This window comes from Chelon labrosus (genome assembly GCF_963514085.1).
Source record: "Chelon labrosus genome assembly, chromosome: 23".
NCBI classification, from domain to species: Eukaryota; Metazoa; Chordata; class Actinopteri; order Mugiliformes; family Mugilidae; genus Chelon; species Chelon labrosus.
The window spans coordinates 109,845-181,933 of record NC_140356.1 but is presented as its reverse complement, the minus strand read 5'-3'; the positions used below and the strand labels follow the sequence as shown (position 1 = coordinate 181,933).

General features: G+C 41.6%; 2 protein-coding genes across 4 annotated transcripts in view; both read left to right on the top strand.

The window, feature by feature from the left end:
• Positions 1–34,878: 34,878 nt before the first annotated feature.
• tmbim4 (transmembrane BAX inhibitor motif containing 4) lies at positions 34,879–64,010 on the top strand. Its single transcript, XM_084573259.1, has 8 exons — positions 34,879–34,994; positions 35,301–35,415; positions 47,147–47,255; positions 50,204–50,309; positions 56,605–56,638; positions 56,723–56,840; positions 57,642–57,687; positions 63,363–64,010. The coding sequence occupies exons 2-8, from the start codon at positions 35,325–35,327 to the stop codon at positions 63,567–63,569; spliced, it is 711 nt and encodes a 236-aa protein (XP_084429385.1). The 5' UTR covers positions 34,879–34,994; positions 35,301–35,324; the 3' UTR covers positions 63,570–64,010.
• A 3,804-nt stretch (positions 64,011–67,814) lies between these two features.
• Positions 67,815–72,089, top strand: part of lemd3 (LEM domain containing 3) — a 34,388-nt gene continuing 30,113 nt past the window's right edge. Inside the window, exons 1-2 of one of the 3 annotated variants that reach the window (XM_084573407.1) lie at positions 67,815–68,740; positions 69,535–72,089. The exon at positions 69,535–72,089 is cut by the window's right edge and continues 133 nt beyond it. In XM_084573407.1, the coding sequence (XP_084429533.1) occupies positions 70,893–72,089 (1,197 nt within the window). In that variant the 5' untranslated portion in view covers positions 67,815–68,740; positions 69,535–70,892. Of the gene's footprint in view, positions 68,754–68,918 lie in introns of those variants that run through there. The other 2 variants (XM_084573406.1, XM_084573405.1) reach the window with 2 other exon arrangements.

Genomic DNA, 72,089 nt, shown 5'->3' with positions numbered 1-72,089 from the left:
AGATGTTTTTCATTTTTTTGTCAAATAAGGTATCTGTTAATTACAGTAATGATTTTATTCTTCATCTAGAATGGTTAGACACCTTAAGCTGTTCATTTTTAATTGATTCTGTTGATTTTATTTCATTAAAGTTTTAATTGCATCCTTAAAAGTGCACTAGTCTAGAGGACTGGTTTAAATGTTGAAATTGCACTGTTTCAAAGTGTAGGTTTGTAAGATTTTAATTGCATATTTGAGAAGTGACTATTTTACCAGATCTATGTTGGATGTGGTGTATAATGTGTAATACTGTGTATTTGTTGTTTACCAGTCATACCAACCTTTCAATAGTATGATACAAATTTGGATATTTTTCTTTAAAAAATATACTTAGTCTTTAAATACCTTTTGCTTTTACATCTTTAATTTACTGCTAGTACAACTTCTAATGCAGTACAATATAATGCACTTTTACTATTAATGCAGTACTTATACATTCTGTTTTTTTTTTTTGTTTTTTTTTCATTTAAATAGGATGGGGTAGACATAATCCTTACACCACGGCTCAAAGTTTAAGAGGCTGTTTCTGTCCTGACCCTCTCCCAGAAGTTGTTTTGAGCATGTTTGTGTGTGTTAAACGTTCTTGAATATCTGAGTATTATATTTCTGTAAGGTAAAAGTTATGTGATATGTGATAAATATATATTAAATGCATAGAGTATTGGTTAAATTTATTTGGTAACAGGGTGGCACAGTGGCGAAGTGGTTACCACTGATACCTCACAGCGAGAAGTTCCCAGGTTCGAATCCATGGGCCGACTAGGCCTTTCTGTGTGGAGTTTGCATGTTCTCCCTGTGTCTGCGTGCGTTCTCTCTGGGTACTCCGGCTAACAGGAATAAGTGGGTACAGAAGATGAATGAATGAATAGTTGGTAACATTCCACAACAACAAGGGAAAACTGGCAATGATTACCTAATTTTAGTGACAAGCAAAAGAAAATGATTAAAATCTACTAAATTACTTCATAACAGCAAATACTACAGATATATAAAATTTGCTTAAAATTTTGAGTAAAATTATGTTCCTGCCTATGAAAAACAAGTAGACATTACTTAATTTGTTTAAATAAATGCAATTTAAAACTTGGATGTAATTAAAGGGGAACTCCGGCGCAAAATGAACCTGGGGTTAATAACACATGTGTACCGAGTTCGACCGTTCTCTGGTATTTGTTTTCATGTATTTGTTTTGTTAGTCAAATGTGACCAGTTTTCTTGCAAACCGCTATTTAGCGTATAACCTTGTTAGTGGTATAGAAATCGCTATTTCTATACCACTAACAAGGCTCACAATATCACCACACTTACACGGTAGCATAACTAGGGTCTCTACATGTAAACCGAAGCATTGAGAACTTTGCAAGTATACAGGCAGTTTATTAAAAAAGGAATACAGTACCGTTCGCGTCCGGCTCGCATATCCAGGCGGGCGCCATCTTGGGGAAACTGAACTCTCTTCGTTCAGTGCTCTCAGTGCTTTCTTCCGGCAACAGACAGTTGGCTAAGGCTGAAGGCTAGCGTTATATGCTAAATAGCGGTTTGCAAGAAAACTGGTCACATTTGACTAACAAAACAAATACATGAAAACAAATACCAGAGAACGGTCGAACTCGGTACACATGTGTTATTAACCCCAGGTTCATTTTGCGCCGGAGTTCCCCTTTAAGTAAATGTTATTTAATATCTTCACATCTGTTATGTTTTATGGTAAGTAAAATTTACTTGATACTGGCAAATGAGTGTTACTTGATATTGCAGCATTAAATTTTACTTAAATCATTTTTTAAGTAAATCTTATGAGTTGTTTTTTTCAGTGAAATAAATGCCCACTGACTCTGGATTAGACAACGTTAACGTTAACTGGATGCAGTTACACAACAAATAAACTCGGTTCACCTTTCGGAAAGAAAGCAGTTAACAGTTGCTTCCCTTCATTCTGCCCTATTTCTTTTTCTTTCCGCTCTTTCTTTTTCTGGTACCCCAATTTGTGTTTTTTTTTGGCGGCATGATGACAGTTAGCCTCCAGGGGCCTCATGTACGAACATTGCTTAAGTACAAAAACGTTACGTAAGTACTCGCTCACGTAAAAGTTCAGATGTATCAAGAGTGAAATGTCCGGGAATTTTGTACGTGCCTACGCCAACGACGCGCCTTTGGCGACACTTAGAGGTGATGCCGGGAAACTGTCATCAATGTGAAAACTATTACTCCGACCGATCGGGACTGTGCCGGTCGACCCTGAGCAGATCCATGCAAGCCGCGTGGGACGGAATTATCCGCATGTCAGCCAGGTATATCAGATTCCCATACAATGCATCTGAACAGGTCAACATTAAAGAGCAATTTGCAGCGACAGACGGTTTTCTGACTGTAATCAGAGCTATCGACTGCACACACATTGCTATAAAAGCGCCATCGCATGAATTTGTAACTGTCAACAGGAAACATTTTCATTCGATCAGTGTGCAGATCATACGTGATGCGCAAATGCAAGTAAACATTGTGGCAGCGTGCCAAAGAACACATTTTACGCATCCCCACTCCAGTGAGTAGCGTCTCCAATTCTATTTCTGTGAAGTTCTTCTTCTTTCCCGTCTTACTCATTCTTATGTTTTCGTTTTCTGATCGCGCAGAGATGGGAATCTCAGGTGCAGAGTAGTGTTGCTTTCGTCAACGAAAACTATGACTAAATATTGTCGTCAACGAACCTTTATCACGTGACTAAAACGAGACGAGACGTAACGTAAATGCTGGTCATGCGACGATGACTATAATTAAATGTATAATGCAATATTGTTGACGAATAAAAACGAGACTAAATGTGGTTTACAAAATAAAAACTATGCTAAAATGTCTCTCCATTTTCGTTGACCAAAACGAGACGAGACGAAATGTTATAACGTCATTTTGTCTTGTTTAGTCGCGTTATTATTATTATTTAAGTAGTTTTTCTGTTTCCTGTGTCCAGAGCCCGTTTCTCTCGCAGGCGACGTCACTTCCTCAAGCTCCACTCGCGGCATTATTTAGAAGATGCAGCTGCTCCAGTGAGTCTGCGACTAGTGTTGCTTTCGTCAGCGAAAACTATGACTAAATATTGTCGTCAACGAACCTTTATCACGTGACTAAAACGAGACGAGACGTAACGTAAATGCTGGTCATGCGACGATGACTAATTAAATGTATAATGCAATATTGTTGACGAATAAAAACGAGACTAAATGTGGTTTACAAAATAAAAACTATGCTAAAATGTCTCTCCATTTTCGTTGACCAAAACGAGACGAGACGAAATGTTATAACGTCATTTTGTCTTGTTTAGTCGCGTTATTATTATTATTTTGTAGTTTTTCTGTTGCCTGTGTCCAGAGAGCCCGTTTCTCTCGCAGGCGACGTCACTTCCTCAAGCTCCACTCGCGGCATTATTTCGAAGATGCAGCTGCTCCAGTGAGTCTGCGACTCTGCGTGAGTACTGAGTAGCGAGAGAACTGTGAGTAGGCTACTGAGTAGCGTGACAGAGAAAGGGAACGATGGCGGGCCAGCCGGGGGTCTTTGGTAGAAGAAGAAGAGAAGACATTTGGAAAAACTTTAAATACACCGAAGTGGAAAATAAAACCGAATGTCTTGTGGTGAAAGATAGGGAGAAGTGCGGCAAATAGTAAATAAATAGTAAAATAAATATGTTGTAAATTCAAATCAGCGTCTTCCGTGTCTGGAATGGATGTATTCTTGAGTCTATAAGGTAACAATAATATAATAAGAACCTTGTTTGAAATAGGTTTGGCTAAAAGAAAATTTTGGTTTTGTCTATACTACAAGGTAGGCTACTTATACTGTATTGACTGGGTTAAATAGAATTGCATTACTAAAAAGAGACTAAAATACAATTTTCATTGACTAAAACTAGACTAAATGTCATCAGTTTTCGTTGACTAAGACTAGACGAAAATGTCATCAGTTTTCGTCGACTAAAACTAGACGAAAATAGTCATGGATAATTCTGACTAAAATAAGACTAAAATGCTCAGACTTTTAGTTGACTGAAACTTGACTAGACTAAAAAGAGTATGAACATGACTAAAACTAATAAAAACTAAAATGACAGCTTGACACAAAGACTAGACTAAAACTAAAATTAAAACAGGCCGCCAAAAACAACACTAGTGCAGAGTCAATTTAAATATAATTTCCATATTTAAAATGGGCGTGGACAGGGAGTTGCATATTTAAAAGGGGCGTGGACAGGGAGGAGTCGGGTACGTTCAATCGGGATGTACAAAGGAAATGTGCTTCGAAATGCTTCTAAATCTGAATTTACGTCAAGATTTACAAGAAAATCTACGCAACTGTTAGTACATGAGGCCCCAGGTCATTCAATCTGCGCTCACTGACGTATTTGTCGCCTGCCGCTGTCTATGGGCGGACTAAATATGGAATGAATTTACTATCATAATGCAAGAGCATTTTAAATTGATTCGAGGGCAGGATTTATCGATTTCATTCTCAGATTTTGTGATATTATCTCTCAAAACTCTGCTCTCGCTCTCAAATTTGCTCTGCGCTCTCAAATTTGCTCTGCGCGTGCTCAAACTGTGTCCACACACTCGGTTACGATGCTGCTCGCGCAGATTTCCTGCGCTCACTTTCCAGCTCTCTCTCTTGCTCTCACGGAACATGTGTGCTCACGAAACTCTGCTCTGCTCGCGGATCTTTGGTGTATCAACGCTGTCAACCAATAGAAGGCCGGCTGGTAGTGACCAATCAGATGATCCCTGTTTGTATACGGTGCGTTGGCTGTTTTTCAAAGAGCGTCGCATACGGGCGGGCACTCTTTCAACAGGTTTCATTCACTCCCTACCCCCGGGGCAGTAATAAATGTGATTTATTTTATTTGTTGGACCACTGTTCGAATAAAATATCATTCAACACATACAAGAGCGTCCGAGCTTCTCATTAAAATGGCTATATTGTATAATAATAGTGTTCGATGCTAGCCTGGGTGTTCCCATACTGCTTTGCGCGCGATTTCATTAGGCGCGTTCGACTTCATGCAGATCTGACTTGACGTGATGCATGCTGGGTTGTTATGCTCATAGATCTCGAATATGATTGGTTAAAATGAACTTGTTCTACCCAGCATGCATCACGTCAAGTCAGATCTGCACAGATCTGCATGAAGTCGAACGCGCCTATTCTCACTGCAAAAGCAGTCTGGAAACTATCGCCCTTATTTTCGCCTGAGATAGGGAACCAATCACAGATCGTCGCATAGACGATGACGACGTCTATGCGCGACACCGAAGCTTGTAGTGTGTTAATCCAACATGGCAGCGGACCTAACGTTACCGTTCGATGCAGCCTTAGACAGTGTTTTAAGTAGCTTAGAACGCAAGTTTATTTTAAAAAAAGAGCAACGTTTGGCGTTGAAAGACTTCACTGCCAAGAAGGATGTGTTAGCCAACAGGCTTTGGCTATGAATCGCGCGCAAGGCAGCATGGGAATTACCAGGCGCATTTGATAGACATTCGTAGCGCCCAATAAACGGCTCTAGGCATTTGTAAAACCACGCCTCAAATACGAGAAAATAAACACGTAGTTTCCAGACCAGCATCTCATTGAGTTGTGCAGTCGCGTCAGCCAGGCTAGTTCGATGCGGCTATTATTATACAATATAGCCATTTTAATGAGAAGCTCGGACGCTCTTGTATGTGTTGAATGATATTTTATTCGAACAGTGGTCCAACCAATAAAATAAATCACATTTATTACTGCCCCGGGGGTAGGGAGTGAATGAAACCTGTTGAAAGAGTGCCCGCCCGTATGCGACGCTCTTTGAAAAACAGCCAACGCACCGTATACAAACAGGGATCATCTGATTGGTCACTACCAGCCGGCCTTCTATTGGTTGACAGCGTTGATACACCAAAGATCCGCGAGCAGAGCAGAGTTTCGTGAGCACACATGTTCCGTGAGAGCAAGAGAGAGAGCTGGAAAGTGAGCGCAGGAAATCTGCGCGAGCAGCATCGTAACCGAGTGTGTGGACACAGTTTGAGCACGCGCAGAGCAAATTTGAGAGCGCAGAGCAAATTTGAGAGCGAGAGCAGAGTTTTGAGAGATAATATCACAAAATCTGAGAATGAAATCGATAAATCCTGCCCTCGAATCAATTTAAAATGCTCTTGCATTATGATAGTAAATTCATTCCATAACTAAACCATTTTGCGTCTCCAAGAGGGGGCCCCCAGAATGTCCAACATGTTGGGAGGGCTGTGACACAAAGTTCATTCTCTCAGTTGATGTTATCAATATATTTGAAATACATTATGACACCAGTTAATTGTAGGGCCCAAGTTATTCATTCATTCAAAAAAGAAAATTCAGGATTCAAATTCAGATTCAGATTCAGAAAACTTTATTTGTCCCCGGGGGGCAATTTAACACTCTAAAAAGTAATACTGCATGTAACTTAATTTAATTAGTGAAACATTTTTACACTTAAAAATATTGAGTTGATTTGAAAGCTCTCAAGCTCAGTACTGAGTAAATCTAAGTAATATTTTCAATTACATCTGAATGAATTGACTTGGCTCAAACACCACATAAATTCAGTAAATGAAACTGAAATACTGTGTTAACCATACGGAAAACCTCAGTAGGAAGTACTCAAGAAATTGAGTAAATATAATTAAAATTATTTGTAGGACATAACTGCAAATTTGCAAATGACTTACTAAAAAATCGTATTGTACTGACTGTTTTTTTATTTATTTTTTTCATTCTGTCATTCATCTTCTGTAACTCCTTATTTCTATTAAGTGAGGGTTAAGTCTATTAAGTCTATTAAGTCTCCTGGAGCCTATCCCAGCTGTCATCGGGCGAGAGGCGGGGTACACCCTGGACAGGTCGCCAGTCCATCGCAGGGCTAACACAGAGAGACAGACAACCATTCACACTCACATTCACCCACGGCTAATTTAGAATCATTAACCTAACAAGCATGTCTCTGGACGGTGGGAGGAAGCCGGAGTGCCCAGACAGAACCCATGCAGACACAGGGAGAACATGCAAACTCCACACAAAAAGGACCCAACTTAATTTACTACATGTTGTATTTTATTATTCAGTACTATAAAGCAATATGACCAGGAGCTCACAAAACATTAAAGCTTTTTGTTAAAACATTTTTTATCCACAGAAAATGAATTTTTTTTCCAGCATATGCACATACCAGCAGCAACATTATTTATGCTGTATATTGCAAGTAATGACCATCAAGTGCATTTCAACATGGAACTTTATTCAAATACTTCTCCACAAGAACTGATCTGTATCACAATGACAGAAGGGTTCAACAACATTCACTTCAACAAGCATCTTTTGAAATACTTCAAAAATGTATTTTAGAGTTTTGGGGTATTTAAGTCCAAGGCATGAGTTACAATCTTAAAAGTGAAGTACACTACGTGAGCCAAACCAAAGTCAAAGAAATTACTTCTTCCGACATCATAAAGGTCCTTGAGTCAGACTTCTCAGAGAGAGCTGAAGAAGGTGATGCTTTGTCTCAGGAAGATTTGAAGTTCCTGTCAGCACTGAGAGAGAACATCACACAAAGCGACAATGGTCACTATGAAATGCCATTACTGTTCAAAGAGAAATGACCGAAATTACCCAACAACAAGGCAAGGCATATTTATTTGTATAGCGCATTTCATACACGTGGCAATTCAATGTGCTTCACATAAAAATAAAAAATGTAAAATATGTTAAATATAAACATATAAAATTTTAATGAAAGTAAAATATAAAATATAAAAATATAAAATAATATGTAAAATATACATGGGACACCAACAGCAGAGAGGCAATTTAAAAGTAATTTAGAGAATAAAGAAAAGGACAAGAACAAACATAAAAAAAAAAGAACAATGTGCATTAACTGCCAAAAGCATCTAAAAAAAGTTTGGTCTTTTGTTTTGAAAATGGCTATATTTGGGGCGTTTTTGATGGTTTCTGGAAGCTGGTTCCAGAGATGGACGCCATAGTGGCTAAAAGCTGCTTCACCCTGCTTTGTTCTGACAGTCGGTTTCATTAGTAGTTGTTTATGCTGTGATCTAAGGGACCTTGTTTGGGAATACTGTTTAAACATGTCTTGTAAGTAGTTTGGCCCAACCCCCTTCAAAGACTTAAAAACAAGCAGAAGTGCTTTAAAATCAATTCTGTAGCTAATTGGGAGCCAGTGCAGGGACTTTAAGGGTGTATTCACACCTGCCTTGTTTAGTTCGATTAAAACGAACTCAAGTTCGTTTCCTTGCTTGGTTCGGACCTTTTTGACTGGTGTGAATACAATCACTCGAACTCTGGTGCGGACCAAACAAGCGGACCGAGACCCAGCTGAGGAGGTGGTCTCAGAGCGGTTCCTACCGAACCCTGGTGCGGTTCCTTTATGGTGTGAAAGCAGCCCGACCTCGATCCGACCCAAGTTGCAAAAATCTACCTTTTTGGATTTGACGAGCTCCCGTAGTTTTCGCGCATCTATCAAGAAGCGTCTGTGTGTCTGTCTGTCTGTGGCACGCATATGTCGCGAACCGTTGGCCCGATTGATTTGAAACTGGGCAGGTGTCTCGCTACGGGCACGAAGATGTACACTGCTAAGTTTGACGTTGTTTGGATAAGAAATGTAAAATATATCGGTAAAATAGATTTTCTCCGCTCTAATATTTCCAGTTGCCTGATGACAGTTCTAAATTATTGCGCTGGCTCAAACGCTAGATGGTAACCATGGCAACGGAGACTCAACGTTATTTTACAGTTTACAGACAAAACATGAGTGATTTGATCATCTATCTATAAATCAAGAATTTCTTTTAACTTATTTGGTGAGTTTGTGTCTGTCTGTCTGTCTGTCTGTCCGTCTGTCTGTCTGTCTGTGGCACGCTGATTTGAAACTGGGCAGGTGTCTTTGTGGGGAGGAGACATGGGTCACGACAATGGTCACAACTGAAAAATCTTCTTCAGCTCCCACTATAGGAATACATACTTCCGACGGGCACTGCACTAGTTATGGGAAATGTAGGATAGCCCAGTGACACACACAACAGAGAGAGACACGTGAAGCAAACAAACGCAGGTAGGTTAGGTAGAGATGAGCCGTGGCTTAACCGAGCTCTGAGGAGACACGCTGCCTCCTAGATATCTGGGCAGATGTCCAGATATCTCAAATGCTGGAGAAAACACATAAAAATGCAGAAGTATATAAGATTTTTAGTAAACAAATGAGAGAGAGGGGATTCCAGCGCTCAGTTTATAAACCATATTGCTAGCATAATAACAAGTAGACCTACAGTACGCAAAGTCTCCATTGTAGCCTATTTACGTGGGACATTTGGCTTCCTTCTTTACCCCGCCTATACGTTTACCAGCCAATGGCTGAACGACCTTAGCACATGTGTTTTTGTTTATAAATTCTGGTCCGGTTGCAATTAATCACAGTGTGAAAGCGAACCGCACTAAAAAAAAAGAAAAAGAAAAAACAAATTGGTCCGGACCAAAGCAAGTGAACTAACGGACCTTCCTGGTGTGAATACGCCCTAAGATTGGGGTGATGTGATCTCTCCTTTTTGTTTTAGTGAGGACCCTGGCTGCACTGTTCTGTATCATTTGAAGTGGTTTCAGACTTTTTTTGGGTAGTCCTGTGAAAAGCACGTTGCAATAATCAATCCTACTAGTGACAAAAGCATGCATGATTTTTTCCAGATCCTCTTTTGACATATATCCTCTAAGTTTGTTGATATTTTTAAGATGGAAGCATGCTGATCTTGTGATTGATTTAATGTGACTGCTAAAATTTAGATCGTTATCTATAAGGACACCTAGGTTTTTTACCACATCTTTTGCTATTAGATAGATAGATAGATAGATAGACGACTTTATTGATCCCTTTGGGAGGTTCCCGCAGGGAAATTGACATCTCCATCGCAACCAGCACTTTCAGACATACATGTAGGAAAACAGTATAAAAAGCCCAGAATACCAATACACCCAGTGAAGAATAATGAAAATAGTAATACAGAAATAAATATTGACTGTACATGCATGGTTGTTGCATAAATAGAGAAATAAATATTGTGACTGTACATGACTGTACAGTCACTGTTATTGCACTTTACTATTGCAGATTAGTTAAAAAAGTCATTCAGGCCCTTTCCTTTTTGTCCTCCTCCCCCCAAGTGAGTGGTGGTTGTACAGTCTGATGGCACGGGGGACAAAAGAGTTCCTCAGTCTATTTGTCCTGCACCTTGGGAGGAGCAGCCTCTCGCTGAAGGTGCTTCTCTGGCTACTGATGGTCGTGTGCAGAGGGTGACTGGCATTGTCCAGGATACTTGTTAGTTTTTTAAGTGTCCTGCTCTCTGCTACAGTAGCCAGAGGGTCCAGCCTCGTGCCAACCACAGAGCCAGCCCGCCTGATTAGTTTCTCCAACCTGGAGAGGTCTGCCTTGGAGGTGCTCCCACCCCAGCACACCACAGCGTAGGACAGGACGCTGGCGACCAGACTGGTAGAAGATCCCCAGGAGCTTCTTGCAGATGTTGAAGGATCTTAACCTCCTCAAGAAGTACATCCTGCTCTGGGTCTTCTTGTACAGCTGCCCCGTGTTGCTCGTCCAGTCCAGTTTGTTGTCCAGCCACAGCCCAAGATATTTGTAGGTCTGCACGACCTCCACCTCCTCTGCTCCTATCAGAACTGGTCTGGGGTTGGGTCTGTCCCTCCCAAAGTCAATGACCAGTTCCTTAGTCTTTGAGGTGTTGAGCTGTAGATTGTTTGTGTGGCTCCAGACAACAAAATCCCTCACCAGGCTCCTGTACTCCTCCTCTTCGTCGCCACTGATACACCCCACAATGGCCGTGTCATCTGCAAACTTCTGGATGTGACACGTGTCTGAGATGTAGCAGAAGTCCGCGGTGTACAGGGTGAAGAGGATAGGGGAAAGTACAGTCCCCTGTGGAGCTCCAGTGCTGCTGACCACAGTGTCAGACGTGATGTCCTTCAGCCTGACGTACTGTGGTCTATCGGTGAGGTAGCTGGAAATCCAAGCAACCAGGCAGGGGTCCACTCGCATTCTGGAGAGCTTTTCCTGGAGTACAAGGGGCTGGATCGTGTTGAAGGCACTCGAAAAGTCCAGGAAGGTAATCCTGACAGTGCCTTTTCCCTTGTCCAGATGTGAGTGGGCTCTGTGTAAGAGGTAGAGGATGGCATCCTCTACACCAACCTCTGCCTCTGCCTTAACCAACATTAAGCCTTTTCTTTCAAGCAAGGCAGAAATCTTTTGCCTTTCTTCCTTCTTTCCAAAAACTATAACCTCAGTTTTGTTTTTGTTGAGCTGTAGAAAGTTCTGGGACATCCATTTGTCTATCTCATCAATACAATGACAGAGAGTTTCAACAGGGGTATAGTCATTAGGCATTAGTGGGAGATAAATTTGAGTGTCGTCGGCGTAACTGTGGTAAGCAATTGAGTTATTCTTTATAAGTTGACCAAGCGGCAGCATGTAAAGGGTAAATAATAATGGACCCAAGATGGAGCCTTGGGGAACTCCACAGGTCAGAGATGTTGGTGTTGAGGAACAGTTTCCAATTTTAACAGAGAAACTCCTGTCCAGCAGGTAGGATTTAAGCCATCTGATAACAACACCAGTGAAACCAACCCAGTGCTCAAGTCGCTGAAGTAATATGGTGTGATCAACAGTGTCAAAGGCTACACTGAGGTCCGGTAGTACTAAAATTGATGCCTTGCCTGAGTCTGTATTTAGCCGAATGTCACTTGTGACTTTTGCAAGAGCTGTTTCGGTGCTGTGGTTGGCCCGAAAACCTGACTGAAAGTTGTCAAGGCAGTTGTTCAGTGTCAGAAAAGAGGTGAGTTGATTAAAAACTATTTTTTCAATAATTTTGCCAATGAACGGTAGGTTGGATATGGGCCTATAATTGCTTAGTATGGATGTATCTAGGTTGTTCTTTTTAAGTAATGGTTTTATAACAGCAGTCTTTAGGGATTTAGGAAATGTGCCCGTCTCCAAAGATGAATTAATGATTTTAAGCAGAAATGGCACTAGTAGGTGAAGGACAGATTTTAAAAAGGTGGTGGGCAGAGTATCTAGTGTGCATGTGGAGGAGCTGAGGCTTTATACCGTTTTCTGAAGGGTTTCAGAGTCAATCATGCTGAAATTGGACGTTAGGTTTAATGTTCCAGTCTTCGTGCTTATTGGTTCTGGTTGCTGACTGCTGTTCAGTCTGATCTGATTCATTTTGGTTTGGAAAAAAGACGCAAATGCATTGCACCTGCTGGTGGAGATGAGCTCAGGTCCTAGTTGAGGGGGAGGATTGGTCAGTTTTTCAACTGTTGAGAACAGAACTGGAGCGTTGTTCAAGTTCCTGTTTATAATGTTGGAGAAGAACAATTTTCTTGCTGTATATGTCTCAGTGTTAAAATTACGAAGCATCTCCTTATATATTCTGTAGTGTACAGGGAGTTTGGTTTTGCGCCACTGTCTTTCTGCCTTCCTGCACCTTCTCTTCAAAAGTTTAACTGTTGGGTTTTGTTTCCATGGGGCTTTCAGTTTTTTATTAAGTTTCTTAAGTTTTAGTGGTGCTATATCATCCATAATTTCCAACACTCGTGAATTAAAATGATCCATCAGGTCATCTACTGAGTTTGATTTTGGACTCGAAAGTTCTAGGAGGAATGCTTGTTCAAAGAGAACAGTAGTATGGTCATTGACCATTCTTTTTCCTATCATCACAGAGCTGTTAGACTTTTGTGGGGATATGGATACATCAAAAAAGATACAAGAATGATCAGACAATGCTAAGTCCTTAACGGTTAATGAGATATCAACACCTTTTGTGATGACTAGGTCAAGTGTATGACCAAGGGAGTGCGTTGGCCCCTGTACATGTTGTGTTAGGTGTAATGTGTCAAGTAGTGAGAGCAGTTCACTAGCATAGCTGTTTTCCGGATTATCAATATGCAGATTGAAATCCCCAGATATTATGACACAGTCATACTCTAAACAAATGGCAGACAGTAGTTCACTTAGTTAGTCAAGAAAAACTTTAGGAGAGTGCTTTGATGGCCTGTAAATGATCAGTAATAAAATCTGAGGAGAACCCTTAATTGTTGTGCTCAGGTATTCAAAAGAAACAAAGTCACCAAATGATGACTGTCTGCATTGAAAAGATGCATTAAAAATTGTGGCTATTCCACCTCCTTATTTGTGTTCACGGATTAACTCATAAAACTGTAATTTGGGGGGGGGCTGATTCAATAAGATAAGATAAGATAAGATAAGATAAGAAAAACCTTTATTGGTCCCACAATGGGGAAATTGCAGTTTGCAACAGCATGCAGAAATGATTTAATAATAGATATATAATAATAGATATATTGCACATATTAGGAGTGCTCGTTGTGGAGCCTAACAGCAGCAGGAAGGAAAGACCTTCTGTATCTTTCCTTCACACATCGAGGGTGAAGCAGTCTGTCACTGAAGCTGCTCCTCAGTCCTGTCAGGTCACCGTGCAGGGGGTGGGACTCATTGTCCAGCGTGGAGGACAGTTTAGCCAGAACTCTCCTCTCACCCACCTCCCTCACTGAGTCCAAGGGGCAGCCCAGGACAGAGCTGGACTTCCTGATGATCTTATCCAGCTTCTTCCTCTCCCTCTTTGTGATGCCACTGCTCCAGCAGACCACTCCATACAAGATGGCTGATGCCACTACAGAGTCATAGAAGGTCTTCAGGAGTGCCCCTTTCACTCCAAAAGACCTCAGTCTCCTCAGAAGGTAGAACCTGCTCTGTCCCTTCCTATAGAGTGCATCAGTGTGGTGAGACCAGTCCAATTTGGTGTTGAGGTGAACACCCAGGTACTTATAAGAGTCCACTTGCTCAGTGTCCTTTCCCTGGATGTTCACCGGTGAGGGGAAGGCAGAACGGCGTCTACGAAAATCCACCACCATCTCCTTGGTTTTCCCCGCGTTGATAAGGAGGTGGTTTCGCTGACACCAGTCTACAAAGTTCCCCGTCAGTCCTCTGTACTCTGCGTCATCATCATCCCTGATGAGGCCTACCATCGCAGAGTCATCAGAGAACTTCAGCAGTACACAGCTGTTGGTGTTGTGTCTGAAGTTTGCTGTGTAGAGGGTGAAAAGAAAGGGGGCCAGGACAGTCCCCTGAGGGGCACCCGTGCTGCTGGTGAGCAGGTCAGACACACAGTTCCTGCTTCTTACAAACTGGTCGGTCTGTGAGGTAGTCCAAGATCCATGTGGACAGCTGGTGGTCCACACCCATCCTCTCCAGTTTGTCCCTCAGAATCACCGGCTGGATGGTGTTGAACGCACTGGAGAAATCAAAAAAGGTGATTCTCACAGTGCTGCTGGGCTCTTCCAGGTGAGAGAGAGCTCGATGTAGCAGGAAGATAACAGCGTCCTCCACTCCAACATTAGGACGGTAGGCAAACTGTAGTGGGTCCATGGAGGGGCCAGTATCAGTCTCTCCAGTGTCTTCATCAGGTGGGATGTTAGAGCCACCGGTCTGTAGCTGCTGAGGTCTTTAGGGTGCGATGTTTTGGGCACCGGTACCACGCACAAGGTCTTCCAAATCTGTGGTACCACTCTCAGCTCAAGGCTCAGGTTGAAGACATGTTCCATAACTCCACACAGTTCATCTGCACAGGATTTAAGGAGCCTGGAGCTGATACCATCCGGTCCAGCTGCTTTCCTCACTTGTATCTTTCTGAGCTCTTTTCTCACCTGGTCTACTGTGAAGGACAAGGGTGGGGGATGAGTGACTCCATCTTGGTGAAACGATGTGAGTTCATGGTCTGGTGAGCCAAAGGTGTGAGAGGCTGAGTGAGGAGGGCATAAGCCAGGTGACAGCAAGTGAGGGACCAGCTGCATAGGAGGAGGAGTGGGTGTTTGATCAAACCTATTGAAATGTAGATTTAGGTCGTTGACCCACTGTCGACACATTGTTTGCCAGGTCTAACCAAGTTTCAGTTAAGAGCAAGAAGTCAAGGTTATATGAGCAAATAAGATCATTGATTAAATAAGACTTGTTTAAGAGAGATCTGACGTTCAATAAGGCGAATTTCACTATAGTGGTGTGAGCTTCTTTAACATTCTGAGTTTGCTTAGCTACTCGTTGAAGATTGGCCAGATTTACCCCATACACTGGATGTAATCGATATCTCCTAACACTTGTTAGTATTGGGATAGGACAGCTAGGGGTGCTGGCGCTAGATGACATAAGATGGGTGGGTGGACAGGAGCAAAGTGAATTTACATTGCCAGCCGGACCCTCATAATTCATAGGCTGGGAGATATGGGAGGCCGCAGGGGGAGGGTCAAGCTGGAAAAACTGTCAATGTATACCAAAGGCAATGTCATTTAAGAAAATAAGTCAGTTGTCTGACTCCATCCCTATTTGGATGGAAGCCATCTCTCCCAAAGAGATCATCCCTGGTCCAAAAATAATCAAAATTCCCAATAAAATTAAAACCGGCAGCAACACAGAAATTTTTTAACCATAAGTGCAGCCCAAAGAGGCGGCTAAAACACTCACTTCCCCTAGAGGGAGATGGATTAGGGCCTGATATGATGAGTTGTTTACCCAGGGAATTGGCCTTAAAACAGAGGTCCTCAAAGTCTTGGTGCAGTTTGGCTGACTGCCTATCCATTACATCATTTGCCCCAATATGTACAATTATTAAGTTTACAGAGGGGTGAAGGTCAAGGAGTTTTGGTAGGAGGAGGATAAAGTCACTGACCTTACCATCACTCAGAGAGTATGTGATGGCCTCTGGGAGCATGATTTCTTTTATTATAGAGTCCCCGAGCAAAAGAAGTTGGGGAGAAGATGTGTCCTTATATGAGAACACAGCAAGATTAGAGGGAAGATTGCGGGTAGCAGGGGGTTCTGGCTCCAAAGAAAGGGGAGGTGTCATTTAGTTCAATAGCTCCGTTAGATACGGGGTTTGGAAGCAGTGAAGGGGAACCCAGGTGCATGACGTCATCAGTCGTCGCAGTCGCGCCAGAAGATCGGGGAGTACCGTGTGCGAACGCAGGTGTTCCTCTCAGCTGGTGTACCGCGAGAGAGGCATCCTTGGAGCCGGACACACTGGAGGGAGAGCTGCGACGACGGCGCTTCCCACATCCAACAGGCGAGGAAGATGAAGGAGAAGCGTTGCGAGAGGCGCTGCGTTTTCTTCTCCTGTGACAAGGGCCTGGAGTTCGTTTGACAGAATCGGGTAGCCTCGCTGCCTTGAGATGCGCCTCTGGGCTCGGTGGCAGCCGCACAGCAACAAGTTGCTCCACTCTGCCTTTCGGCGATGTCTCCTGGTCCAGTCCTTCGGTGGTAGATGGTAGAGATGTTCCTAGCGTTTGCTCGATCCCCGCAGCCCCCAGCTCCATGTCCTGGAGTGTCTGCAGCGGTGCAAAAAAGTTGCTAACCGGGATAGCGAAGTCATCAACCTCAGGAGAAAACAGGGGGAGAGACAGACGGTTTTTCTTCCTCACCACGGAGGACCAGGTGGAGGACGTACCCCCAAAAGGAACAGTCGGACTGGTGGAGTCGTGAGGGATTGAAACGGCGGAGCCCGCTGGATTAATTCTGTGCAGTATTTCCAAACGGGAAAGGAGCAGTGATTGACGCCGGACAGCGTCCTCCAGAAGAATCTCAATGGATTTGAGCTCCGATCTCAAGCTGGCAAACTCCGCATTCGAGTCGGGAGTGAATGAGACTTCAGGTAGGCAAACTTGGGCCGCGCTGGTAGACGCGTCGCTTTCATCTAGGGTCGCCATATCTCTACAGAACACGCCTGTCATGCTAATCCTATCATGATAATTTGATTATAGTGCAACACACATTTAGTTCAATAGCTCCTCATATTTTAGCTACGGATTAAGGAAAGCTGAAACGGGATCCCTGTCTCAGAGCGATGAACAGCGTAGATGTAAGAACAACACGAGAGCATGTGCTGCATCATGTCAACAACAAGACATGTGCAATACACTACCTGAATTGTCCTGAAAGAAGACTAAAGAAGGATCAAAAGTATTACAACGACTACGTAAACTTCATAGACGACATCATTTCACGTGGTGATGCAGAGAAGGTCCTTCAGGAAGAAACTCACAACAGCTCAGCTTGGTACATTCCACATCATGGAATTTATCATCCGCACAAACCAAGGAAAATACGTGTAGTATTTGACTGTTCTGCTAAGTTTCAGGAAACATCCCTCAATGATCACCTGCTCATGGGTCCAGATTTGACAAATACATTGGTGGGTGTCCTATGCCGCCTCCGAAAGGGTTCTGTCGCAGTCATGTGTGACATTGAAAAAATGTTCCACCAGTTTCACGTGACAAAGGAAGATCGAGATTATTTAAGATTCTTATGGTGGGAAAATGGCAACTTGGAAACCACACCATCAGTCTACAGAATGAAGGTCTAACTTGTTTGGAGCGGCCTCGTCTCCTGGCTGTGCCAACTTCAGCCTGAAACACCTGGCAACACAAGGACAAGGTCAGTTCAGCAAAGATGTAATACGCTTCATCCAAAGAAATTTCTATGTAGACGATCGTCTGACGAGCGTTCAAACTGAGAAGGAAGCTATCAAACTTGTCAGAGAATCGAGAGAACTTTGCTGCACTGGCAAGTTAAGACTCCACAAGTTTGTTTCTAATAGTGAGAATGTGATGGCAACCATCCCAGAAAAAGAATGTGCCGCAATCAAGGATCTAGATAGGCCTTGAGTTTGCCACGTTTGGAGAGGGCTCTTGGTGTAGAGTGGTGCATCACATCTGACTCATTCAAGTTCAGAGTCCAAGTAAAACCCAATCCGCTAACTAGAAGAGGTGTGCTCTCTACTGTAGCATTTATATATGATCCCCTAGGGTTCATGGCACCCTTTGTCCTTTTGGGGAAACAGATACTCCAGCAAATGTGCAGAGAAAAGATCGGCTGGGATGAGGAACTTCCTGAAAACCGAAGACCTCAGTGGGAGTCCTGGATCAGAGACCTACCCAATCTGGCTGATCAAACGATGCTTCTTACCTTCAAGTTTTGGCGACGTCAAAGGTTATGAGCTTCACCATTTCGCAGATGCAAGTGTCTCTGGATATGGTGCATGTACTTACCTGCGAGCCATTAACAAGTCAGATGAAGTCTGGTAATGGGAAAATCAAGAGTTTCACCAACCAATGTCATGACAATACCGAGACTTGAACTCTCTGCGGCAGTTGTTGCAGTTCGATCCAGTGACATGCTCCGGAAGGAGCTAGAGATCCAAGACCTGCAAGAGTTCTTTTGGACTGATTCCAGAGTCGTTCTTGGCTACATAAGCAATGATGCCAGGTGGTTTCAAGTATTTGTAGCCAATCTCATACAGAGATCAAGTCAAGTACAACACCTGAACAATGGCTGTATGTTGCTTCTGAGGACAATCCAGCAGCTCATGCCTCTCGAGGTTTGACTGCAGAGCAACTTAAGACCTCAAACTGGTTCACAGGACCAAAGTTTCTTTGGCAAAGGGGCCACCTGACAGGGAACACAAGGTGGGAGAAATTAAGGAAGATGATCCTGAACTCCACAAGGCTCTTGTGTGTAATACCAAAGCAAAGAAAGAGAGATAATTTTTGAATCGCCTAGAGAAATTCTCTGATTGGTCAAGGGTAGTAAGAGTAGTTGCCAGATTAAAATGACAAATCAAAGAACATAAAGGTGTGAAGCAAAGGACAAACGAAAGTACAAGCTTAGAAGAAAGGAAAGAAGCAGAACTTGCTATTGTCAAGCTAGTTCAAGAAGAAGCATTCTCAGCTGAGATAAAGAGTTTGAAATTAAACAAAGTCATCGCCAAGACCAGGGGCAGTAAGCTGCACAAATTAAGTCCATTCTTGGATGAAGAAGGTATCCTAAGGGTGGGAGGACGCCTAAGCCAAGCCACATTGCACCCACACGTGAAGGATCCAGCAATACTCCCAAAGAACAGCCATATATCAGCTTTACTCATTAAGCACTTTCATGAAAGAATATATCATCAAGGACATGGAATGACGATCAACGAGCTGAGAGCAAATGGATGGTGGATCCTGGGATGCAGTGGTGCAGTCTCGTCACACATCTTCAAATGTGTCAAATGCAGAAAGTACAGATGATATACTGAAAACCAAAAAATGGGTGACTTACCACAAGACAGAACAGAAGCAACACCACCCTTCACTTATACCGCCATGGACTGCTTTAGTCCAATCTATGTTAAAGCAGGAAGGAAGGATCTCAAAAGATATGGTCTCTTACTCACCTGTCTATGTTCAAGGGCTATACACATAGAGGTCATTGATGACATGACAACTGATGCATTTATTAATGCGTTAAGAGCATTCATTGCTTTAAGACGAAATGTTCATCAACTAAGATGTGACTAAGGAACCAATTTTGTTGGTGCAAGGAGAGAGTTTACAGAACTCATGAAAGGAATGGATCAAGAAAGAGTGAAGGCTCTAGGATGTGAATTTCTTATGAACACGCCAGCGGCAAGTCACATGGGAGGTGTCTGGGAGAGGCAAATAACCATAAGAAATGTTCTTACTGCTATTCTCGACCAGTCGGCACAAAGGCTCGACAACACTTCTCTAAGGACGTTCCTGTATGAGGTTATGGCTATCATTAACAGCAGACCACTCACCGCTGAACATTTGAATGACCCATCCGGACCTGAACCTTTAACTCCGAACCACATCCTAAAAGTGAAGACTACAATCATTCTGCCTCCACCTGTATCTTCAAAAAAGGTGGCCTTGAGTGCAGTACTTAGCTAATGAGTTTTGGATTCGATGGAAGAAGGAATATCTTCTAAAACTTACAAACAAGACAAAAGTGGCACCAAAACAAAAGGAACTTAAAGGTCAACGACATTGGCCTTCTACAAAATGATCTGGCACCACGCAACGAATGGAGGCTGACCAAAGTCACAGAACTCTATTCAGGATCAGCTAGTAGGGCGGGGAAACTGAGATTACTCGTTAGTGAAACCACATTTGACAATCCCACATTAAGGTCCGTGTGATTTGGTGGGAGTGTAACTGTTGTTGCAATTATATTGTTTAGATAATTTTTCTAATTAATTTTTCTTTCTAATTCAGTGTCATAATTGAGAATTTATGTAAGTTGCATTTCGATAGATAGATAGTTTCTTTATTAATCCCAAACTGGGAAATTTCTCTGTTGCAGCACTAATGTACAGGCATTCAACACCATACATAAATACAGCAAAAATCTATAATTAAAAATCAAAAATAGAGAACTAAAAAAGAACAAAAATCTATACACAATATTTACAGACATTATAAGATAAGTGAATAAGTGAATATTTAAAAAAGTTAGACTGCAATGACCAAAAAAGGCATGTGCAAATGTGCAAGAAAAACAAAAGTCCAGAGTGTCATCTGTCACACACATCTGATGATGATGAAAGGTGATGTCTACGCTGTCCGTGAGCGAGCTATACAAAATGCCTTGTATTATTGTTGAAGGAACTCATAATGGGTAAATGTAAATTCTCTGATAACTGGCTCATAAATCCCAAATATAAAGACTGGTTGGCTAAGGATCCCCGATGGATAACGAAGGCGAACACATCTCTCTCTCTCTCCCCTCTCCCTTATCTTCCCTGCTTCGCTTCTCATGTCTTGTCCTGTCTTGTCTCAAACTTTGGGAGCCTCTTTCTGCATTGGTCTGCAAATTTAAAATCATTGAATTGGTCAACTGGTCTCTCAACGCAATTGATAGAATCTTCTCGACGAGAAGCTCTGGTCCAGGGGGAACCTGTCTGCCCTGACAGAACGTTTGTCGCTGGATACATGATGGACTCCTGGGAGAAGTGGAGGGTCGTGTGCCTGGCGACTCTTTCCGTCGAGGACATCGAGGATCTTTACATATTCGGAACCATGATAACAGGCTATCTGCTGATTGGATTAGGCATTGCCCTGGTGTATCGGAAAATTAGGAAGACGGTGTCAGCAGTCCAAAGCCCCATGAAGCTGCCCGACATGATTGATGGAGTGAGCAAAGCTGTTAGCGCTCAGACTGAGGGTATAAACCGCAACATGGAAAACACCTTGGACAGAGCTGTTGTGCTCAGACTGTGGTCATTAACCGCAACATGGAAACTATCTTGGAGAAGCTTTTCGGCTTTGCAAGGCGAATGGATCGATTTGAAGACCAGAATGGACAAATAGAGTAAGTCGTGTCTATTGAAATGCGACTACTTGCCCTAACCCAAACAATCATAATCTAATCTGCATTCCGGCCCCTGAGCAGGAACAACCCCCCAGGAGATTGCTGCAGTGAGACGCTTTGTCCAGTTCCTCCCTCCCTTCCTTCACTGACACCTGTTGATGGTTGACTCCGTCTGGGACCCGATCAGGGACATCTCCATGGCAACCTGCTGTGTTATCGCGATGACATCCTGTAAACTGAGGCACTGATAGGGAGGCTAGACGAAGCGACTCTCCAGGCTTATGTACACACACGCACCCAAGGACACTTACACACATGTACATATGCAATACAACTCCAATCCCAACAATCCCACGCCTTCGTCGCTTTACCCCCCCCCCCCCACCAGTGCGACAGACGGGGTCCGAAGGCAGCGCCATAGTTGGCTGTGGCCGGGGGATGCCTGTCTGTGCTGGAACATCTCCACCCCCCTTTCCCCAGTCCTCTGGTGCAAGTTGTTTTGAGTTTGTTATGTTGTAAAGTGTGCTCATATGTGCTTATGTTGCTGAGGTATTTTTTCCCAGTCCCACACTGTACTCCCCCAGATGAGTGTAGTCTTGGAGCTGCTTTTTTTATCCTCCCCTCTCCTCTTGTTTTTCTTCCCTTTTTTCCTCCCCCCACTATTGTAATTTCCCCATTGCGGAATCAATAAAGGTTTCATTCATTCATAAAGAAGGCGAAATACAGACTTTATGTGAAATCCTCTGCACTGAGAGTCACAGCGTTTTTGGCTCAACCCAGCGTGAGACCAAGTCCAACTACATCAAGTGAACTTGCCCACACACTGAGTGATGAATGGTAAGAACAACATAGCTAATGTGTGGCGGTGTTATGTCCAAGGTTAATCTCTCTAAGTTTTCTCCAATCTCTCTAAGTTTTCAGGTGATCAGAGGCTCCTCCTCATCGTTTCCCTCCTGATCTCTGGCACCTGTTTGGAGGCATTTAAGAGTTCTGGGTAGCTCCATCCACACTCTCTCTCTCACACACTGCAGCTTGGGCCTCCTGCAATGGCACCAGCCTCCACCTTTTGGTCTTTATTGTTATCCTTGTTTTTTGATTTTTGGCTACAATAAAAGTTACTTTGGCTGCATTGGCTGGTCTTTGTTATGGGCAATCGAGGCTTTGTTGAAGCCTCAAGGAGTGATTCAAAAAAAGGTTCATTACTCGAAGCTTAAGTGATACAGTGCCCTATTAGGACATCTAGTGGACAATAAAATGTAGTGCAATGGAGACGTGTCTTACTGGTTCATGCTTGTATGGGACTTGATTTGCCATGCACATTCCTATTCGACTACATTACATGGATATGTGGTTTAAAGTTGATTATAAGAAAATTATATACATATAACAATAAAATAAGGAATCGAACCCTTGCTTCACTAACGTAAGACCGGTGATTTCACAGTGTACCACTAGCCCCATTAAGAGCTGCTCTGTTGTCGTTGGACCATTTTGATCACGTCACTACTACACTCTATGAACGTTCGCTAATTTGCACTAATGTTTATGTTTCAGCGCTTACATCAGCTATTTTCTTTTGCTCTTGGTATCATGGTTTAGTAGTGTTAGAGAATATTTGTACTGAATGCAACAGTGTCAAACCAAATCTTTCTTGACTCAGTCATTATTTGCTTCGAAGACTCATCTCATCTCCCCCGAAGAGCCCAGACAACCAAAACTGAACTGCTTTGAACATTACTCAAGTGCTTCAAACATCACTAGTCACGTGACCGAATCACGCCTCGGCACAGTAGTTCGATACTATTGCTTCATGAGCTACGGCGCATGTGTGCATGAGCCTCAGGTGTCAGAGGGCCATCACTAGTCTTTGTCACCTGTGTTGCTTCCCAAAAGCCGGGGTTGTAACATACTGGGGGCCCGTCCCGGATCTCATTGGTTCACTCCTGATGAGTGTTTTTCTTGCATTTTTTTACACTGTGTAATACTGTGAGTGGTGTGCTGTGTAGCATTGTGGCTGGGGGCTGCTTTGTGTGTCCTCCTGGTAGGTATGTGGTGAGTATGGTGTCTGAGTGTTGTTGAGGTTTCAGTGATCTCCCTGGTTAGGCAGGGAGTGTGCCAGCAGGACTGAGTAATCAGTTCCTCCATCGGTTCACTCATTTGTTTTTTTTTTTGCCTTTTTTGTTTTCGAGGTAATCCTGGGTGGATGTTCTCTGGTGGGGGCAAGCATTCAGGTTCCTGGCCATTTGGCTATGGTTCACTGATTTTCTGCTTTTAAAGACGCCTCAAGCCTGGCACGCCTCAGAAGATATTTAGGTTTGAGTGGAGGTTAGGCACGTACCAGGGGGCTTGCTTTTGATTGTTGAGACACTCAGGAGCTTGCTTGCTGTGCTCACTGGGGGAGGTTTATTAGGTTAGGGGTGTTAAAGATGGTGCTTTGTTTGGTACCATTGTGGTGATGTGTCCTGTCCCCTACTTTGTGTTGTGCAGTCTGTTGTTCTGTCAGGTTGTAGTGTGTGTAACCTGACTTTGTGTAGGCTAGTTTTCCCTGAGATAGTTGCCTTTGGTTTTGATTGCTAGCAGGTGCCATTTGTTTAATGGTATTTGTTTGAGTAATATGGTATTTGTTTGAGTAATATTCAGTGCTACATTAGGGGCCAGCTACTATGAGTTTGAGATTGCTAGTAGTGAGAAGCGTCTGAAAGAGAGCATTAAAGACGCTCTTAAGGCTATGTTGATTGAGAAAGGTGTGTTGGGGCCAATGCCTCTTCTAGAGCCTGTGCCTCTGTCAGTTTCTCAAAAAAAATGTCTCAGAACCTCCTCAAACAGATGTTGTGCTTGAGTTGGGGCTTAACTAGTTGGCCTTACAAGAATTGCAACTACAAGATAAGTAAGAGGAGCGGTTACTAAAAGAGAAGCAAATTCACTTAGAGCATGAATGTTTCCTTAAAGAACTGGAGCTTAAACATGCTGCTTTGTCGCGTCCCTCTCATGCTGAGTTGTCTGCATTTGATGCAACTAGAAATATTTGATTGGTTCCTCCTTTTGTAGAGGAAGATGTTGAAAAATATTTCCCTCAGTTTGAACGTGTGGCTACACGTTCAAAATGGCCTGAGCATGCGTGGACACTGCTCTTACAGAGTGTTGTGGTGGGGAAAGCGCAGGATGCTTACTCTGCTTTACTGAGCAAACTACGGACTATGAGACAGTTAAAGAGGCTATTCTGAGAGCCTATGAACTTGTTCCTGAAGCGTATCGCCAACGCTTTAGGAGTCTCAATAAACTTGACAAACTTATGTTGACTTTGCAAAAGAAAAAGAGATCCTCTTTAGTAGATGGTGCAAAACTCAGAAGGCCGAAATGAAAGAGAATCTCAAACAATTGATCCTGCTGGAAGAGTTTAAAAACTGTCTGCCTACTAGCATTTGTACATATATATAATATATATATATAATTGTACTCATATAAATGAGCAAAAAGTGTCCACCCTTGATAGAGCTGCTGTTTTGGCAGATGAGTTTATCTTGACCCATAAGACTGACATTGACAGGCAGGGCGAGCAAAAGGGGAGAGCTTTGTTCCATAGATCTCATTTTTCAAAGCCTGCGTCGACTTACGCCTCCTTTACTGGTAAACCAGCTGTTGGGGGCACTTTGTCAGAGAAGCCTTGCTTCTATTGTAAGAAAGCTGGCCATCTCATTGCCAATTGTCCTATCTTGTGTAGGAAACAAAAGTTTAAGTCTGTAGCTTTAATAAAAACTGTAAAAGGTTCTACTGTAACCTCAGTTATGGAGCATCCAACTCAAAAGAAAGAGTTGGCTGGCTCTTCAGCTCTTCTTACGGATGGTTTTGTTTCCTTTGATTCTGACCCTTCAAACAGGTGGCCTGTTAAGATCTGGAGAGACTCTGGAGCTTTTCAGTCTTTGATCCTCAAGGACGTCCTCCAGTTTACAGATGAGTCTGCTTTTGGCTCTAGTGTCCTTGTTGAGGGGTTGTCCTGTCCTTTACACACCCTTAACCTTCAAACAGCTCTGGTCTCAGGAGAGGTAGTGGTAGCCATTTGTCCATATCTCCCAATTGAAGGTGTGTCCTTCATCCTAGGGAATGACTTGGCTCGGGGGGAATACTTGCTGCTGATCCTGAGATTGCCCTTTCAGACACCTTCCTGGTAAAGCTTGAGACCCCAGGGTTTGGTAAAGTGTCCCCCTCTTGAGAAGAACTTAAGCTTGAACAGAGGAAGGATGCAACTCTGTCTAACTTTTTTGCAGAGGTTATTTCTGAGGATGAACTTACAGCTGTCTCATGTGGGTATTTCGTGAATAATGGAGTGTTGATGAGAAAGTGGACATCTCCTAAAATGTTTTGTTGGGATGATTGGAGCAGTGTGTTTCAAGTTGTTGTTCCGAGTGCTTACCATCCTGACATCTTGCATCTGGCCCATGATCATTGTCTTGCTGGGCATATGGGAGTTCGGAAGACTTGTGTTGAGGCATTTTTGTTTGGCCTGGTGTGAAAAAGGATGTTGCCCAGTACTGTAGAACATGCCATGTGTGCCAAACTGTTGGTAAACCTAATCAGAAAATACCTCCTGCACCTTTACACCCCATTCCGGCATTCGGGGAACCTTTCGAGCATATATTGATTGATTGTGTTGGTCCACTCCCTCGCACCAAGTCAGGTAACCAGTACTTACTGACTATCATGTGTATGGCTACTCGGTACCCTAAAGCCATTCCTCTGCGCAGGATTACAGCTTCAGCAGTTTCTAAGGCTCTAATTAAGTTCTTCACTGTGTTTGGCCTTCCCAGGGTTGTTCAGACAAACCAAGGGTCAAATTTCATGTCCTGCGTTTTTTCTCAGGTGCTGAAGCAGTTGTCGATCCAGCATTGTATTTCATCTGCTTCTCACCCAGAGTCTCAGGGAGCCCTAGAGAGACTCTCAAGACAATGTTACGTGCCTACTGTAAAGAGTTTGAGAAGGATTGGGATGATGGGACCCCTTTGCTCCATTTTGCAGCAAGGGAAGTGACCCAAGAATCCCTTGGTTTCAGCATAGCCGAGCTGGTATTTGGCCATACTGTGAGAGGTCCTTTGAAAATGTTGAAAGAGAAGTGGTTGACAAACCAGTCTCCTCCTACTAACCTCTTAGACTTTGTGTGTAACTTCCAGTCTAAGCTAAAAATGGCATGTGACCTAGCTAAGCAAAACTTGGAGGAAGCTCAAGTAAAGATGAAGGGATGGTACGACAAGAAGGCGAGGCATTGAGTGCTTTTAACAGGGGACAAAGTTTTGGTGCTTTTGCCTCTTACTGGTTCCACTTTGCAGGCTCAGTATAGCGGACCATATGTGATTGACCGCCAGGTTGGGGAGTGTGACTATTTGGTTAAGACTCCCGATCATAAGCGAAAAACACGCTTATGCCATGTGAACTTGTTGAAGCCTTACTGTGAGAGAAACCAGCCCATGCTCGCAGATGTGAAAACTGTTGCTGCGTTAAACACTTTAACTCATGTAGGTGAGGACACTGATGTTGTCATTGTTGCAGAGGACAGTGATGTTGTTCCAGAGGACCCTAATGTTACTGGTGGTGTAGAATTTTCTCAGGGTAGGTTGCCAAAGTTCTGACTAACTTGGATGTCCATCTTTCTTATTTGGATTCTCCCAATCGTTCTGACATCACTGAGTTGATTTATAAACATCTTGCCCTGTTCTCTGATGTGCCGACATGCACGAACGTTCTTCAGCATGACATTGATGTAGGTGATGCTGCTCCTATTAAGCAGCATCCCTACAGAGTAAATCCTGTGAAGCGACAGCTTTTACGTAAGGAAGTAGATTATATGCTGCAACATGGTATTGCTGAACCCAGTACTAATCTCATGGAGCTCCCCGTGTCTGCTAGTTGAGAAGCCGGATCATACACCCCGTTTTTGTACTGACTTTCATAAGATTAACTCTGTAACCAAACCTGATTGTTACCCTCTTCCCAGACTGGATGACTGCATTGACATGCAGGTGGGATCTGCAATTTTTTTTACCAAGTTAGACCTTCTGAAAGGTTACTGGCAAGTCCCTCTTACTGAGCGAGCATGTGAAATCTCTGCTTTTGTGACACCAGATGATTTCTGTCAGTACGCTGTCGTGGCTTTCGGAATGCACCAGCTACGTTTCAGTGTCTGGTAAATAAGGTGTTGAAGGGAGTTGCAGGTTGTGAAGCCTATCTTGATGATGTGGTGATTTACAGTTCATCCTGGTCTCAGCATGTAGCTCAGCTGGAAGAGGTGTTCCACAGGCTTGCTGTTGCTAATTTGACCTTGAATTTGGCAAAGTGTGAATTTGGACAGGCCATAATAACGTATTTGGGAAAAATGGTTGGTTGTGGAAAGGTTTGTCCTATTGAGGCCGAAGTGGAGGCCATTGTGAACTTTGATGTGCCTGGTTTGAGGCGTGACTTGAAACGTTTCCTTGGCATGGCAGGTTATTACAGGAGTTTTTGCAAGAATTTTGCTACAATTGCGGCCCCTTTGACTAACTTGCTTATAGTGTTGGGAGTAATGCGTTACAAAAGTAATGTAATTACCGTAATGTATTGCTTTTTGCTGTAACATGGTAATGTAAGGCATTCCAAAAAAAAAATTGGGTAACATTTTACTCGGTACAAAGGTCAGTAACGCGCATTACAATGCATTTTAACCCGAAATTAAGTAATGTTTTGTTTTTATACTATCGGCAATAAGACAGCGAGATCAGCAGAGAAAAAAAAATCAGTGCAAATTGTAAAACGTTTCTTCCTGTACGGCTGAATCAGGCTCGACGTCAGACAGTAGCCCGTTTTTAGGGGTGCTCAAGCACACCTAAACTTTGTCCCAGCACCCCTAAAAATTGGAAAAAAATTTTTTTTTATATTTTTGTGGAGGGGGCGTGGTGCATCGGCTGCAGGAGAGAGGTGTGGAGAGGGTTCATGAGAGCAGCACCAGGTGAGAGTGATTGGCACACCTGCATCCTGTTAGACTAATCACTCTCCTTTTAAACACAGTAGCGTGCTGGACCTGAGAGAGATGAGACACGACACAGAAGACGACACGCTTGGCTGTTGGCAGGGCGAGACTATGCCTGCCAAAGACAACTATAGACGTGTAACTGTGTTGTGACTTAAACAATAAAGTACGAAAACGTCATTGCTCTCTCAATCCTTGCTGAAAGAACCCACAGTGGCATAAGAGCACGCCACAATTTTATTTTGTTTTATTTTGAAAGGGTTTGTCTATGATAAGATGACAAAAATAGCACAATCGAAGAAAGTTTGTGGTTTAAAAATAATACTTTAACAAGCAAATGCAGTTTTTTCAGCATTCTAATTACCTTACAAAGATTGGGGAATTAAAAAGAAATTGTGATTGGATGATATTTTTTTTCCTGGTAGTCAGGAGGTTAGCTTGTAAAGGGTTGCTTTTTTGACATTTATTGACCTTAAGTTTGTTTTGCACTTGTTCCAACTTCATCTTCTCATTTAAATGCAAGTTATTTTTCTTTAACTGTGCCTATTACATTCTTCTATTGTTAGCCTTAAGCCTAGGAGCATAATAAGATACATTTTTTTAATAAGTATATATATATTTCCAGTTCTTTTTGGGAAAGTAACTTAAAAGTAATGCAGTAGTAGTGTAACGCATTACAATTCAGAGACAGTAATATTATAATGTAATCAATTACTTTGAAATGACAGTAACAAGTAATACATAATGTATTATGTTTTTGAAGTAACTTGCCCAACACTGCTTGCTTAGCTCTAAGGTTCCATTTGTTTGGACTGATATGTGTCAGTTTGCCTTTGAGAGCCTGAAAGCACTGTTGGCTAGTAGTCCTGTTCTTGTTGTTCTCTTTTAGCAGGCCTTTTAAACTAGCGGTTGATGCAAGTGATGCTGGTGTTGGAACTGTCCTCCTCCAAGAGGATTCCTTGGGGGTAGAGCATCCTGTTTGTTACTTTTCAGGAAAATTTAACTTGCATCAAAAACACTATTCTATTATAGAGAAAAAGGCACTAGCCCTTATTCTAGCCCTGGATCATTTTGGTGTTTATGTTTCCTCCAGCCAGACCCTAGTGGTGTACACTGATTATAACCCTTTGGTCTTTCTCAACAGGATGAAAAACTCCAACCATCGGCTAATGCAATGGAGTTTAGTCTTGCAGGGGTTTAATTTGGACGTCCAACATGTGCGTGGGAAGGATAATGTTCTTGCAGATGCCCTTTCAAGGTCGTAAGTGTTTATATTAAGTGACAATATGGGCAGACTATGTACTAGCCTAACTGTGAGGTTGCTTTAGAGCAACCTGCTTATGGGAGGGGGTGTTATGTCCAAGGCTAATCTCTCTAAGTTTTCAGATGATCAGAGGCTCCTCCTCATCGTTTCCCTCCTGATTTCTGGCACCTGTTTGGAGGCCTTTAAGAGTTCTGGGTAGCTCCACACATACTCTCTCTCACACACTGCAGCTTGGGCCTGCTGCAATGGCGCCAGCCTCCACCTTTTGGTCTTTATTGTTATCCTTGTTTTTTGATTTTTGGCTACAATAAAAGTTACTTTGGCTGCATTGGCTGGTCTTTGTCACCTGTGTTGCTTCCCAAGCAACACATTAGCCAAACAAGCTAAAGTAAAGGAACTGATTTGTACTCAGTTGTACAATTGCATGCTAAGTACCAGAAGTTCACAACATTCACGATGCAATGCTTTGTTAGCTTGTACATCTGCTATACTTGTAGAGCAACACCGTCATGACAAGTATAAAATAAGTACCTTTAGCATCAGTGTGTTAGGCTATAACTGCTGGCCTTATCTGTGTTGAATTTGTTTTAGTAAACAGACTAGGTAATCATGTTTAATTTACCAGCCATGTTTATTGTAAGTTTACTTTATTTGCAGAATTCATAAATCAATAGTAATTAATCATAATATAAGCTGGCTACAGTGCACTGACATGAACTTTATCATCCTATAACAGGTATTATCTTTAAGGGCAATTCAGTCATTCTGGTGTTTAAATGTTCATTATTGCTGGATGTGAAGCTGATCATTTTTTCTCGTCTCGTCTCATCTCGTCTCGTCTCGTCTTCTTCCGCTTATCCGGGTCCGGGTCGCGGGGGCAGCAGCTTCAGTAGGGAAGCCCAGACAGCCCTCTCCCCAGCCACTTCAGCCAGCTCCTCCGGAGAGACCCCCAGGCGTTCCCAGGCCAGACGAGAGATCCCTACAGAGTCGGCTGTGAACCACCCCAACAAGAGCTGGAGGTCGTTGTTCGATGAAGCTAAAAGGACCACGTCATCTGCGAAAAGCAGGGACGAGATCCTCCGATCACCGAACCCGACACCCTCCCCCACCCGGCTGCGCCTAGAAATTCTGTCCATAAAAGTAATGAACAGAACCGGTGACAAAGGGCAGCCCTGGCGGAGTCCAACCCTCACTGGGAACAGGTCTGACTTACTACCGGCTACATGGACCAAACTCGCACTCCTTTGGTACAGGGACTGAATGGCCCTTAGTAAGGGGCCATCCACCCCATACACCTGGAGTACCCCCCACATGATGCTCCTGGGGACACGGTCATAAGCCTTCTCCAGATCCACAAAGCACATGTGGACTGGTTGGGCAAACTCCCATTTCCCCTCCAGCACCCTGGTGAGGGTAAAGAGCTGGTCCATGGTTCCACGTCGGGATGAAAACCACATTGTTCCTCCTCAATCTGAGGTTCTACAATCGACCGGACCCTCTTTTCCAGCACCCTGGCATAGACCTTGCCATCCCCCTATAGTTGGAACACACCCTCTGGTCCCCTTTTTTTAAAGATGGGGACCACCACCCCGGTCTGCCAATCCAGAGGTACTGCCCCCGATGTCCACACAGTGTTGCAGAGATGTGTCAGCCAGGACAGCCCTACAGGAGTTGAAGACCATCTTGACAGGTTTTTCCACCAGGCGTTCCCAGCAGACCCTCACTACTCGTTTGGGCCTACCAGGTATGTGTGGCGTCTCCCCCTGCCATCTGATGTTCCCCTGCCAGTGTCCAGAACATATGGTCACAGGTCAGATGTTACAACTATAAAGTCAATCATCGACCTACAACCTAGGCTGTCAACCTTATGCTCGAACATGGTGTTAGTTATGGACAAACTGCGACGCGCGCAGAAGTCCAATAACTGAACACCGCTCGGGTTCAGATCAGGCAGGCCATTCCTCCCAATCACGCCCCTCCAGGTCACGCTGTCACTGCCCACATGAGCATTAAAGTCTCCCAGCAGAACCATTGTCCCCAGTCGGGGGCGCCATCCAGCATCCATCCTCGGGCCTCCAAAAAGGGCGGATACTTTGAACCGCTGTTCGGTGCATATGCGCAGACAACAGTCAGGACTGGAAAGGAAATAGTTTTCAAGAGTTTTTGATCTCAACCCAAAGCACACAGGTAAGTCGTACTAAGGGAGCTGGAGACGTGTTCCAAAATAGTTAAAAATATTTTTATTACAATTATCAATTAAAATTGTTTTTTTTTTTTTGGTTTTTTTTGTTTTTTTTTTAAGAACAATATCAGACACAACGGGGGAAACTGAAATTAACCAAACGGGGACCGATCAGTACTGTGGCTTACCAGTGGGGCTCAAGGTAAGGAGAGTGAAGGAATACCAAAATCAAATAAGGCACCCCCTGTTTATCGTTCAAGCATCAATAAAGACAGTAGTATTTATTTTATTAATAATAATTATTATTTATTTATGTTCTTTCTTTTTCTGTTATTTACTGTTTTGTCGTCTGTTTTATGTTTTGATTGCTTTTCTTTAATTAAAGTTTAAATGTTCTTTTGGGGAATCCTCCTATACAATGAGGGTTTTTCGGGTTTCCCTGGCATGCCTTTATGCTCGTTCCTTCTTTAATTACGTATTGTTAATGTATTTTTTGTATTGTTGTTGTGTTTTTATCGTGTTTTATGTGCCAAATAAAATGAATGAATGAAAAAAGAAAGTAGTACTGAAAGTCCACTTTACCCCAGTATTTGAGAATTACTGATCTAATGTGAAAAAAACAAATTCATGTATGGTGTGGTTTCTGTTGCTATCATTAGCTTTTGAGGATCTTTTGAAAGCTAGTTTACAATGTTAGCAATGCTATGGGAACACGCCATTTTGATATTTTATAGCAAACACTAGCTAGGGGTTTAAAAACAACAACCCAGTAACCCTCAATTTATTATTAAAAATTACCCAGATGCTCATGCAGGACACCTGGTCAATTAAGTCTAGATTATTCTGCTAGAACTTTTTCATTTTGCAAAATTATCAACGGATAAATTGTTTTATTAATGGCAAAATAATTTTTACTTTTTACTTAAGTACATTTCAGAGCCTGTACTTTCTTACTTTTACTTGACTAAGGGAATTGAATCAGTATTTTTTCTTTTACCAGAGTATTTTTTATTTTTTATTTTTTACACAAATCCGTACTTTTACTTAAGTACAGAATGTGAATACTTTTGCCACCTCTGATGATGATGATGATGATTGTAGGGGCATACATTTTAAAAAGTAACCCTTCCAACACTGGCTATATATATGGTTGCAATGACTATAAAAATCCTCTTGACCATGACCATGACTAGTTCTGAGATGTTGGTGGGTTTCTGCTTGCTTCAGGTCCTTCGACAACATTTCTATTGGATTATGGTCAGGACTCTGACTTTAAAAACTTTAATTTTGTTTTTTGTTAACCATTCTTTAATAGAATGACTTTGAATATTCAGCTCATGGACAGATTGCTGGTATTTGTTCATCAATTGGTCCATCAATAATAGCAAGTCATGCTGGCCCAAATGCAGCAAAACAGTCCCTGTGCCGTGTAACTGTAACGTGGACGTTGTAACTGATCCTATCCTGCGGAGGACAGTAATGCCCTCAGGAACGTCAAGACTGCCAAAAAATTCAGAAGAAGAAGAAGCAGGACGAAGAATAAGAAGAAAAAGAAGAAGAAGAAGAAGAAGCAGGAAGGAAAAAGTTATTGACAAATGCAAGAAAGTGTTGAATGTGATGAGGTGTCTGCGTGGAGTTGAATGGGGAGCAAGTATACCTGCTTTAAAGGCCATTTACACAGGGCTGATGAGTTCAGTGTTTGATTATGGGTGTGTAGTGTATGGGTCTGCTGCTAAAACATCACTTAAAAAATTAGATGTCATACAAAATCAAGGTTTGAAGCTATGCTGTGGGGCAATTAAGACAATGCCAGTGGCAGCAGTCCTGGTAGAGATGGGGGAGATGCCTCTCCATCTTAGAAGAGACCAGCTGTCTCTTGTGTACTGGGCAAATCTAAAGGGTCATAGTGAAAAACACATGAGTCAGTCAGTTTTATATCAATGTCAAGAAAGAGAGAATGACCTAATTAAAAGTTTTGGCTGGACCATAAGGCAAAAAGTAATAAGTATGGGAATCAGTGCTCTGGAAATAAGTCCTACAGTGGCATATCCAGTTTCTCCTCCTTGGCTGCTGTCAGAGGTCCCAGTTGACTTGGGCTTATTAGAGGAAAAGAAGGATGTTGAAGTTGATCATTACAGGGTCCAGAGTTACATAGCTAGCAAATATAAAGAAGCAGTCATTTTATATACCGATGCATCTAAGCAGACTGATAAAAGAATGGGAGTTGCGTATGTTATCCCTCAATTAGACATTGAATTTGCAAAAAGAATTACTGATAATTTAGCTGTATACACAGCAGAAATGATAGCAATATGGATGGCCTTATTGTGGATAGAGAGCAATAGACCTAAGCAAGCTGTGACTGCATCAGACTCCAGCTCAGCTTTAATAAGCCTTAAACGTTTTCACTCTGAATCTAGACAAGATATAGTGTATGAAATAATCCAACTAGCTAACAATCTGCTTAAGGCTGGTAGTAGTACTACATTTATATGGGTACCCGCTCATATAGGTGTAGGAGGTAATGAACTAGCAGATAAATGTGCGAAGAAAGCAGCAGGAAAGTCTGATATAGAGGTAGATATTAAATACAGCAAAGCTGAAGTCAAGAGCATAATTAAATCTAAAATAAATGGAAAATGGCAATTTTTATGGGATAATGAACAGTCTGGGAGACACCTGTATAGCATTCAAGGAAAGGTGGGGAGGAGCAGGAATGTGTGCAGAAGTAAGCAGGAAGAAGATGTGGTATCTAGAATGAGGCTAGGACATACAGGATTAAATAGAACATTATTTACAATGAAAAAACATGTTGATGGAATGTGTGAATATTGCAATAGTCAAGAGACAATAGAGCATGTAATTATGTATTGTCCTAAATACCATCAAGCCAGAGAGAGATTGATTTCGCAACTTAGTGAAAACCAGATGACATTAAATATACATGATATACTGCAGAGAGAATCTGGTGGAATTTGTTTTCATTTTTTGTTTTCTTTTTTGAAGGTAACTGGGTTATTAAAAAGAATTTAAGAAAGTGTAGGTTGACCTTTTGATCCACACTCCAGTCCAGATGGTGGCGGTAATGCACCAAAAAGCTGGTTGCCAACCGCCATATAAAAAGAAGAAGAAGAAGAAGAAGAAGAAGCAGAAGAAGCAGCAGCAGCAGGAAGAAGAAAAACCAGGAAGAAAAAGAAGACTCGACGTTTGTTGACATCGCATATGCACCACGGTACGTAGCAAATGATTCAGTAATAACTAGTTCGGCAGTAATTTAATATTATAAATATATTAATTTATTTAGTCAACGCCGGGTTCACTGTAACTAATGGCTCTGGAGTAGTTGGACGCAAAAGGAAGCACAGTGCTGATATGTAGGGATTGTACAAAGCAGCAGAGACTTCTTAGGCCTGTGTAATATACTACTATCACATTCATGGGAAGTAAGGCAAAGAAGGGGTTTCTGTAATAAGCGCAACAAGAGCTTATCGTTTGTGTTTATTGAATCCATGGCAGTGAACTATCTTTCTATGTCTAGGTGAGAAAACGTCACAGTAACACGATGAGCAGTGAAAAATACCCTAGATCTTCAATTGAAGATGACTTTAACTATGGTACGAATGTGGCTACAGCGAGTATCCAGATACGTATGGGTAAGTCAAGTAATATGTCATTGTGTTTACCTAAATAATTAAAGAGAGAATTTTTTTTTCTTCTAAGTCTGAAGTTTATTTACATTGCCTTAGTATTTGGTAGGGCTGGGTGATATAGATAGATAGATAGATAGATAGATAGATAGATAGATAGATAGGTTTTATTTGTCACATGCACAGTTTTACATAGTACAGTGCACAGTGAAATGTATTCTTGTACCTGCAGCCAGTAGTAAAATAAGTACTACAGTAAAACAGTAGTAACTGCAAATTCCTTAACACACCAGGTAAACAATATAAGTGTAATGTACACCAAGAAAAATAGAATAAAATATAGACTGTAATGTAGAATAAAATATAGACGGTAAAACTCAAGTGTAAACTTAGAAAGGGGGTAGTTTTACAACACATTTACAATACTGAGCAGCTATGTGAGTAAAGTGCAGTGGTATTTAAGTCCGGTTAAAGCTCAGAGTTGAGCAGGTGGATGGCATGAGGATAAAAACTCTTCTTCAGCCTCTCAGTTTTTGTCCTCAGGCATCGGAAATGCCGACCTGATGGCAGTAGAGAGAAGAGAGAGTGTCCGGGGTGACTGGGCTGTTTCAGGATCTTCTTGGCCCTTAACCTGCAACGTTTGGTGTAAGTGTCCTGCAGGTTGGGGAGGGGGGTTCTGATGGTCCGCTCTACTGAACGGACCACCCTTTTGAGAGCCAGGAAGTCCTGCCTGGTACAATTTCCCATCCATGTGGTGATGCTCCCACACAAGATGCTCTCGATGGTGCAGGTGTAAAAGTTCCTGAGCACCTTGAGAGGGAGCTTAAAGTCTCTGAGGGGTCCTGATGGTGAGTCCACGACAGGTCCTGTGAGATGGTCACTCCCAGGTATCTGAAGGTGTCCACTCTTTCCACCTCAGAGCCACAGATAATAAGTGGAAGGAAGTCCCTCTGCTGACGTTCAGCAGGAGGTGGTTCTCCCGGCACCAGTGGGACACCTCCCTCCTGTCGGCTGTCTCGTTAGCGTGGGAGATTAGTCGTACAACCGCGGTGTCGTCAGAAAACTTGATGATGATGTTGGAGTCTGAAGTGGCCTCGCAGTCGTGTGTACAGCGAGTACAGCAGAGGGCTGAGCACACAGCCCTGGGGGGATCCAGTGTTGAGAGTCAGGGGGGCTGAAGTGTGGTGACCCACTCGGACCACCTGTGGTTTGCCGGTCAGGAAGCTGTAGATCCACCTGCACAGGGAGGAGTCCAGGCCCAGGTCATGCAGCTTAGAGGCCAGTCTGGAGGGGACTATGGTATTAAATGCTGACCTGTACACACTCTTCGTACTACAGTTTGTGCCACTGTTTTAGGTGGTGAAAAAGATTTGTAGTGCTTCCACCCCTGGCTATAACTTGTTTATGGCGCTCCCTAGATATAACGTAATTTTGTTGCTCATCTGATACTTTGAATCCAAACCATCTCCAAATTACTGAGCCACTGCTTTTACTTTTACTAACCAATTTCTCCTCTGCACACTCCGCAGACGTTGTTGCCTACTCTTTCATGCACAGAGTAGGGGCGGGTTCGCGGAGAGCAGTGCAGAGAGATTCGGGTCAGCAGCTTGCCTGGAACAAGGAGCACAGCGCAAATTTGAGCTATATCGATATATGCGATATGGTCCACTTCCATATCACATTAAAAAATATATTGATATATTTTTTATATCAATATATCGCCCAGCCCTAGTATTTGGTTGCATTGCCTTTAAACTGTGTGACTTGGGTCAAATGTTTGGGGTATCTTTCCACAAGCTTCTCACAATAGTTTGCTTTTCCGCTTTACCCAAAAATATTCAGTAGGATTGAGATCAGGACTCTGTGAGGACCACTCCAAAACATTGATTCTGTGAGGTGTCAAACAAAAGATAAGCATTCAGAGCAGTTGATATCACGGTGTGGCTAATACATGCAAGCTAACTGTAGTTACGTACATTGTGCTGTTAAAAATCAAAGGCTTGGTGTGGCCTAACTATTTTTATTGATTCATTCATCTTCTGTAACCACCTGTCCTGTGAGGGGTATGGGAGGGATTGGCATTTTTGTTGGAATCTTATCTGCTCTTGGAATACTGTGAGGCTCAATAGATGGGTCATATCCATTTTTGTGTTCGCAGCTGGGCTGACATAAGTGTTTACTGAGGGATAGAATAGAATAGGTCTTTATTGTCATTGTCACAAGAACAACGAAATTAAAAATGCTCTCCTCTCAGTGCATTATTAATAAAAAGAATAAAATAAAGACATTTAGCAGCATAAGTAACACACACACAGTCATCCACATTCAGTCATTGCACAAAAAAAACACCCAGTCATATCATAAAAGTACATGTTATTTTTGTGCAGCATTGAGGGTTGTTATTGCTGTTGGATAAAAACTGTGTTTGAGTCTATTTGTTCTTGCGTTTATTGATTGGTACCGTCTGCCTGAAGGTAACAGTTCAAACAGGGAGTGACCAGGATGGTGGGTGTCCTTTATAATGTTCTGGGCTTTTGTGAGACAACGAGAATTGTGTAGTTCTGTCACCCTCTCCACACAGTCCCCACTGATGATTAGTGGAGGGATCTCTGTTTTCTTTCTCCTATAGTCTATGATGATGGTAGTTGCAGGTTCTCAGGCTTTCAAGCTTACTCCTTTTTCCTCCAAATGTCCGGGTAATCATTATGGCCAAACATTTCAATTTTAGTTTAATCAGACCACAGGACATGTCTCCAAAAATTTATATATTTTTTCCTTGTGTGCACAGACCTGACAGGAGGTCAAGTGTCACCAGTAGCGCCCCCTTTAAACCGTATTGCACGAAACCTGATGGGCTTGTAAGGAGTCGTCCACAGATTATTATTGTCAAATTTCAAGCAATTTACTGTGGAGGTTTGTGAGATATATAAACATGTAGTCGTTGGAGCACCCCCTACAGCACGAATTTAACGAAACTTGCCATGATTGTTCACAAGCGTATTACGATGACGGGTGCTAAGTTTCATAAGGATTGGGAGAATACCTCAAAAGTTATAGGCCTTAAAGTCATATGAAATGTTTCTGTGTCACCTGTAGCACCCACTGTAGACGTAATGTCATGCAGTTTGAGGGGCGTATACACCATATTTTACAGATTGTGTATGCCAAATTTCATGAAGTTAGCAACTGCAGCTTTTGAGATATTTAAATGTTGCTTTTCCCAATTGATTTTGTTGCGATTTTTATGGGTCCATGCGATGAGTTGCAGGGTCCCTATTGTTTTTCTTCCGATGTTTATTTTTCTTTGCCTTCGCCTTAGTTCTGCTCAGCTAAAAGAGTCTGCCCAGAGACTTCCGGGTTAGCACATGGAGTAGCCAGACACACGGTGAGATCGCTCTTCCAGACAAGTCGCAAATTACACCCAAACTAACTTAAAATCTAGTTTTGCTTGATAACAAAATAGATGGATTGGGAAAGAACACTTAGAAACCAAAAAGTCGACAAAAGAGAGTTGGTAAAACAGAAAAACACGATGACAGCCGGACTCAGCAGCTATATATTAGATCAGGTCAGCATGGCCTCTGAGGACATAATTAAGGCAATTAACAATCTCAAAACTGACCTAAAAGGCGATAGCAATACTTTGCGACAATAATTTACTCATCTTGGACAAGAAATCAACGGTAAACTTGATAAGCTTGGGACAGAAATCCACAACCTGTTGGACCGAGTGGAAGTAGCAGAGTCCAGGGTGGAGACAGTCGGGAGATGGGCGACTGAAACGACTGATCTCTTGCCTGAAACAGCAAAGTCCTGCAACATAAATTAAATGATCTAGAGTCACGCTAACATCCGCATCTTCAGAGAGGCAGAAGGAGAAGAGGGAGAAGACTCCGTGCTGGAATTTGTTGAGGCGCTCATCTGGAGCGAGGTGCTGATCCCGGGTGAGATGGAGTTAAATATACAATGCACACATAGATCCGGACCTCAGAGGCCAGCTACAGATAAACCCCCGAGAGCACTCATAATCAATTTCCAGGAATTCGCAGTCAAAGTATGGGTTTTAAAGGAGGCATGGAAAAAAAAACAAGAAGGAAAAGATTCAATTCAATTCAATTTTATTTATATAGCGTCAATAACAATACAAATCGTCTCAAGACGCTTTACAAAACCTGGCCTGAAACCCCCAGAGCAAGCCTGAAAGGAAAAACTCCCTTTTAACAGGAAGAAACCTTGAGCAGAACCCAGCTCATATGGAGGGACCCCAATCTGCCTAAGGCCAGCCGCGTGGAGGCAGAGAAGAGAGAAGAGAAAAGCAGAAACGAGATAGACATACATCTGTCATAGATACACATATCTGACTAAAGCGTACATGTGGAATCTTCTGATACAAACTGATGATGTTACATGACAGTTTGAAAATGTAAGAGGAATCATAGGCAGGTGGAAAAATTGTTCATTCAGGTAGGAGTGGATAACTGCAGGAGGCCATGAAGACTGGGCAGGTTGATGAGACAATGACAACAGATGTAGTATGGAGCTCCACAGGAAACACACAACTCCAGGCCAGAGATACTCACAGGAAGATGGAGATGGAGGAGGAGGAGGAGGAGAGGGAAGGGGAGGGGAGGGGAGGGGAGGGACACACAGCAGTTAACATGCTATACAGTAATAGCACAGAATTGCATGACTGGAAATTAGAGGGCAAGAGCTCTGTGCCAGAGAAAAGAAAGTGGAGGAGGAGAGAAACGAAAGAAAGGGGACATGTGTTTGGTGCATCGTCCCCCAGCAGCCTAGCATAACTAAGGGATGATTCAGTTGAGCCCTAACTATAAGCTTTATCAAAAAGGAAGGTCTTAAGCCTGACCTTAAAAATAGAGAGGGTGTCTGCCTCCCGAACCCAAACTGGGAGCTGGTTCCACAGGAGAGGAGCCTGATAGCTGAAAGCTCTACAGTCCCATTCTATTTTTTGAAATTCTAGGAACCACAAGTAGGCCTGCACTTTCAGATCGAAGTGATCTGTTGGGATAATATGGTACAATGAGGTCTTTAAGATATGATAGAACTAGGCCTTTGAGGGCCTTGTATGTTAGGAGGAGGATTTTAAATTCTATTCTAGATTTTAAAGGGAGCCAGTGAATAGAAGCTAAAACTGGAGTAATACGCTCTCTCTTGCTAATTCCTGTCAATGCTCTTGCCGCGGCATTTTGAATCAATTGGAAGTTTTTTAAAGGGCTATTTGGACAGCCAGACAGTAATGAATTACAGTAATCCAGCCTGGATGACACAAATGCATGAACTAATTTTTCAGCATCACTCTGAGACAGGATGTTCCTATTTTTGACGATATTACGCAGGTGAAAGAAGACAGTCCTGGTTACTAGGGATGTGCGATATTTTATTGTTTACGATATATCGTCAAAACCATTCGCCACGTAAGAATATGTCATCCCACGATAAATTCCCATTGATGACGTATATGTGTGCGCGACACACTCGCAGCCCAACACATGTGGAAAATTGACAAATTGACGATGGCGGAGGGCGGAGCAGATAGTATATATGCATAGATATACATAGACGCCTCATTGAGTGGGTTGGCCCGTTGTTGCGATACGTCAACGTCGCTGCGGTACATCCATATTGGAGGAGGCAGCTCTGTCCCTAGAATCAATATGAGTGAATGGAGTGAACTTTATTAAGCGTCTTCTACAAAGTGCTGTAAGTTAATGCCTCTCATTTACATATTCACGCACAAACGTATATATTCAGGAAACTGATACGAACCAAAAACAACGTCTGATTACATTCTGAGTAGTTAATGTTACAGACGTTGTTTTTGGTTCCTTACGTTCTGTGTGAATGTGCAAATTCTTATAGTACTTTGTAGAAGACGCTTAATAAAGTTCATTCCATTGACTCGTATTAGTTCGCGGGACAGATCCAAAATGGCGGCGATGCTGACGTACGGTCCAGCACTCAATGAGGTGTCTATGTATATCTGTCTATGGATACGCCGGGTAGCGAGGAGCTCGTTCCTAAACGAGGCTCCACCTCCATTATCTGGAACTGGTTTGGTTTTAAAAAGCACAAACCAGAATATGAAGAATGCCAGAAAATGCGCAAGGATGCAGAAGCACCGTTGACTTCATCCAAAGAGTCCGGTAAAAAAACAACAACAACTCAGATAAAACTTGCCGATGCATTATAGTCAAAAAGATTAGGCTGAATTGGTGTTTATTTATCGTCATTTTTATCGTTACCGTGATAAATACCAGAAATTATCGGGATAAATTTTTTAGTCCATATCGCCCATCCCTACTGGTTACTTGCTTTATGTGCAATTTAAAGGACATATCCTCGTCAAATATATCGTTCGTAACTTTAACCAGAGCCGTTTCTGTATTGTGATGAACTCTGAAACCTGACTGAAACTCTTCAAACAGACCATTCCTGTTTAAATGGTCACACAACTGATTAGCAACAACTTTTTCTAGAATTTTGGAAATAAAAGGAAGGTTGGAAATTGGTCTATAGTTGGCTAAAACATCTGGATCTAGAGTGGCTTACTTAAGTAGGGGTTTAATTACAGCAATCTTAAAAGACTGAGGCACAAATCCTGTTAATAAAGATACATTTATCTAGTTCAGTATGGAGGTGTTAATTAATTAGAACAACCTCTTTGAGCAATTTAGTTGGGATTGGATCTAGAAGACAAGTTGATGGTTTAGATGCTGTAATTGTTGAAGAGAGCTCAGAAAGATCTACTGGAGAGAAGGATTCCAGATATTGATAAGGTCTTACAGAAGTTTCTAATGCCACTGTACTTACAGCTTTGACAGCTGTCGGAAGGATGCCTTGAATGTTTTCTCTAATGCCTACAATTTTATTAGTAAAGAAGCTCATGAAGTCATTACTACTGAGGGCAGTAAGGAATAGATGGCTCAACAGAGCAGCTCTTTGTCAGCCTGGCTACAGTGCTGAAAAGAAATCTGGAGTTGCAGTGCCATCGACAAAATAATCTATCAGTGTAGGTGTTAAATTGTGGTTGCTGTTGTCCACATCATTGGCACATGGCACTTTCAGGGGGTTAATAAAATCGGCTATATTCCTAGAGATGAGAGCAGCACCCACTAAAGTGGGGTGGATGCCATCTCGCCTAATCAGACCAGGCTTTCCCCAGAAAGTGTGCCCATTGTCAATGAACGCCACGTTGTTTGCTGGACACCACCTAGATGGAGTGACGACTAAGTTTAGAGTTGTACTAAGAGATGCTGCAGTGCCATCGACAAAATAATCTATCAGTGTAGGAGTTAAATTGTGGTTGCTGTCGTCCACATCGTTGGCACATGGACACCCGACCTGATACATGAGGACCAAACAGGTTTTTGTAAAAGGACGTCAAACACAGGACAACATCAGGTGCACCCTACATATTATAGATCACGTCAATAAACCATACAAGCGCTGCCCTTATCAGCTTAGATGCCCGGGTTTCTTGTATAAAGTACTAGAGAGGATAAATGATAAATGATAAATTCATCAATTGCATAAAGGTATTATATACCGACCCATCAGCCAGAGTTAAAATCAATGGACACCTGACAAACACTTTTAAATTGTACAGAGGGACACTACAAGGCTGTTGTGCTAGTCCGGTTCTTTTCGCGATTTTCATAGAGCCACTTGCTCAAATAATTAGACAAGAGGATGAGTTGACAGGAGTCACGATAGCAGGAGATGATCACAAGATAGGTTTATTTTCTAACGATATAGTTACCTTCCTTAAAGACCCCAATACAGTGTTTACTAAATTGATAAAGATAATGGAAGAATATGGGTTCATGTCCGGCTACCAATCGAATATGTCAAAAACTCAGGTCTTAACCTTTAATTACAAGCAAAATAAAGAAATCAGGAAGAGATATGATTTTAATTGGAATACCGAGTCAATGAAATACCTAGGAGTAACAATAACTCAGGAACTCGATAGAATTAACGAGGCAGACTACAAACTAATAAATGATAAAATTCATAGAGATGTGGCAAAGTGGTTGACACTAGTAACGGATTTCAGCTCAAAAATTGATGTGATCAAGATGAATCTCCTGCCTAGGTTACTCTATCTTTTTCTATCACTTCCAGTTAGAGTACCGGATTCACAACTTTCTGCATGGGACAAGCTAATATCCAGGTGACAGAACGGTGACTTTAAAATTTGGCATCCAAAAAAGAAGAAAACAAAACCAGTACTGAAAGGAATAACAGCTACATGTACACTTGTGAATAAGCAACACTTTAAATCATTTAGACAACTTAAAAATGAATTTGGACTGGAAAATGGAGATTTATACAGATATCTTCAATTAAGACATTTTTACGAGACCGAAATTAAGAAGGAAATCTCATTGGAAGGGAATGATGTGATTGAGGTATTGACAGGTGCATACAAACAAACTCCTTTAAGAACAGTCTCTAAACTGTACACAGGTTTTTGAAGCAACAGGGAACAAACACAATGTATATAAAAGTAAAATGGGAAAAAGAATTCAACATCAGGTTGTGTGGGAGTGATTGGCAGTTCATATGTAAGACCCAATATCCATCAACAAGCTCTAAAAGATGGAGGGAGTTCGGTTGGAAAATTTTAATACGTTTTCTTATTACAACAAATATTTAAAATAAACAATTAGGTAGAGATGCACCGATTTATCGGCTGGTGACCGGAATCGGCCGATTTTCACGTGATCGACCATGACCGGAGACCGGCCGGTCAGTCTGACATATGCCGTTTTTTTGCCGGTCAAATGCACTCGGGCGCCGCATGATTTACATCGCCTTCTCTCTCTCTTCTCTCAACGGTAGCCTGACTCTGTCCCTCCGCTCCGAGACAGCGGGCCCCTCCCGCATCACTCTCTCTGTCACCTGACTGCAGCCGGATCTCTCTCCTCTCTGACGGAGCTACCAAACTCAACTGTTTCTGTCAAAGATAACGTGTTGTGTCGGGCTTTTATACAAGCTAATGGACGTTAACATCAGAGCTAGCCTGTTAGGTTACGTTACAAGGCTGGTAAACGTTGGCTGCGCTGTTTCTAACCTACGTTCACTTTACTAGTCCCAGTTTCACCGTCACCACCTTTTTTTAAATATTTGTTAAGAAAATCTTTAAGGCCTCTATTTTCTTCTCTTCTTCTCTTTTCTTTCCTTTTCTGAGCACCGGACTAGTGCTGACCGGACATTTTGAGCGTAGCTACTGAACTTCAAATCAAACGGCAACATCAAATTTTGATCAGTGGCCAAACCATTTTGTGTTGGGGGTGGGGGGGTTCTTGACCACTATTTCAAGGACAATTAGGAAGAAAACAAATAAAAAGCTTTTATGTAACTCAAATATTACATATTTTTTTCCACAAATAGGCCTATTTTAATTTTTTTTTTTCCCCACACCAGGAGTAATTTATATAGTTCTATTTTTATAGTGATACCGATTATCTGTTCAAAAAATGTTCTATTAAAGAAAAGATAATATTAATATTCTATTAAAGAAGAGAAAATAAATCTTTGTGTATGTTGTAAAGTGGTTAGAAAAAATGAAATCGGAATCGGCTAAAATCGGTATCGGCAGGTCAAACTCAATGAAAAAACAGAAATCGGAATCGGCCAGGAAAATTGTAATTGGTGCATCTCTACAATTAGGTCAACAAAAATATTGTTGGAGACAATGTGGGCAACTGAATACCAACCACTCCCATATATTTTGGCCATGTATGAAATTACAGCTATTCTGGGATGGGGTTCTGAGAACCATGGGGGAAATTTCTGAATACAATATTCCTAATGACCCCCAGTATATATTTCTAGGACTGATACCAGATGGTGTAATAGGTAAAGATGACAGATACCTGTTCAAGATTCTATCTCTTGCAGCTAAGAAAGCCATTACAAGAAGTTGGCTGAGAACTGACCCACCTGGACTTAGTCACATTGTAGAAGAAATTCGATCAGTGGAACAGCTGACCTACAGTCTACGAATTAAAACAGAGCTATATGCTGTAAGATGGACAAAATGGCACCTCTGTGTGAGAAAGCAATGCCCTCCCCCTGTTTGTTAGGGTAGGGGTCCATGCAAACGAAATTGCAGGATACCTATTGATTTTGTTGCAATTTTTATTCTAATAATGATTTCTCTTTTTCTGCGTAGCGAAACTGTCTGCCCAGGACAAACTGTAAGGCATCAAACCTGGTAACTTGATAGAAGTCCTAGCATGTCACAAGATGTCAGTACACATGCCTGCAGCTAGGTGGCGCTATAATAAGCCACTTTACGTTTTTGCTCATATCTCGAGAACCATGTGCCCTAGAAACAAAGTTCTTTCTCCCTCTGGTTCCTTAGATAGCCCTGGTTTTAATGGACCATGCCCAATTTTTTTCTGCCATTTTGAAAAAATTGCATCCCATGTATCATTTATGGACAAAGATAATGAAAAGTTCTGAAAAGAACTGTAGCAGCGTTATTGATTACAAAGTTAATGGCTACTTAATGTTTATGGCATGCAACTGTGTAACTCCAAAGCTAATATTTTGTGAAGTATATAGCCAAACTTAATCAAACTTCATATAATTGATAATAATATGATTCTGACACCCCAACTTTTGTGACCCTTGGTCTCTGCTTTTGCAACATTTCAATATCTCAAAAACTGCAATAGCTAACTTCATGAAATTTGGCATACACAATCTGTAACACATTGTGTAGACGCCCATCAAGTTGCGGGACATTACATCTACAGGGGGCACTACAGGTGAGAGAAAAACATTTTAAATTACTTTAAGGCCTATAACTATTAAAGTATTCACCCAATCCTTATGAAACTTAGCAACCGTCATTATAATATGCTTGCGTACAGTGATGCCAAGTTTCGACCTGTAGGGGGCGCTACAACCACTACATGTTTATATCTCACAAACCAGTAAATTGCTTGAAATTTGACAATAATAATCTGTGGATGACTCCTTACAAGCCCACCAGGTTTCATGCAATACGGTCTATAGGGAGCGCTACTGGTGACTTATGCCTCTGCATCCCTCTCAGGGACGACTACGCCATGGCCTACTATCCATAACGCCCAAAGACCCCCACTAACAACATTCTGTTTACCAGACCCACAGGACACCCTCAGGAGGCCCATGTCCATTTTATAATGAGTCTACTATTTTGCACCAAGGTTATTATCGTTAACGAAAACGACCGAAATAACGAAAACTAAAATTGAAAAAACTATTTCATTAACTGAAATAAATAAAAACGAAAATTAAAAGAAAAAAAGATAACTAACTGAAACTCAAAACTCAAAAATAAAAAGTCAGTCATTATTAACTCAACCTCATTTTTTTTAAACGTATCTTTTGTTGAATACTCACCCTGACCTTTTTGAATCCTGCACCTGACAAATAACCCAAAGTATGAAAAAAATTAATACTAAAACTAATAAAAACTAAACTAAAACTAAGCATTTTTGGAAATACAAAAACTAATAAAAACTAGCAAACCCACACTAAAAACTAATTAAAACTAAACTAAAATGAAAAATCCCAAACTATTATAACCTTGTTTTTCACAAGCGAGGCCTATACATTATTAGGCAGGTAGTCATAATGCCTGATCTGTGTATGTGAACACATCTAGATGAGAAATAGGCTGTAATGTGGTGTCTTTTCTGCTGTCTTTGTCGATTAGATTTCCTAAGGAAGGTGTACACCCTTCTGAGCTTGCAGATCATCTTGACCACAGGCACCTCTGCTCTCTTCATGCTTTGTCAACCCATCAAGGATTTTGTCCACGGCAGGTAAGTGTTTTGGCTCATGAAATTACAAAAATGTCAGACCAGACCTGCTCAGTACACGCCACCAACGGCGCACACAGGGGAACACACTTCATGCTTGCAGCCTTTTTTTTGCTTTGTTTTTTATACGTGGAAGACTATGAAGCAAAACTATGAACATAACCTGCATCTGTAAAGCAATGAAATGGCTTCTCTTCTTTTCACCATCTTGCCTTTTTTGTTCAACAGTCCAAATTTTAAATGAACGTTAGAGACGGAACAAATGCTGCTCTTTTATTGGACAGCATATATGTCCAAGTTCTTTGGTGGGCCAGAGACATGCTTGCTCTAGAGTCTCCTAGAGTCTTTAAGAGTCTCTGATTTTATCCTATGTTTAAGGGTTATTTCAAAACTGTGTCCTTGTTCCAAAACCAGAAGCATTTATTCCGCAGGTCGATTCATTCGGGTTGGTGTGAACACAGCAATCGCACTCTTTTCCGGAATAAAATAACAATAGTCTTCTGGCTTGTTCTACTGATAATGGTTTCATTACCATTAGCCAATATAAGAGAGACCTTTACGTGCTTAAAGATTACCCCGGGTTTGACCTCTTTGACTATTCTGTATCTTGCGTTTTGGAGTCATCTTTGATGGTCAGCCACTCCTGTGGAGGGTTGTCTCAGTTTCCTCAAATCGTCAGTCACCTCAAATCTCCTCCATCTCTTCACACTCTGTCTTACTGAGGATTTGTGGATTCCAAACTCTCTAGAGATTATTAACTTTTACCAGCCTGATGAGCAGCAGCACCGATTTTTCATGGTCCTCATTAAAGCTCCGTTGTCTGTGCCATACGCTTCCACAAACATGTGTGAAGCATTGTGAAGATCAACTTGTGACAAAGACCTAATTTATTTTAAACAAACCCGATCACTGAACGACACCTGAGTGTCATTACATTGATTGGAAACACTTCTGAAGAAATGGAATTTGGCTGTAAAAGTAACCTGTAATCTCTGAGTTGCCATCACTTTTGCACCTCACCGATATGTAGTATTGGCTAATTTTCGAAATAAACAAATGCACAGGTATAATATTTCTGTTTCATTTATTTAATGCATTCTCTTTGTCTACTTTCAGGACTTCTATGCTGATGTTTTGAGTCATTTACATAAAACTGTGAACATAGTGTTGATGGCATGTCAGGATTTCTCTGACCTGTGAACCAAGGTTATAATAGTTTAGGATTTTTCATTTTAGTTAAGTTTACTGTTTTCCCTCCAATTCAGTTAGTTTTAATTAGTTTTTTTTAGTGTGGGTTTGCTAGTTTTTATATTTCCAAAAATGCTTAGTTTTAGTTTAGTTTTTCTGTAGGACCAAAGCAAATTCCTTGTATGTACAACATGCTTGGCAATAAAGTTGATTCTGATTCTGATTCTGATTAGTTTTAGTATTTTCATACTTTGGGTTATTTGTCAGATGCAGGATTCAAAAAGGCCAGGATGAGTATTGTATAATAAAATTCAACAAAAGATACGTTTAAAAAAATGAGGGTGAGTTAATAATGACTGAATTTTTATTTTTGGGTGAAGTATTCCTTTAAACCTTCTCTTTCGGGGGCGGTGGCGGACTCACAGACGCTAGCTTGTTTTGGTACTCGACATTAGCCTCCTTGTGCCAGCTTCTTAAATGGACTTTGAGGTTCGTGGAGTTTCTCCCTTTGAGAAGCAAGCCGCATGTTTTGTCACAGTCTGTTTCCACTACACTTGCTTTTATCTTTCTCGTCATCATATTCAAAAAAGTCCAACAGGACTTTGCCGCTTCCTCCCAGCTTTTGCTGCAACTGCCATGGTGCTGCAAGGTGAGGTCACGGACCGTGAGGTGCAGTAAGGTGCTGCTGCTGCTGCTGCCGGCTGGCATAAAACTGGTAGAGCGGAATAAATCGATCATATGAATCCAACCAGTTGATGCTTATCATTAAATTGACAGAGACGAAAACGAAGGGAATTATATCTATAATTTCAGTTTGTTTTAGTGCGTTTTCTAAATACGCAATACAGTTTCAGTTAGTTATCTTTTTTTTTCTTTTAATTTTCGTTTTTATTTATTTCAGTTAACGAAATTGTTTTTTCAATTTTAGTTTTCGTTATTTCGTTCGTTTTCGTTAACGATAATCATGGGCGTCACATGGGGGATGTGACGAGTATTGTTCAGAGTGAGTATTGTATTATTATACAATACTCACTTTTTGAATCCTGCACCTGACAAATAACCCAAAGTATGAAAAAAATAAAACTAATAAAAACTAAACTAAAACTAAGCATTTTTGGAAATATAAAAACTAGCAAACCCACACTAAAAACGAATTAAAACCAACTGAATTGGAGGGAAAAAAGTCAAAACGAAATAAAACTAAACTAAAATGAAAAATCCAAAACTATTATAACCTTGCTCCCTTGTTCTCTCTTTCTTTTCCTCTTTTCTCTTTGCCACTCTCCATATATTGTGGTTTCATCCATTATGTTTTTAATAAATGTTTGAATATATGGGATAGTTTCCTTAATGTTGCACAGAAATGAATCCTTACTATTGATTGGTAATTTTGATAACCAGATTTCCAAATTAATAGTTAAGACTATTTTGTAAGACTGAACTGTTTTTGGTCCCTGTAGCCAGGGGATGCCCTGCAAGTATAAAGAAATCAAATAATTTTATTTAGATTATTAAAAACCAATTTCATGAGTATTAATTATTGCTAATAACCATATTTGCTCCAGAGAATCCATTTGATGAGGAAGTTGAACTCCGTCTAAACTAAGTAAAAGGATGTTTTAATGACTGTGCTCTTACATAGAAACGGGTAACTTATATTTATTATCTTTTTCATTGTTATAATGTGCAAATGCGAATTAATTACCCTGTGTCTGAAGTTGTGTTGGCCAGATTAACTAACTCCTGTGTCATTTACTTTTCAGTCCTGCTGTGGTTATGGTTTCGGCTCTGCTCTCTCTGGTTCTTTTGCTGATGCTGGCCATGTATAGGCACCAACATCCAGTCAACCTCTACCTGCTACTTGCATTTGTAAGCTTTCCTATTTGCAGTGTTTTGACTAACTAATCTTATTTTACTGCTAGTTAGAGAATGGAACATTTAGGTTAGTTGGCCTGTGAAGGTAACTGTTAAGATGATGGCATTAACACAAAAAAATGCTGCCCAGCAGTTGAGGAAATGGGGTAGAATGTAACTGTACAACTTCCCTTTATTTCCTTATTTAGCAATTTAAGTTTGTGATATTAAATTGGGTCTGGACGACTTCCGGTCGGAACACCGTCAAGATGGCCGCATAGCGAGGGAACTCCTGATTGAACCAGAGCAATTAGAGAAATATCCCCATACAAACCAAGTAAATAATTCTACAAAAGACGTAGAAAAGGGGAGAAAATATCATATCACCACTTTGAGCAGTAAACGTCGTCTGAAGACGGGGGTGAGAAAGACGGACACAGCAACAAGTAGCGGCTAACAGGTTTAAGCTAACAAGCAACGCGGCGCAGTGCGGAGAAATGGCCGACTCAGAACTGATCCTGCAAGAACTAAGAGAGTTTTGCAAAAAGAAGACAAAGAACAATTGGGGACAATAAAAGAACAAATTGTTAAGGCGAATGCCAGACAGGACGAGGCGGAAGGGCGAATTGGGAGAGCAGAAGAAAGAATCCAAAACACAGAAGAAGTCATTACGGCTATGTTGCAGCTGCACACCAAGCTGGAGGACAAGTTGCTGGATCTGGAAAGCCGCAACAGACGCGAAAACATAAGGATCTATGGGGTGCCGGAAGGGGTCTGAGAAGGAATCAACCACAATGATTTCATTTGTGGAAAAACTACTCCGCGAAGGTCTCGAACTAACTGACGACATGCCCGACCTGCAGATTGAAAGAGCTCACCGGTCTCTGGGACAAAACAAAAGAGACATTACTCCGCAAGGCATGGCAGAAGAAGGGGTTTACCTGGCAAGAAAACCACATAAACCTGGACCACGACTGTCCACCTCTAATACTCAAGAAACGAAGAGAATACACAGAGATACGCAGAGTGCTGAAGGAAAACAAAGTCCAGTTCCAGACCCTCTTCCCTGCCAGGCTGCGCATGAGACACGATGACGGGACCAAAACCTACAATACCATAGAGGAGGCATCAGAGGACCTGCAGAGAAGAGGCTACACAACGTGACAACCATCACACCTCCGGCGACGCTCATGGACAAGGTGCAGCGGCTGTCCTGGAGGAGAGTGGATAGACGAGCAAGGAAGGGCACAGCTGAACTGGAGCCAGGATACAGGGAGAAGCGCCGAGCCTTCAGGAGAACATCACCACTCCCCTCCGGGACCTAAAGGACTTACCCCTCGGCCTGAGGACGACGGAGTAAATTGTGAAATCTCTGTTATGTACTATGACTGTAATTAGGGCTGGAGATCCACTATTTAATGGACTGGTTCGTTTGGGGCTAGTTTATCACTTTCGATTTTTTGTTTTCTCTTCTCTTTTTTCGACATGTGACTGTTGCAGGTAAGGGCCTCTCCCTCTCAATTGAGGGAGACTTTTCCCTTCGAGCCGCTTTGGGAGGCTCAACAGGGTCAGGTTAACAGACCCCTACATAGGGAGTCACAAAGACCAGTTATGTTCAGATTGATGTTTACTGTGTTAGTTGTTTATTCCCTGCCAGTTTTTTGTGGGGAGGGGGAAGTGCACCAGGTTTTTGTTTGGGATGGAGGAGGAAATCATATAGATGCAAAAAAGGCCTTTAAAAATAGCATCATTTAATATAAATGGAGTTCTCAATCCAGTTAAGAGGGGAAAAATCTTATCAAAATTAAAAAAAGATAAAGTCCAAATAGCTTTCTTACAGGAGACATACCTCAGCGACACTGAGCATACTAAACTGAATAAATCAGGATTTAAACATGTTTACTTTTCTTCACGTGGATCGGGGAGGCGGAGGGGGGGGATATCCAGTGCTGTGAACTATGAGCACATATCAGAATATAAGGATAAGGAAGGCAGAATCGTTATGGTTGTGGGAAGAATAGAAGGTGTTGTGATAAGTCTCTTTAACGTGTATGTTCCGCCAGGCAGTACCTGGTCCTTTTATAAACATATGGTTGATTTAATGACGACAAAAAGTCAAGGGATTTTAATATGTGGCGGAGATTTTAATATCTGATTAAACCCGAAAATTGACTCGGGAAACGGGAAATCCGACGCAAAAAAATGTTAGCAGAAGATTAAATGTTTGGATGCGTGAATTGGGGATTGTTGACGTGTGGAGAGAAATAAACCCGACTACTCGCATTACTCGTACGCTCACAATGTTTACTCGCGCATAGATTACTTTTTTATGCTTAAAGGAGATCTTTTTAGGGTGGATAACTGCGAAATAGGACCCAGTACTATTTCCGATCATGGATCCGATTATGGATAATAATAAGAAATCCACTCTTTGAAGACTGAACTCAAACATTCTGAACAACCCAGTTATTAAAGATAAATTGAAAAGTGAAATTAAATTGTATTTGGAAAACAATGATAATAAGGAAGTGACACCATCCATTCTCTGAGATGTATTAAAAGCAGTGTTGAGGGGCAAAATAATAACCATCTCATCATATGGGAGCAAAAACTAAAAAAATTAGACGAGGACTTGAAGAGTCTCTAGAAAGAACACACAAAGTCTCTCAAAGATGATGACAAATGTAAGATTATAAAATTAAAAAAAGAAATGGATGAAATAAATACTCAGGAAATTCAAAAAAAGCTCCTTTTTATAAAGCAACAATACTATGAGACAGGAGGGAAATCACTGAAACTTCTATAATATAGGTTAAGAAAACAACAAGCGGACAGAACTATATATAAAATAAGAAACTCCGCAACGAGTGTAATAGAAACTAATCCGGAGAAAATACAACAGTGCTTCCAAGAATACTATAAATTATTATATTCTCAACTACAAACAAACAACGATAACCAAATCGATGGGATGCGAGGATGAAAGGGGGAAGTCTCCAGGGACAGATGGTTTTCCCACAGAATGGTACAAAACAATGCAAGACCAACTAATACCAACACTATTAAAAACGTTTAATTGGGTTTTAGAAAACAAAAGTACCCCCCTCCCCCCATGGAGGGAGGCAGTGATTTCGATCATACCTAAAGAGGGGAAAGACAAATTGAAATGTGGGAATTACCGTCCTGTAAGTCTTCTAAATAACGACTATAAACTATTCACCTCCATATTATCTAAACGAATAGAATTGATATTGCCAGTACTAATGCATGAGGACCAAACTGTCTTTGTCAGACAAAGACAGACCCAAGACAACATCAGGAAAACACTGCACATTATGAGACAAGTCACACAACAGAGACTGGAGACATTGATATTAAGTTTAGATGCAGAGAAAGCGTTTGACTCGGTGAGGTGGCCATTTTTATATAAAGTACTTTCAAAATTTGGCTTCCATACAACTATAATTGACATGTTTGCAGCGCTGTATGACAGACCAACTGCTAGAATCAAAATCAATGGAGATCTATCCAATTCGTTCATTCTGGAAAGAGGAATGAGACAGGGGTGTTGTGCGTCGCCGCTCCTCTTCGCTTTGTTTGTAGAACCCATGAGTCAACTAATTAGACAAGGGACTGATATAAAGGGGGTAACAATGACATCTGGGGAACAAAAACTGGCCCTATTCGCAGACGATTTGTTAATAAGTATAACACAACCTACACAGACACTCCGAAAATTGAGAAATTGCTAGAGGAATTTGGTTCAATTTCAGGTTATAAAATTAATATCAATAAAACTCAAGTATTAACATTTAATTATGACCCTCCAGCTTCAATTAAGACCATGTACAACTGGAATTGGGATGCTGAATCCATTAAATATTTGGGTGTCTCATTACCTAGGGACTTCACAAGGTTGTATAGCATCAACTACGATCCGTTAAATTCGAAGATAAAAACTGACATACAAAGATGGAACGTTATTCCCTTTTTGAGTTTAAGCGCCCGGATAGAGTCAATTAGGATGAATGTTCTTCCACGGATGCTGTATCTTTTTCAATGTCTGCCAGTTAGAATACCGTCCAAGCTGTTCTTAGAATGGGACAGATTAATAGCAAGATATCTGTGGCAAGGGAAAAAGGCCAGAATTAAATTTAAAACGCTGCAATTAAGAAAAGAAAAGGGTGGGATGGGTCTTCCCTGCTTACAGGAATACTACTATGCAGCCCAATTAAGGCCACTAGTCTGCCTATGTTCACCAACATACACGGCAGCATGGAAGGAAATAGAAGGAACGATGGTAAAGGGTATCCCAATAACACCTCTACTAAGTGACATCAAACTACAAGGAGAACAGAAGATCTCAGAAGATTTTATAGCGAGCAGCTTCCTGAAGTCCTGGCAGGAAATAGTCAAAGTTTGCAGATTAAAAAACACATCTAAAATTATGAGGTGGTGTGCCACTGCCTACGACTCAGACTTTACACTGAATAAAACCGATGGCATGGATCAAAAGGGAGCATTTCGGAGTTTTGAAACCCTACAGAAGGATCATGGTCTGGGAAGAGATGATTTTCTTTAGGTACCTGCAAGTGAGACATTATTTTAACAAAAATATTAAAGAGGCGTTAGGAAAGGAAGAAGCAGGGTTCATGGAAGTATTTTTATCAATGACTAAATCCAGAACATGCAATAAAATGATCTCTAAATTATATAACGCCATACAATTATCCAAACAAGAGAATACAGAATACATAAAGAGGAAATGGGAAAAGGAAATAAGGGTAAAGATCTCACAGGAGAGCTGGGAGAAAATATGTAAATTACAATGGTTCTTGACCGGGTCGAATACTTGGCGGGAGTTCTGTTGGAAAAATATAACAAGATTTTTTATTACACCCATACAAAAAAGACACCAGGGCAGCAGAGACGCTTGTTGGAGGCTCTGTGGATCTAATGGAGCCAACCATTTTCAATTTTTATAAGAAATGGTCCAAATAGACTGAGTATGTAAAGCCAGTCAGATCTGATTTTATTTGAATATACTTGTGCTTTGTGTGAATTTACCCTAATTCGTTTTTAATGGGATGTGCGCTCTCCAGTTTTGTTCTTTTTATTTTCTGTTATTGTTCCTATATGGAGTAATTTAGGTCCATAAAACAAAACTCAAGAAAGGCAGTATGGAAAAAATACCAAAATTTTCTACATCCATCTTTTCCTATGTTTTTGACAAACTAAAGCTGTAATTAATGAATGTGATGGAAATGTGCCTTTCGAAATAAAAGGAGAATTTCAAAAAATAAACTGGGTCTGGACAAACTTTGGTATTTTTATTTAAAAAACAAATTCAACTTATGCATGTAAAATCTAACTGAAAACAAAATGTGCACACACCTGAACTAATATTTAGTTGAACCCTGACACAGCTTAACATGGCAGTATTTCACCTCCTTTCTTTGCAAAAATGTTTTTGATCACTCAACAGAATTTCTACAGAATTCATGTTTGGGCTCTGGCTGGATCATCCCATAACATTCTGTTTCTTTTGTTCCATTTTTTTTAGATGTGCTATTTACCTTTGATCATTTTCCTCAGAAATTAATAATTTCTGTCCATTTTCAGCAATCTATCAGACATGAGAAGGTTTTGTACCCAAACTTTCGGAACTATTGAAAAGAGTAATTAGCCAGGTTGCTTTTCATTAACTTCAGAAACCCTGTTTTACAACAGCCGGTGGAAAAGCTGATGTTAATGTACGTAGGCCCCAATATGTGAGACTGGGTCCTAAATTTCACCTCACCTCAAGGTAGCATCCTGTGCCCCTACTGTTCAGCCTGCTCACATCCGACTCTTCTGTCAGACTCGGTACCAATCACATAGTTAAATTTGCAAATGAGTGGTGGGCCATATCTGTGATTCATTTTCTGAAAGTGGAAGGACTAATATTATCGTGCAGGTCACACAGTCTTGCCCAAAATGTAGATAAGACAAAAGATGGTGGTTTAAGTGTTTCAGTGGAACACCCCTGCCCACACCTTTCCACCTCTGACAGCAGTCCTACTTACTGTCTGATGTCCTATATGGCAGGAATGCAGGAAGCTGGACAGCTTCTTCCCACAACCAGTCTATAATATATCGCCACTGTGCCATATTTTCTCCTTCTTGATAAGATGAGGTAATTATAAAAGGGTATGCACATTTGTAATTTCGAAATGATGGTGCAAAAGTTCTTATATCACAGGAGTGTCTATTCTTTTTATATCCACTGCACTGTAGACAGTATGTGTTGCTAATTATATGATTTTTGCAGACTCTGCTGGAAGCAGTTTCCATGGCCACAGCATGTACGTTATTTTTCAAAAGTTTCCATCAGTTTTTATCCGTTCAACACATATTCTTGTCATTGACAGTTTTTTTTCTGTCCACAGTGACCTTCTATGAATACTCCACAGTACTGCAAGCCTTGTTTTTGACCTGTGCTGTATTTGTTGGACTAACAGCCTACACATTTCAGTCAAAGAGAGACCTGAGCAAAATGGGAGCATGGTGAGTACTTTTTTGTTATGGCCTCTCAGGACTAGTTCTTTAAATGTACTGTCATAAATCAAATGTGCAGTCCAATCACTAATAAAATATATGAATGCCACCTTGTTGGGTTTGGAAAGTTACACAAAACAAACAACTCAGACACCCCATATATAGACTTTGGACAATGTACTATGGGGAAAGGTAGGCTTGCTGTCCTATAGGATAGGACATCCTAGCACTGGCAAGACAGATTATGTGTGCCAAAGTTGCTTTTGCTGCAACTATCAGACTGGTGGCTCCCACTACAGGAAAAACATGATATAAGATAAGAATAAGAAAACCATTATTTGTCCCACAATGGGGAAATTGTAGTTTGCAACAGCATTGCAGAAATGGCAGACAGAATAGATATAAACATATTGCACAGACTGGTGTTATTACACCATAAGGTCTAATAATATTGCACATATTAGGAGTGCTCGTTGTGGAGCCTAACGGCAGCAGGAAGGAAAGACTTTGTGTATCTTTCCTTCACACATCGAGGGTGAAGCAGTCTGTCACTTTATTTATCCCTGTTGGGAAATTAGAGCGTTACAGCGGCAGGGACAGCGCAAGAAACAAAAAGATACAAAAAATAGAATAAGGTAGACAAAATAAACTACAGTATATAAAAGTAAAGTAAGTATGTTATGGCACAAAAAATATTTACAATATTGCATCAGGTATAAAGTAGCTAACAAAAAGTTTATAAAAACAACTAGTGTAAATACAGGTTTGAGGTAGTAAGGAGGCTGAATCTAATATGTTCTGTCCTAACAGGCTTTTCGCTTGCCTGTGGATCCTCATCATTGCAAGCTTCATGAGGGTGAGTGAAACTCCCTGTTTTTGTGTGTAATTCATAAAAGGAGAAAAATGATATCATTAATAGTGGCCTAGATAATGTATTGTTTATTTTGTAGAGAAAATGACAAATGTGGTACATATATAGCTTATACATTAAGAAAAATATATCTGGTATAGGGCAGCACAGTGGTGTTATCACCACACTACTGTGCTGCCTCACAGCAAGAAGGTTCCAGGTGTGTCTGCGTGTCTCTCCGTAATGTACTCCAGCTTCCTCCCACCGTCCAAAGATATGCTCGTTAGGTTAACTGATGATTCTGCGACTCTCCAGGGGACAAGAAAATGAATGAATTTCCAACACGTTTTATCCTTGGGGTCAATTTAAATTATTACAATTAAACATTTGTCAGGTACTTTATGTTTTTTTGTTGACTACCTAAATAGCATATACACATATACATCCAGCATACCTGTCACATGACTATGGATAAATCACCAATCAGATCAACATAAAATCTCACTGATTGGTCTTAAATTGGAAAGAGATATGTTTAAGTGGCTTTATATCATTCCTAAGTACATACTCTTCTTATCTATAACAAGAGTATTATAGTATAGTATAGTATAGTATAGTATAGTATAGTATTATAACAACTATTATCACGAATAATAACATATAATATGAGGGCCAATGTCCATGTCCCAATTCAATTAGGAAGAGTCATTAAGTATGAAGCAAAAAAAATTAGGTTAATCATATATTTAGAGACGTTAAACATTGAATGGAGTCTTATTGATAGATAGATCGATGGATGGATGGATGGATCGATGGATCGATCAGCAGCAGTTGATGTTGCGTTCATGACTTGGGGATAAAACGAGCTCTGAGTTGTGGAAAATTAATTGAACAACGTCAAACTCGGAAATGACACGCCTATCTGTCTTCGTCCATAATAAGCATAAATTGCTGCTGCATATGTTTTTACTGTTCAGCAAATAGTGACAATATCCAAAACTTATTTTTTCTCCCACGAGTTAACCAGTAGCTTGAATGCTATGACTTCTCGGTTACTTCCGAGTTGTCTTGAACGCAGCAGACCCAACGTAGTTTCACCGAAGTCGAAAGTAGAGGGCTGCATTGGGATTGGGACCCGCCGGGTCCCGCGGGACCCAACGCAAATCTCGCGTTTTAGATGTCCCCCATAGCCCAGGCTACTATTCATCTTCCTGACCAGTGCGTCACAATACATGCAGGCCAGGGAAACGAAATAAACAACCACATGAATCTCTTTAATAATAGCAATACAAATCCTATTTTTTTTTCCTGCGGGACGGGAGAAGACACAAAATCAATGCATCTCTATTATCGTGCGGGAATAAATTCTCAGAGTTTTGCGGGTGCGGGCGGGAGTGGACATACATATTGCGGGAGCGGGCGGGAGTGTAACACAGGTTGCGGGAGCGGGCGGTAATGGTCAGAAATTCGGCGGGCGCGGGCGGGAGCAGGATGAAGAAAACAGTCCCGCGCAGGGCTCTAGTCGAAAGATGGAGAATAAATTCATGAAGCCAGGGGAAGATGTCCTAACTGATAAAGGACTTAAAAATAAATGGCGCTGGGCGTGGATAAAAGAAAGGGGCAGAGACAGCAAAACTTTTGGTAACTGGTGCCAGAAATTAAGAGAGCCAGGTGCTTGTTTCTGTGTGTTGTGCCCGAAGAAGCTAATTTAAGCTAGGCCTACTAGCGGAGCAACATCCACAGCTGACGTACCGACGTCAATGACTGATCGTGTTTGTGACTTGAAAATACGTGTGTGCTCGTTCATTGCAGAACATGATTTATCATTGACGATCACTCAACCGCTTGTAGATCTGTGTAAAAAAAAAATAGCTGTTGATAAAAATGCTTTGACAAAACTGTCTGTTTTAAATCAGCATGCCACTTTATATGAACACCCAATGTAACCCAGAGTTTAACAAACGTCTGTCTGAGAAGCTCAAAAAATGTATGTTTTCTCTTAATGTTGATGAAGCCACTAGCCACAGCATGGACAAAGTTCCTAATGTACTAGTTCACTTCTTTGATGATGATGCGGTCAGAGTGATAACACAACATCTTGCAAACAGGAAAGTTAATATCAGCAATGCTTCAGCACTTATGCTGGAACTCAGAGATGTCCTGCAGTGTTATGGCCGTGAGTGGAAACAAATAACCAGTATTCTACTGGACAGTTGTTCAGTTATCAGAGGTCATTATTTATTTTGAACAAAAAAACTGATGGAAATGTTGCAGTTTAGAATGACAATATTATCTACAGTTCACTGTTGCACTGTAACTGATTATAAATGTTTTTTTTAATATAAATTGTCCTTTACTGATTGAAATGGTTGCTAATTGAATAATTCTTCAAATTAATTAGCCTGACAGAGTTTCACAAGGTCTTATAACATTAGGACCTTTAATTTCTAAAAAACATTTAGATCACTGGTGAAGCTGTGTTGCATCTCTGAAAAATCCAGAGAGAGGTGTGAGGTATCCCACCCTGTGTAAGCTGGTTAAAGCTCTTCTGTCCATTTTCACAGACCTTTAATTTCTAAAAATCATATTTTAGATTGTAGATCATCTTGTACCCTGTTTAGCACAATGCCAAAAAGTTGTTTGTAAAATTGCCTAGCTTATGCGTAGGACCCACTGCGCCCCCGCCCCCCAGAAAAAAGTTCAGGCTCAGGATTTTTTTTTACTTTAAGCCCTGTAGATAGATAGATAGATAGATACTTTATTTATTTCGAGGGAATAGAGGAATAGAAGAGGGGAGATGGAGAGAGAGGGACACAGCTATTTTCTATCTACATGCTATACAGTAGTAGCACACAAATGCATGAGTAGTAATAGAGAAGAAATTAGATAAGAAAAGGATAGGTGCTCAGTGCATCATCCCCCAGCAGCCTAGGCCTATTTGCAGCACAACTAAGGGATGGTTTAGTGTAACCTGAGCCAGCCCTACTATAAGCTTTATCGAATAGGAAACACAGGAGAGGGTCGTGGTAGTTGAAAGCATGACCTCCCGTTCTACTTCTTGAAACTCTTAAGAACCACAAGTAAGTGGTCGAGATCGAAGTGATCTAAGACCAGAGGTTGCGCTAGACTTTTTCATTGTCTGTCATACTAATGACATATTCAATAGCATTTAATTTTCATTCATTTTTAATTTATATTCAGTCCAAACAAGCTAACAGAGAATCCACACCATGGATACACACATCAAGCAGATAAATAACTTTTTCTCCACAGTGACAAAAACAACTGAATCAGAATCAGCTTTATTGGCCAAGTATGTGTGCACATACAGGGAATTTGACTCCAGTACTTTTTCTCTCTCTTTTGTACAGAAACACATGGAACTTAAACAAGTGTAAAAAATAAATATCAAACTGTACACATAAAATAAAAATAGAGTAAAAAAATAAAAAATGAAAGAAAATGGATATGAGCAGATATATACAATGATCCAGGAGTTTGTACAGTGAGTATATACAATAATGCAGAGTTATTGTTATTGTTCATGATGTTGATGTGGATGGTCTCACGGTCTGTGACTGCTCAGAGTTCAACAGAGCGACAGCCCGGGGGAAGAAACTGTCTTTGTGGCGGGTGTACAGTGCTCTGTAACGCGGGCCTGAGGGGAGGAGTCTAAACAGGTTGTGACCGGGGTGTGAGGGGGCTGTGGGGATTTTACCGGCCTGCTTCCTGACCCTGGACCAGTACAGGTCCTGGATGGAGGGATGGTCGGTGCCGATGATCCTCTCTGCAGCCCTGACTTTTTCCTTTGCAGTCTGTCCCTATCATGTCTGGTGGCGGATCCAAACCAGACCGTGATGGACATTGTCAGGACAGACTGGATTATTGCAGTGTAGAAGATTATAAGCAGCTCTTGAGGCAGGTTGAATTTCCTAAGCTGGCACAGGAAGGACAGCCTCTCCTGGGCCTACTATGTTGGAAGTCCACTTCAGGTCCTGTGAAATTGTGGACAAAGCCTTCTCCAGCACATTCCAAAGACTCTCAATGGAGTTAAGGTCTGGACTCTGTGGTGGCCAATCCATGTGTGAAAATGATGTCTCATGCTCCCTGAACCACTCTTTCACAATTTGAGCCCGATGAATCCTGGTATTGTCATTTTGGAAAATGCCCGTGCCATCAGGGAAGAAAAAAAAAATCCATTGATGGAATAACCTGGTCATTCAGTATATTCAGGTAGTCAGCTGACCTCATTCTTTGGACACATAATGTTGCTGAACCTAGACCTGACCAACTGCAGCAACCTCAGATCATAGCACTGCTCCCACAGGCTTGTACAGTAGACACTAGGCATGATGGGTGCATCACTTCATCTGCTTCTCTTCTTACCTTGATGTGCCCATCACTCTAAAACAGTGTAAATCTGGACTCATCAGACCACATGACCTTCTTCCATTGCTCCACAGTCCAATCTTTATGCTCCCTAGCAAATTGAAGCCTTTTTTTCCGGTTAGTCTCAGTGATTAGTGGTTTCCTTAAGGCTACACAGCTGTTCAGTCCCAATTGCTTGAGTTCCCTTCTCATTGTACGTGTGGAAATGCTCTTTCTTTCACTATTAAACATAGCCCTGAGTTCTAATGTTGTTTTTCTTTGATTTGATTTCACCAATCATTTAAGTAATAACGATCAGTCAGGATTTTTTTCCGACCACATTTCTACCTCGAAGACAGTGGTTCCCCACTATCCTTCCAGTTTTTAATAATGCGTTGGACAGGTTCTTAACCCAATTTTAGTAGTTTCTACAATCTCCTTAGATGTTTTCTCTGCTTGATGCATGCCAATGATTTGACCCTTCTCAAACAGACTAACATCTTTTCCGCAACTGTGGGATGTGTCTTTCGACATGGTTGTTTAAGAAATGAGAAGCTACTCATTGCATCAGTTGGGATTAAGTAACTTGTTGTCAGCTGAATGATAATCACTCATGCAGTAAATATCCAATAGGAGTCTCGTACCTCTTTGGTTAGTTAAATCCAGGTGGCGACCTTTTTTGGCCAGGAAGTGTATATATCTATAGATATAGATATATATATACACTGCCTCTATAGATATAGATATAGATACAAAGGTGGAACATTCTTCTGAACATGCACACATATACACTTTCTAACTCTCACTCTTGGACCTTCCTTAGATGTATTGTGTTTTCATTTATTACCTTTTGAATATATAAGCTCCAAATCCTTCAATCCTTACTATTGATCGGTAATCCTGATTATTGTTATAATAGAACTCTTATCAGATTTCCAATTAACAGTTAAGAGTATATTTTGAGACTGAACTTGTTATTTGGTTATTGGTCCCTGTTGTCAGGGTGGTCCCCCATAATTTTTGTTTAACAATTATTATACATGAGATAAGAAGAAATCACTGTCATAGCACTAAGTTGAGTCGCGCTTGTTATGAGTTCTAAAAAGCATTTGTGATTTCTGTAAATGTGACACGTTATCTGTTGTTAAAAGTACCACAAGTACAACTGACCAATTACCTAGTCCATCCAGGTGAAGATTAGGATTCGTCACGTACCGTACTTGTGGGTTTTTAGTAAAGAACACTGGAATTTCATACAGTCATTCTGCTCCCGTCAAGTATTGCTCACATGACTGTCTCTGTTCATTCTACAGTTTTTCTTCAACAGTGATGGTACAGAACTGGTCCTGGCTGGAGCTGGGGCACTTATCTTCTGTGGCTTCATCATCTACGATACCAACATGCTGATGAAGCAGCTCTCCCCTGAGGAGCACATTTTGGCCTCCATCAACCTCTACCTGGACATTGTCAACCTCTTTCTGCATATCCTGCGTGTTCTGGACTACATGAAGAAGCACTGAGAGCCGTAGCAGTGTAATTACAGAGTGATGCCAACACCCACACAGGTATAAATGTTTACAACAGCATAGACCACTTGCAAAGGCAAGAGTACAGGCTCTAAATAAGACTGTTGTATGTTATAGTAATATTGTTTTGCTTCATTATTTTGTTGTCCTTAACCATAAATGCCCTATAATCATTTGAGCTGCACATCCAATACAGGTTTTGTGTTTGCTGAGCACAGTTGAGATTCAGTTCAAAGTTCTTTTAATTTATTCTTAAACAGAATTCAATGTTAAATCTATCTAATGTGGTTTATAATTAGTAGTTTCTTACTGCACTTCCAAGTCTGTTTATGCTGTACAATAGCACAATGAAAATGACACATTGCACACTGCTTTTATGAAAATTCTAAGTGCAATATCTGTGATCGTACACATTAAAATTTATGTTTGGTATTAGTTTCTTTCTCAAGGACCATCTTTATTTATGGCTCTTTTTTATTATAAATCAGTGAATAAGCAGAGGCTGCAATCTTTGGACATTGTGAAGGACGAACAGTCATTTGTTATGTTGCGATTAGTTGCACTAATGGCGCATCCCAGTTATAGTTAACTTATGACAATTTGTCCTAATTATTAGGTTCTTGTGAATAATTCCTCTTTTATTGTTTCTTGATTTAAAGAATCTGGGAGCAGACAGAGCCCCTATGGCTACAGTCTTGGGTGAGACAGTCTTAAGGAGGCTGCAGAGAAGTGTGTAAGACTACAATTCTGCCTCCTGGCCTCAGTTCTGGAAGACTAATAAAATTGGCCTGATTCCTATGTAAGAGCGGCACCTACCACAATGGGACGGCTGCCATCTCCCCTAATCAGACCAGGCTTTTGTCAGAAAGTTTTCCATTCATCTATGAAGGCCACAACGTTTTGTGGGCACCTAGACAGCATTTACTGTAACACTTCCTTATTAATATGTTGGTGAAAACTGCAAATAAAAAGAATACAAAATAATTCAGTCCAGGTAAACTGGTGAAACGGCAAGTAACTTAACAGCCTGCGTCGTCACTGGAAGTTATGTCATTACCTAATGAAACTGTGCAATTACACAAAAACTAATCTACACCTTAGAACTACAAATAATCAACAAATAATGACAGAATGTGAAACTTAAAGAAAATGCCTTAAGGGCAACCCACTCCATGCCTGACCATAGGTCTTTTATGAGTCCGGAGTCTCAAAATCAGTCTTTGGGCAGAACAGTTTCTGCAGCTGGTCTCAGAGAGGTTTTCACAGTGCCTTGATCAGTGGTTTTCACCTCAGCCTTTCTTGCAAGTCTTTCAGGGGAATGTTGCGCAGACCCTGACTATGGGCCAGCAGTGTGCTTGTCCCTGAGTAGTACAAGATCTCCAACTTCCAGGATTCTGCGGATCACTGTCCACTTCTGTCTGTGCGGCAAATATTTGCGGTTCCAGCGGCTATAGAACTGGTTTGCAAAAGCTTGAACTGGTCTCCATTGCCTTGTATACAGGACCTTGCCTGAGAAGTCTCCAGGTAGAAGTAAGACTCCTTCTGGTAAAAAGCATTGATGGTGAGAGTGTGAATGACTTCTGGGGGTCTGTGGACACAGATAGTTTGTGCAGTTATGATGGCAGTGACCTCTGCCATTAATGTGCAAAGCACTTCATGAGTTAAGCGAGTGTTTTGCTGTAGAAACACTGAATCAAGTATTCTTCTGGCAATGGCAATCACATGCTCCCAAGTGTCTCCTGTATGAGACACATGTGGCGGGTTAAATTCCCAGCTGCATTCCTGCTCACTGAGGTACCTCTGCACAGTTTTTTCTGTCCCACGTTCCTTGTGTGCTCCAACAAAGCTGGACGAGTCCATAGATTTGATTATCCAAGTGTGTACTGCCCTTGAACCTAAACAGCTGAACATGATGGCCACCTCTTGATCTCTGTCTGCCCTTCCCTGGTGCGTCTGGTTGTGACCGAAATGCATCCCGATTAACCACTAATATGGACTAATATGCAGTGAAAGTCGAGTCGACGTCATCACACATAAACACACAGTAGAAAGTAATGTTTGCAACAATGAAATCTATTCTTGACCCGAATACATATTGTAGCATCTCATACAAAAGAAGCTACGGACGCTTTTCTGCAAGGTAATTGAAGCTTGAACATGGGCTATTGTCAGCCATAGCCCATGTCAACACCGTGAACACTTATGAGATGCAGCTCACTCTGCAACAATGTCCACTAATAGAACACAACGGAACTGAACACATGAGCTTATCAATAGTGTGCTGCAGATATGTATAGCCCACATAAATTAGCACCATCAATAGCAATTAACAGTACTTCACAGCGTGTTGTTTGATAGGATAATATATATCTCCGAATCCTTTTCCGTGTATAGCAGCCTAAGGTCTAATAACTTTAGTTCTCTAACTTTGCTGCCTAGTAGGCTCCTTACCTGTCTTCTCTGAGGCGTCCGTGTTATTATTGTCACGCGACTGGGGACTAGTCGACTTCCTGCTTAAAACGTCGTGGCACAGCAATAAAGTCGACTTGTCGACTAGTTGCTACATCCCCGAGTATGTTTGAATTCCCCTTGTCCAGGCTTTGAAGATTGGTGGATACTATTGTAGACGAGTGCATACACTTGTTACAAATGTAGCCAAGTACTACTTTGCTGTCTGTGTAGACGTTCATGGCATCCAATTTCAAGTCTATCTCATCCTGGATGAGACTGGCCATCTCTGCTGCTAAGACGGCAGCACACAACTCAAGCCTTGGGATAGTAGGCTTGGTTGGAGGTCCTAGTTTTGCCTTGCCCATAACAAATCCTACTTCTACTTGACTTTCTTCCCAAACTGCTTTCAGGCATGCTACCGATGGCCTTTGTTGATGCATCTGAAAAAGTCCACACAACATATATTGCGGGAGAGGCATGTCTCATGCAGAGAGTTCTGAGGTAAGTTCTCTTAAAAGGGTTCTGCCCTGGATCGTGACGGGTGCCAGCAGGGCCAGGGGATCAAAAACACTGACAGGAGAGAGGACTCCACTGCGGGGTTTGTTTTTGGTCAAAGTGTCAGATGTGATGTCCCAGAGCAGACCTAAGCTCCGTTGTGTGGGTGCAGTTTCGCCACTCAGATCTAAGTTATTGATTACTGAGGAACAATCTTCGGGCGAGAAGGCCTCTATGACTGCCTGATTGTTTGACAAAAAAAAAAAAAAAAAGATTCCACAATTGAGGCCTGTGTCCACTGGAGTAGATCTATTGCCTCAGCTTCAGATGGGACAGATTCTAAGCCATCGTCAACATAGAAGTGTCTTTCCACAAACTTAACAGTATCCTCTCCATGCTCCTGTGCATCTTCTCTGATGGATCTTCGCAGCCATAGATGGCCACAGCAGAAGATGGCCCACTCTTTCATTCACCACCTGAATTGATGCATTTGGTCTACTTGTGCTCAAACATTAGGCTACATCTGGTTTGTTTACTAACATTTTGATCCATAACACATTTTGATTTAAAAATATTTATTCTTGAGCAGGAGCCAACTACTGTACACAGAGAATGAAATCAAATAAACTATCTAATTTTTCAATAAAATTGTTCTTCAGCTTGCAGAAAAAAAGAAATAAAGCCTTGCTAAAGCCTTACACGAGATGTAAAGATGTAATTTACATCCCACTAAATGCCAGAGGTGGCAAAGGTATTCACATTCTGTACTTAAGTGAAAGTACGGATACTTGTGTAAAAAAATACTCTGGTAAAAGTAAAAGTACTGATTCAACTCCTTTGCTCAAGTAAAAGTAAAAAAGTACAGGCACAGTAAAAAGTAAAAATTATTTTGCCATTAATGAAACAATTCACCCATTGATAATTTTGCAAAATGAAAAAGTTCCAGCAGAATAATCTAGACTTAATTGACCAGATGTCCTGCATGAGCATCTGGATAATTTTTAATAATAAATTGAGGGTTGCTGAGTTGTTGTTTTTAAACCGCTAGCTACTGTTCGCTACAAACTTTCAAAATGGTGTGTTCCCATAGCATGGCTAACGTTGTAAACTAGCTTCCAAAATATCCTCCAAAGCTAATGATAGCAACAGGAACCACACCATACATGAATTTGTTTTTTGTTTTGTTTTGTTTTTTTTCACATTAGACCAGTAGTTCTCAAATACTGGGGTCAGGTGGACTTTCAGTATTAGTGTCTTTATTGATGCATGAACGATAAACAAGCCTCCAGTCACTAGGTGGCAGCAGAGCTCAAACTAATCAACAGGCTGCCTGTTCAAAACAGTAGAAGAAGAACACAGGACGCGCATCGTCGACTTCCCTTCTCTAGTCCGATGCTCTAGTCACATGGGCGTCACACCCGTGGGGACTTTTTTAACAAGGTGATTTCATCCCCCTCACTTTTTCCTGAGGTATTAAACCGTTTTTTTCGCTCTGGCCCTGGCAGCGTACCAGCGTACTGAAATGGAGCGCACTCCAGTCCCCCAGACATGAAAACCCATTGGTGAAGTTAGATTGATTGACAGCCATCCAGCCAATCACAGCCATTTGACCAAACCCACTAGTCCCGGCCTTCACGGGAAAATAAACTGTTACATGCTAATGGGGCGTTCTATTTGTCCACCGAACTCGTTTTCTGAGTCGTTTTCCCGAGTTACGAACCGGAAGTTGCAAATAGAACGCCCCCGAGGTCGTATATACAAGTCGTCAACTCGTCGAAGCTCAGAGGACCCCGAGTTCAGTTTCCAAGATGGCTACCACGAGCGTCACACGTAGTAAACATTGTGGTTTTCTACTATTTTAAGCACGTTTGTCTTTGTTGTAACCAAATGTAGAAGTCGTGCACATAGCAGTGTATACGGTTACCCAATAGGCATGTCGCTACAGCTAAATACCGCTTAATAAGTTATTTTGTAGCTTGTGCAGTTTAAATTGGCTAGAGACGCTCCATGTTGCTATGACAACAATGCCGAGTCTTGAGCGGAAAGCGGAGCAGTAGCCTATCGTTAACGTTAATCAAAACGGAATATTCAGATATCGAACTGTGTAATATGTAATGGACATGTGAAATCCGCCGTGGTTGCACTGTAAACGAGATAAACACTACACGAAGCTGCCTGCCCGCTGTCACTCGCTGCTGCAGACGTCGAACAGAGCAGAGGTATGATGAAACGGTAATTTAACAAGTTAATAATGTCGAATTTCTCGCCCGATGACAGCTGGGATAGGCTCCAGCAGACCCCCGTGACGTTTAACAGGACTAAACGGGTATAGAAGATGATGAATAATGTCGAATTTTCTCTGTAAATAACTAAACTATGTCTTGCTTTGTGGCATATCAGCTAATATTAAGCAAGCCAGGTGACAAACAAAGTTAATGCAAGCCCAGTAAAGTTAATGGTAACTGGGAAGAGGCAGCAGAAGATTGACTTTTCTTTTTCAAGTCAAGTTGTCATGTAAGTGGTTATGTGACAGGAGGGAAACAGAAAGCTAGCTGTCAATCCATAAATGCACTAATTCAATACTAGTAGGCCTACATATTCTTGCATTAATGCCATCTAGGTGTTCATTTATGTAACTTAAAGCTGTTTGTTGGAGCTTAAAACTTAACAGTTCAGTGAAGAAAATCCCCTACATCAACTCATCCCTGTTACTCAAAAACTAGAAAATATAAATGAAGACAATGAAACGCAATAAAACTACTAAAATCTTAAATGGTAAGAGGAATAAAATAATAATAATATAGAGTATGATGAAGGTTAGGATGAAAGATTAGTTAAAACAGGTTAGAACAACAAAATATATGTGAAATAATAAAAAGCAGATAAAAGAACAACAAAAGAAACAAATGTTTCCTCATCAAAATCAAGGCTGTAGAGGTTTGTTCTAAGTTCTAACATAAAACATTTCAACTCTTCCATGTTCAGGAATATTAACATTGAGTTTTTTATGTAGGATGAGGAAGGGAAGTCCAGGAGTCAGGACAAAGGAGAGCACGGAGAAGATGAGGGAGAGAACAGGAGAGAAGTTGGAGAGAACATAAGAGAAGAAGAAGGGGAGAACATCAGAGGAGAGGGAGGGAACACAGTGTTCTTGCCCCTCACACTTCTTTAATAAAACATAAATTAATTGCTTAATACCATGGTATGTGACTGCTTGTGAATATATATCTTGGGTTAAAGAGCATTGTGCTATAATGTACATTTTGAATGTAATATTATTTGCATATCCTCATGAAGAAAATCAAGAAATGCATTGCATTAGTTTTGGAGACTGAAACAACGGCCAACACACACTTTTAAAATTGCTGCTTCACTCCTGTCTAGTTATGTCCGGTCCAATCATGTCACGTCTTTTACCTCTTGTCATCCGTGGAGGTTAAAAAGTAACGAGCCTGTTTTTCCAATGTAAGGAGGAGAAAGTAGAGATGTTTGTGTACAAATGTAGGGAGTAAAAGTAAAAAGTTGTCAGAAAATGAACTACTCAAGTACAGATACCAGAAAAATCTACTTAAGTACAGTAACGAAGTATTTGTACTTCGTTACTTCCCACCTCTAGTAAATGCCCACGAACTACGACAACTTTGATTGGATGCAGTTACGCAACAAGTTAACTCGGTTCACCTTTCGGAAAGAAAGCAGTTAACAGTGGCTTCTCCTCATTCTGCCCTATTTCTTTTCCTTTCTGCTCTTTTTTTTTCTGGTACCCCGATTTGTGTTTTTTGGGCGGCATTATGACTGTTGGTCTCCAGGTCATTCAGTCTGCACGCACTGACGTACTTGTCGCCGGCCGCTGTCTATGGGCGGACTAAACCATTTTGCGTCTCCAAGAGGGGGCCCCCAGAATGTCCAATATGTTGGAAGGGCTGTGACACAAAGTTCATTCTCTCAGTTGATGTTATCAATATATTTGAAATACATTATAATACCAATTAATTGGAGAACCCAATTCATTCAATTCATTTTTATGGGCCCTCTCCCGACTCGGGCCCTGCAGTCAGGTCCCCTTGACTCCCACCACCACGCCCATGCTCACTGCTGTTTGGAGGCACAAGGGAGACCTCCACAAAATTAAGCATGTGGTTTTAATCATGTGGTCTTTCTGGTTGTGTGCATATTAGAAATGTGTAATGTTTTAAATGTTGTGATGTGTAATAAACAGTAGGTATTATTTTTTTTTGCGTTTGAATGTATTCATGCGGGTTGTGGGGGCGCAGGGAACGGCATTAACGACAGTTTTGAACATACCGAACTGACGCGTCCCGTCCACGTCATTTCCGCCGCACGGTAGTATAATTTTTTTTTTTTTCAAAGATGGCGTCAGCTCTGTTAACGGATGAGGAGCTTTTCTCAGAATTAAAGCGCTTCGGTTTCACCCCAGGGCCCGTTACCGAAAACACTCGCCCGGTGTATCTGAAGAAACTGAAGAAGTTTCGCGAAGAGCAACAGCAGCGAGGGGCAAGACCGAGCAAAATCCGTAGCGGGTCAGTAGTCTGCACCGCTGGTGGTGGTAGCACGACAGCATCTAGGCCAGTCAGCCATGACGTCACGCATCTGAGCTCTAACAGGAGACCGGGCCGGAAGTCTTGCGTCCTCGGCTTCAGCTCCGACGAGTCTGATGTTGAAACTCCAGTGAAAGGTAAGGCCCTCGATCACCGCGGTAAAGCGAACCGAAGCCCCTGTTTGCATCGGCAACCGAAGATAAGGCCGTATACAGCACTGAATGTGGGCAGGAAGAGTCAGTTTGATGCTGGAACTACATTGAATATCAACTCTTCCACGGGTGCGGACGGACAGAGAAGTGTCTCAGTCGGTTGGGAAGTTAGTGCGAGATCCAGGCCCGACGCAAAAGGCAGGCATGATGACGAAGCGGGGGACGAGAGCGATTGTGAGGAGGAATCGGAGAAGAACTCTCACTGTTTAAATGGCCGAGGGGCTTCTCACCCTGACAATCTCACTGGGGATTATTCAGACTCGGAGGAAGAGGGCGCTGGGGGGCATGGCGTCGGAAAGCGGGATGGGTTGGATCCTCGACGTGGCCGCTCGGTAGTAGCATTCTCTTCCCACGCCGTCGATCGAGGCTCCCAGACGGGAGGGAAGAACAGTGAGATTTACCCGCATAGGAGTCTAAACATGGTGGGAAGCCGAGCTGAAGACGATGACGAAGGCGATATAAAGAGAGGGGACTTGGACCTATCAGGAGGCATGATGAGCCATAGGTTTCCTAGGAAGCCCATCTACGTGTCCTTTTCAGGGAGCCATGGAGTTAAGGCCGGTAAGAACAACCATGTTGACGGCAAAGATGGAACGCCCAGAAGCAACAGTACTAATAGGTTCAGCACTGGTTTGAGACCCCGCTTTTCCAACTGCAACAGCCTGTCCCAGAGGTACAGGGGCAACCACGGTCTCCATACTCCTGCCCCCAACCATTCATTTAACCACACAGTGTTAAAGAATACACTGACGGTCCCTGAGGATGACCTCCTCCAGCAGTTCAAAAGGGAAGAGCTA

Excerpts from the sequence above, each read along its gene's own strand:
- tmbim4 (XM_084573259.1), top strand. The coding sequence starts at position 35,325 with ATGAGCAGTGAAAAATACCCTAGATCTTCAATTGAAGATGACTTTAAC. Across the intron at positions 35,416-47,146 it reads GAGTATCCAGATACGTATGG|ATTTCCTAAGGAAGGTGTAC; the intron begins GTAAGTCAAGTA and ends TTTGTCGATTAG. Across the intron at positions 47,256-50,203 it reads AAGGATTTTGTCCACGGCAG|TCCTGCTGTGGTTATGGTTT; the intron begins GTAAGTGTTTTG and ends TTTACTTTTCAG.